The sequence below is a fragment of the Olea europaea genome, chromosome 14, assembly GCF_002742605.1.
Source record: "Olea europaea var. sylvestris chromosome 14, O_europaea_v1, whole genome shotgun sequence".
In the NCBI taxonomy this organism is placed as follows: Eukaryota; Viridiplantae; Streptophyta; class Magnoliopsida; order Lamiales; family Oleaceae; genus Olea; species Olea europaea.
The window spans coordinates 10018528-10090616 of NC_036250.1; the positions used below are offsets into that span (position 1 = coordinate 10018528).

Here is a 72089-nt window from a genome sequence, read left to right on the forward strand (position 1 = left end):
TCAACCATTTTCAATTAAATTCCTTGAATCGTGGAACGTGATAGGACTACACAATAACTGCTTTATTAACTGCACTTTTGGGTAACCATAACATCTTATGTTGGCTAAGATGTTGGGCGACTCGAATGTTTGGACGAGAGCAGGTTCACAGTTCTGGGCGACTGCATGGCAATTCATTCGCTCAAATCTTAGGCGACTTGCAACCTTGGGCGATGGTATTACCGCATTCATTGGCTTCCCTATTTGGGCCTTTATTCAGCATTGCCTGATTGGGTCGTTCTTTTGGGCTATTTGATTTTGGGGATGAACTTTTTGTGTGTCAACAATATCAATATAAACAAAAATCTTACAAAATAAAAAATCTCCAATGATTGAAACGGAATCCCGCTTGAACTTTTAAACCTTTTTTTTTTTTTTTGGATAAGTACTTGAACTTTTAAACCTTAACACTCAAAAATTGGAAATGGTGCTGTGCGACCTTTTTTACGCGTTGTTAGGAAAGGTTTAAGGTCTTGGCTGCTGCAGTCAAGTTAAGAAGTTCCATAGAAGATATTATCTTCTCCAGTCCAGTGGCTGTTACAAGGATGGCGACGTGGTGGGCCGAGGCGTCCCCCTTCCCACCACCGGGAATTTTCGGGAGGTGTGTAATCATTTGCAAGATTCATAAATTATTTGGGTAGCTTTGCAAAGCCAATAATTCTACTTCAACAAAGTTGGAGTACAAAAGTGATTTTACAAAGTGTGTTGGCGAAATTCAAATCACTAATTTCAAATGATTTAAAAATTTATTTTTAAAATGATTGGTATAGATTCATCTTTGCTATCCAATTTTGTCAAACTCCTTTGTCATCGTAGCATAACTCGTGTAACAAAAATTAATTATTAACTTAAACTTCTAATTCAATCAAATGTTTTTTATCCAAATAAAGACTAGACGTATATTATAGAAGTGGAATAAAATGGATAGCTTTCTTTATTTTCCATTTAAAAGAATATTATTTACAATATCACATTGTTTAGCCTAAACTCATCTCTACATCTTATACTATACAGTAACATTACTTACGACATTTTTTTTTAACTATGAAATACATTATTTAGCAACGGGTAAATTGAGAATTTTCTTTACCATGAATACTTTTCTTTTTCTTTTTTATATTAATATTACTCTCATCATCGCTATACGTGATCTATGTGATGATTGAATCATTGTCATTATCCGATAAATAAAAGTACATTCCAACTTAATGGAATAAGGTGACAATAACCTCACTGTCACGTGCCATAGAGACATGACACTCTAGATTAGGATAAGGGGCATGGAGGATGTATAAACAGGTGAAGTAGACAACACTTTTGAACTTGCCGTGAGAAAAAGATATATCATCATGTTCGTTTAATAAGATCCCAAATCCCAAAGTAGACGATTGACTATATACATTTATATTTGATGATTGCTAAATACAGAACCGTAAGAAAGAAGTTGAACAACTAAACAGCACCCTAGCAAACAAGAAAATAATTGCATGGTAACTGTTTGGGAAGGAAAAATTTCTTCCACAAGCAGCAAATAAAAAATTTAAAATGAGCCTTCCCCGAGATAGTCAAGAAAGTTTTGAACATCTCCTGTATGCACAATAAGAATCTGGAAACTGACAGATAGTCGATAGTCCAATAAGAGGATGAGAGTCGAACTCGGAAGGAAAGAATCCGGTGGAAGAGCATTCGTCACCAAGCGGAGTGCATGAAGTGCTCTATCTGGGGAGAATAATGCTATATATCATCAGTAATGATCATCAATAGTCTAAGTGATAGCGGGCCCTTGATTCGTTGTCCAATTGCCAAACTGCCACCTAGACTGATGATGATGATGACTGATGGTAGATGGCATTACTCGTCTGGGGAACATCTAGCCGTATTTTTTTGGGGTCACTTAGTTTTTCCTTTTTTCCTCCTTCGCTCTTTTCATTTTTTGTGCCCATGGAAGGAAAAAGAATTAATCTGCGTAAGAATGAAAGAATCTTTCAGGTCTTATGCATTCCCTGTTGGCTTTTTACTAGAAGAGGACAATGCAACTAGATAATGATAATTAATTTATTTTATTACCTCAAAAGAATTTCTTAAATCCGCTGGCCAAAATTGTAAGGAGAAGCCGAGCCCAAAGATGCTGGCAGTGGTCGCTTCACAAAGGGATGATCCAAGAGCAGAGATGCTGTCGGACGTGCACTTGCATCAACTTGTAGACATTTAAGGATAAAATCACGTGCATCGCTGGAAAGAGAAATGGGAATCGGTGGTAACTCACCCCTTCCTATCCTATATAGCGCCTGCATCTGTTAATCAGGGAGAATGCACTGTCATGCTCCAAAACAACAATGTACAGTTACCTATCTACTTGAGCCCCTATTTGACATCTAATGAATTTTTTGGGGAAAACTCTAGATTAGGATAAGGGGCATGGAAGATGTATAAACAGGAGAAGTAGACAACACTTTTGAACTTGCCGTGAAAAAAAGATATATCATCATGTTCGTTTAATAAGATCCCAAATCCCAAAGTAGACGATTGACTATATACATTTATATTTGATGATTGCTAAATACAGAACCGTAGGAAAGAAGTTGAACAACTAAACAGCACCCTAGCAAACAAGAAAATAATTGCATGGTAACTGTTTGGGAAGGAAAAATTTCTTCCACAAGCAGCAAATAAAAAATTTAAAATGAGCCTTCCCCGAGATAGTCAAGAAAGTTTTGAACATCTCCTGTATGCACAATAAGAATCTGGAAACTGACAGATAGTCGATAGTCCAATAAGAGGATGAGAGTCGAACTCGGAAGGAAAGAATCCGGTGGAAGAGCATTCGTCACCAAGCGGAGTGCATGAAGTGCTCTATCTGGGGAGAATAATGCTATATATCATCAGTAATGATCATCAATAGTCTAAGTGATAGCGGGCCCTTGATTCGTTGTCCAATTGCCAAACTGCCACCTAGACTGATGATGATGATGACTGATGGTAGATGGCATTACTCGTCTGGGGAACATCTAGCCGTATTTTTTTGGGGTCACTTAGTTTTTCCTTTTTTCCTCCTTCGCTCTTTTCATTTTTTGTGCCCATGGAAGGAAAAAGAATTAATCTGCGTAAGAATGAAAGAATCTTTCAGGTCTTATGCATTCCCTGTTGGCTTTTTACTAGAAGAGGACAATGCAACTAGATAATGATAATTAATTTATTTTATTACCTCAAAAGAATTTCTTAAATCCGCTGGCCAAAATTGTAAGGAGAAGCCGAGCCCAAAGATGCTGGCAGTGGTCGCTTCACAAAGGGATGATCCAAGAGCAGAGATGCTGTCGGACGTGCACTTGCATCAACTTGTAGACATTTAAGGATAAAATCACGGGCATCGCTGGAAAGAGAAATGGGAATCGGTGGTAACTCACCCCTTCCTATCCTATATAGCGCCTGCATCTGTTAATCAGGGAGAATGCACTGTCATGCTCCAAAACAACAATGTACAGTTACCTATCTACTTGAGCCCCTATTTGACATCTAATGAATTTTTTGGGGAAAACGAGTTTTGGGGTAGAGATTTTTTGAAGAATGAGTGGTTAAAAGGTAGGAAAAAATTTTGGGTTTACAATTTACTTTGTAAATGTGGCTGAAAATGAATTTGAGGAAGAAAGAGTTTTGATTTAGGGCTTGTTTGAGCCACATTATTTTCAAAAAAATACATTCTTAAACAGTGATTTAACATCATTTCAACCATACATTCTTCAATAAAATAATGTACACACACATCTAAAACTTTTTCTTATTTTTTAACCACATATTTCTCATTGATTTGACATTAATAATGCATTTTTTTCCTAGAATGTGGCTCAAACATGCTTTTAATGTATGTCATACAGGGGCCGAGTAATATCCACCCAACAAAATTAAATATCATCTCTATTTCTGGTTCCCAAAAATTACATTCCCTTGGCTGATAGCATAAGAAAAATCATATTAATGAGGAGATATCTTCATATTTCTGTCATCTCTTTCATTGTTATAATCTATCTTTCAACATGACAGCATATTGATATTTTGACAATGAAATAGCCAACGCAGTACTGGTAAGAATGAACAGACAAAGTTTCTACTTGAGGAAGAGGCAGATATTTCCATTATTTTACCATCATTGTGAGTTATATAAATACAATGTTTAGTATATCTTATATATGATCCGAGTCTTTAAGCGGTCCTAAACTATTCAGAGATTCAAGGATTGTACTTTCAGTTCTAGATTAACCAGAATAATTCTAAATAAAGTTTCGTTTATATATTTCTATTAGGAATTATGGATATGCTAACAAAAAAAGAAAGCGATTGTTTAAGAAAAATCCTAAGAACATGTTTAGGAAGTGTTTATAAACGGTTTAAATTATAAATAGATAATATGAGTGGTGGATAAATAGCTAGTATATGTGGGTCTTTGAAAAGTGCGGATAAAAGTGCCAGTTTATAAAAATGAAACAAATGTAGGCTAAATTTATTATATAATTATCGGCAAGCATTATGACCTGTAGCGATTCAAAAGTTATGATTTTTTCTTTAATATGACAAAGAAGTATCTACAAGCCTCTGGGCTCTAGTTTTAAGGAAATCCAGAACAAAACTGCTTTACTTACAGGTTCCATAATGGAGTATGGAAAACATCGGGTTAGCATCTCCAAGACAGTGCACCCAAGGCTCCATATATCTGCTGCTAGCCCATATCCCAGGCTCTTAACCACCTACAGCAACATAGATTGATAATGAGCAAAACACAACAGGAAATGTTGCAGATAAAATCTCATCTCCCTTTGACCTTGGCACATTAAAAGGAAGAGGGAAATAATTGAATCCAAGAAATCAATTTACAAGTTAGTATCATGAACATATCTGCCTTTGGCACATATGTTACAAGTTAGTATCATGAACATATCAACTAGTCAGGCTACTTAAATGTTAAGAAAAGAGGGTCAAGGTAAACCTCAGGAGCCATCCAGAAAGGAGTCCCCTTGCAAGACTTCACATCATTCAACTTTGTGGCCTGCACAATGAATCAACTAACAAAATTATTTGTCATAACAACAATCGCAGTAAAATATTGCCAAGCAAAGTAAGAGGGCATTTTTATTTTGAAAAGGAGAAAAAAGATGGGATAATTAGAGACTGCAACCTTCGCAAGGCCAAAATCTGCAAGTTTCACCAAGCCATTTGCATCCACCAATATATTTGCACACTTAATATCTCTGAAACAAGAGTGGTAAATAAGTGAGATCTTAGTGTTACAGAATCAGCTGGCATAAATGAAGCACGTCGAAACATTTGCACTTTAATTTTTTTAAAGCATGAATGAGGAAAAGGAGAAAGAGAAGGAATGAGGAAGAGGAGAAAGAGAAGGATAGCTTGAAATTGCATATGTTACTGATAATCAAATGAACTTTCTTTCTTCGTCACCCACTCACCTAACGTCCTTTTTTTGGTTCTCTTGCCTGTTAAGTTTACAGTGCAGCCTAAAATAAAGTATTCCAGAATAGACAGACATTATTAATCAAAAACAGAGTCCTCACCCCAAATTTTAGTTTTCTAATAAAAAAATCTCTGACAAATGCTTTTGTAATATTAGCTTCCAATTTCCTGGAGACGGTTCAATTAACCATAAAATTCTAAGAAGCCTTGCTTGAAAAATATAAAACAAAATGACAACCTGTTTTAAGGAACACTTTCAAGTATATGATACTAGCCAATTTCAATATGAACCGCTTAAATGAAAGGACATAATTTGATCACTTGTCAAGAAAATTTAGAAGTGAAACATTTTAGAAAACCTTGTGGTATAATTTTTTTCACTACTATCAACTAGCAATTTGGAACAACAATCATGCTACATAGACATAATGGCTGACATAATACTTGACATAATGTCATGTGGTTACCTATCACTGGATTGTTTGAAATACAATCAATTTTTTCAACTAATCATATCTTGCCAACATTTATTATGTCAACCATTATGTCACATATTTTCTAGCAAAGTAGCATTATTCTTGGAACAATATAAGCATGTTGGACAAAGCCCCCAGAAAAAGTAAACTTCCATGCTCAGCTAGACATGTTTGAAGCTTTAAAATAAAAAACTTTTTTAGAATTTTTTAACAGAAGAGTGTTCCCTTACTTTTGTAAGAGTAACTTTCTTAAGTTTTATCAAAACATGCTCATAGCTGGTGACTCTTACCAAGGTGAGAGAAAGAATCTACAAATTGGTTGATCCTACTTCAGTTTCTTAATCCAGACAACAGAATGCATACTATAAAAACCGCTACAGATTCGCATGCATAGGATTATTGATCTTATGTAAATTACATTCTCCTACAATATTGCAGAACAAGAAGGAAATAATACAGGTTGATCTCTAGTGAATATGCTTGATGTAAGTAAAAAAAGCGACTGTAAGAAATTTTCAGCCCCCGTTTGAGCCACATTATTATAAAAATAAGAATGAAAACTATAGTCGTTATGGGTCTCACACAAGAGACAAAAAATCAAATATAGTGACTTGATGTGATGGATAACGGTCATATTTTTCATTTTAATGAGAAAATAATGGGGCTCAAACAGGGCCTAAATATCAAAAAATAATGGGATGTTGATGAAGATTTGAAGTGAATACAAGATGTACACAAATGTGTAGTCATCCTCAGCCCCTAAGGAATGGTTAATGAGAAGTGTAACTGCAACTCTGCAAATACTCAAAACTCAATTGAAATATACAACACATGAATGGGTAAAAAAATTATGATTTAATATATAAATATCTTTTAAAACATAACCAATTTTTTTGGAACAAAGCAATAAATCACTAAAACCAGAAGCACAGAGTTGTTTGGTTCAATCACCTGTGGACCACATTTTTGTCATGCAAATACTTCAAGCCATGTAAAATCTGTCTAGTATATGCAGAGACCTGCGAATCTCGGAGGTTATACTTCTGGTAAAGGCTCAGAAGGGATCCTTTAGTAACCAGCTCAAGGAAGATGTAAAGATGTGATTCAACCTGCGAAATAAAAAATATGACTTTCAGCACTTTAATCTTGATGTGAGGAAAAAAATTCAATCAAATTTTGAAACGGTGTATATACTCAAGGAAAATTAAGATGTTATTGAAAGACTGAAGGGGAAAAAAAGAGAGAAAAAGTTAAGCTCGGTAGAAGATTCCATCTCAGTGAGCTTCAATTTTGTCAACATTTTTCAAATAGTGGACAACACAAGAAGTTCTCTATATCTTGTACTTCAATTTCTACCATCTCTGCGAATAAAAATCCAAGCATCTTGCAAAAGGAAAAGGAAAGAATCTTGTAACAGTGATGCCGAAATTGAAGAAACAAATATTAGCTGAAAACAGACGCTAAAAGCAAGAAATGCTCATCCTCCACCCTCCACCTGAAAAATATAATGATTATAATAGAGAACATGTACAGTTAATTTGCAAAAAGGGTATACCTTCTCCGTGCCGTAATACTGGACAATATTCTCATGTTCAAACTGACTTAGAAGAGCAATTTCCTGAATGGGCAAGAAGAAAACATATAGTAAAGAAACGAGTTGGAGGAAAGGTGGAGAGTTTTACAGCAAATAATTATCAGATCCATTGAGAGAATGAATCTAGAAGTAGGTGAGAAGTCAAGTGAACAATTAAACAAAGCACTGGCAGCTAAACCTGTTCAAGTTGGATGATCCTTTGTTTTCCTTCATCCCCTTGGTCAAGCAAAGATACTTCCTTCACAGCAAAAAAGAATCCATCGCTGCAGAAAAAGCAGGTATATATATTAAGAAAAAATTAGTATATTATCGCAAAAAGAATTCATCTGTATTTGTGGTACTCTAAACAAGTGCAAAGTTTTTTAACAGTGTTCTTTCATAACAGAGAGAATTGTGCAACGATATTACAGGATAAATGAACTTTTTTTTCACTCGATTGTTGTTGAAAGGTTCTTTATCTAAATTTTAGTTTTTTTCAAGACCAAGCTTTGGGTCTTTTACCACAAATAAACGGGGAAAAAAATCCATTGTAGACAATTACATTTGAAAGATTTGTTGTCTGAACAAATAATTCTCTAAAAGCAACCATTATCTGGCAGCAGTTGGAATCTATTGAACCACTAGAGTGGCTCTTTATCTGCCTTTATCGGGAAGAAGGGCAATCCATTGCAAGGAAAGGAAATCTTTCAAGCTACAAACTTTTCTTTCTTAATTGATGAAGAATTTAGAATTTTACTGAAAACTAGAACATCAGATTAACAGAATCCATAGTTTCATTATTTGATGAACAATTCTATAGATTTTTTGCTGTCAAAATAAATAAGAAATAGGAGTTCAAAATTTTAGAAATAAAATTCAAAACCCGGTTGTTATAAATACGGGTCCATGCTCAACAATTTCATTGCAACTTAGCACCCAGGAAAAAAGGTGAAAAGAAGTGGCACTTACCCGGTAATTCCTTCATAAACAGACCCAAATGATCCACGACCCAACAGATCCCCTTTCTGCCAGTCCACAATAATGCGGCTAAACTTCTCATTGGGTGAAACATAGGATGCAGGCTCGGTAGTCGTACTCGATGAATCATCATCATTTGAAGTTGTGGTAAATGAACATGACCCAGATATCACACCAATATCCTCTCTCATCATTATCTTTCTCTTCCTCATAAATTTTTCCTCATCGTCATCCCTCATCCCACCAGCTACTTCAGTCTCTTGCTCGTCATCCTCTGAACAAAACCTTCTTTCAAACCTCAAAAAGCTTTTATCACTGTCTGGTGCTAATGATTTCAAAATATCCCAAGTTGAGCACTCATTATCGATCACGGGCAATGATATTGAAGGCGGCGGTGCCAGAACTGGTGGCCGCACACCCTTAATACCATTTCTACATATTTCCCCCAAATTAACACTTGCATTATTGCTGTAAACTAGATTACTTATTCTTGCACTATTCTCTAGCCTCTTTGATAGTTCACATAGACCATCATCATCACCTCTGCTAATAATACTAAGATTACTACCATTACTGCTATTCGAAAATCTTAAATCCTCGAAATCATTACACTCGATTTTGTGATTAATTACCTCAACAACCTTATTACAACTGGGAACTGAAATATCAATTACATTACTAATACTGTCCTCGGTTTTCTTATTCCTTAAATTCAAAGTACCACCACCGCCGGAAATTTCAAGAACACTACCATTACTATCCTCAATTTTCTGACCAATTAGACAAGGAGCATCAGAGGATCTGACCTTCATAGCCTCGTATTCTGCAAGAGGTATCCCAAAATCCTCAATTCCAGAAAATCCCAGCGTTTCACAGATAAATTCGAACTGCCCATCAATCCCTTCGATTCGTAAGCTCGTTTGGCCGCCGTAGAAATCCCGCGACCGCCCTCGTAAAGATTCCTCAGACGAACACGATGCCGATAATTCTGAAGTCCAGGGAGTTGACGGAATGTATTCATAGTCAATGTTTTTCACAGCGTTAAGCCGCTCGAGTCTCGGAATCGGCTTCGCAGCTAAGCGGCTTGGAGTGGAACTTGAGCTAGAACTGGAGCGAGATTTCGAGCGGGTTTTGCGACGCTCAGAACTACGTATGAAGATTTTTGGTATGCGATGCATTGTGATGATTGAGAGTCAAATCCATGAATTGAAACAAGAATTCCAAGCTTATTTTAAGTAAAAAAATATTGTTACATCAGAAAATTCATACCTCTTTTTCCCCAGTTGGAATTCTATTACATGGTTTTGTAGTTCGTTGGATTAAGGTTGAAGGGTTTACGAAATTCGCGCTTCTGTGTGTGTATTATTGGGGAAATTTAGTGAGAGAGAATTGGGGGAAATGAAAAAGTAGTGGTAAAGAAGAGGCGTCTGAGGAGAAAACGCGGTGCCATGTTGGATTGGCGACTAGACTGGATGTCTTATATGGCGACTTTCGTTTTTTCTTTCCTTTTTTTTTTACCCCCTTTTACCTCATATAATAGAATAATGTTATTTACAATTACTCATCATTACAATCGTCCTACGTAGAATATATGTAATGATTAGTGATTTGATATATAAGACTAAAAAATTATCATATTAATACATTAAATCACAATCCACCATGTAGGATGACGAGCGGGACGACCACCGCAATAAACAACTATAAATAACATTACTCTATCTCATAATATCGAAATAATGTCCCAACATAAATAGTATTTGGTATGGTCAAGATGAAGGATTATAACGTGCTCTCTTATTAGTCGTAGCTTTTTAAAAAGTTACACGAGTTGACAAGAACGTTTATTTTGAAAGTTTTGATTTATAAAACGTACCCTAAAAATTATTGAGAATTTACTTCAGATGCATTTTCTGAGATTCTTAAGCTTTGCTACATTCGAGAAAGAAGTGTTCTCTGTTCATTGAGTTAAAATATTCAAATTTTTTTATTATAAACTTGACTCCGTACCCTTTTTACTTCAAACATGAACTCGTTTCTCATAACTCAATAACTACTATCATTATGCCACATATTCAATGCAAGAATATGTTCAAAAATATGTTCAACGTTAAACTAAATATAAAGTGCAATGATCACGATGAATCAAAATCAATTTTGATGGTCATAATGACACTAAATATATAGTATATTGGCCATGGGTAGATTTAACACATTTTTATATGGTTTCGAGCATTTACCGATTTCTAGCATTTATGATGAATCAATGTTTGGTAAATTGTAGTAGCAATTTTCAAGAGGCAAGAGTACCTCTCATGGGAGCTACGTGATGCGACCGTAGAATGAGGGATCACCACCTCATCGGGTGGTCCACCTTCATGAGGTGACCACCTCAAGACTTGGGGTGATATACCACCCCACCAAAGTCTTCAAAAATACTCTTATACAAACAATAAACAAAAGCAAATGTGTAAACCCTCCTAAATGGGCCACGAAGCATTTGGAAAGAATGTTCATTTGAAGTGAAATTTCTTTTCTTTTTGTCCAAACTTGTTTCTAAAAAGATTTGTAAATAATTTCAAGGCAAAAAATTCACAATTTTGGTAGTTCGTGAAATAAATTACACCATCGTACAATGAAACAAAGCAGAAAAATGTTCTTAAAATGAAATATTTTGGGAAAATAAGTTTTTAAATAGTGATTCCTTGGAACATGTGTCATTAAATAATATGAAAAAATTTTAAATTCATGTGAAAAATAATTTATTGTAAGAATGTGTCAATTGTAAATATAATTTTTGAAGATTGATTGACAAACGGCTAACAATGATGTTTACTCTACCATCAATTTTCTGCTGAGCCAATTCTTTTCAAATGTTGACATATAAGTTCATATTTACACTGACTTTACAAAGCCCGGGAGGCGGCAATACCTTCCCACAGATTTATACAATTACAAGCATAGCTTCAATTGCCTTTTCCAGCAAGGAAAATAAAGAAACAAAAATTTCGGTAAAAAGCAACCTAACTAGAGCAAATTGAGATGCATGCAATGGCAATACTTCCCTAACCCACTGTACAGTGTACGTCCTCAGACAACGCATGTACAACATTCCCCGTCAAGACGAGGGAGGCCAGCCATTCTCGAGCACAGTACATGTTAGTGCCAAGAAAGAGAACATTCCACAATGGGAATTTCCCAACATCCAGAAATGCATCTGGGATTTCAAAGAATCGAGCTATCCATTTTGTTCAACTGGTTCCTGCGAACTCAAATCTGGAGTTGTCTCCTTGTCCTTAGGAAGGGACCGAATTGGAACATAAACAAATCCTTTAGGTAGCCGCTGATTCTTCATAGATGCTTGATCTGATGTCATCACCAACTCTTTTGCCAAAGTTTCAGTATGCTGCATTATTTAAAGTACTAGCAATTGACTATGATGCTTAAAAGAAAGAAGAGAAAACTCAAATCACAACCCCCTCACAAACAAACACTTACTTTTCTATATTTTGAACGCTTTTCCGTGTCATCCGAAACATTCCTTGATGCAACAGAAAGTCTCTGCGGAATTTGCTTCCCAGAAAATGAAATCCTCTCAATAGGCTTTGGCGTCGAAAGGTTTTGGGATGTAGAACTGTCATCTGTTTTTCCGTCATTGTCCGTGAACATGGAAAGCTTAACTCGCCTTTTACCTGAAGTAGTGCTATCTACTGTCATGTCATCTGCTATTTGCACTATTTCACTTCCTGGTTTGTAGTCATCGGTGGTATAACCCTTGATTGAGGTTGTAGCAGATTCTGAACTAACATCAGGTTGATAAAAAGGATGACGAGCCAAAGCAGACAGAACAGTGTCTCGACTTGAAGCAAGAATACCATGAGAACAAAGAGCCAATTCACGCTGCAAGCAGAGAACAGAAGAAAATGATCATGTGACAGTGACAGAACCACCAAAAAGGCCAAATTGGCACATCTTATACACAAAAACATAGCAGCACCAGTGATATACTTCTGTTGGAAGGAAAACTAGAAAGACAAGACAAAAGATCAGTATGGGGGAAGACAATCAAGGTGGAGGCTCACTTTCAATTTCTCTCGTTTGACAATTCTTTCACATAGAAGACGCAATCTTTCCAATTCAACCTGCATAAAATAATCCATAGTATAAAGAGAACAAATGCATCAAAATGAAAGAGTTCATTGTAGCCACAAAAAGATAACAAGCGATAGAATAACATAAACCAACATACACAGCTGATTTGTAGTCGTTTTTAAAACAACAGAGCCAGCCAACCAAGAAAATAAAACAAAGAATAAGCAGGTAAAAGATAGGTCTATTTAAATAAGATGAAAGGCCATAGAAACTGCCATCCATAAGAACACAACAAATAACATTGACAACTAAATTATTAACGACAGACACAAGAAAAACCGGCACATTCAATCTCTTCATGGTCTAGAAACTCCAAACAAGAAGAGTAATATCAATACTGTTAATGCGTTCACAAGATTAACAAAAAAAGGGGGAACGTACAGATTTGGATTCCGTCAATAGAGATTAAGAATGCATAAAAGAAAAAAGATACATGCACCTCCCTGAGGGTCAATTGAAGGTAGACAAACGAAGGTTCTGAAAATAACATTGTCCTCCCCTCAGTGTTGAGATGGAATTAAAAAAAAAATTCCAAAACAATTCATAAACCCTCTACCCTTTGCATAAAAAGACCAAAAAATCAAAAAAAAAAAAAAAGAGAGAGAGAAAAAGAACCACCAATCTTTATCTCCAAAGATGAAAAATTCATACTCCCACCAAGCTAACTGCAACTGCTATTGTCATTTTTTTACCTTGTGCAGAATCTTCATAATAAATATTGACATTGTAAAGACATGACCCAATTGCAAAAGGAAACCCTATCTTCTTCCTCTCAATCTCCATAATTTCAATCCATGATCTTCATCATGACGGGTTTGTGCCACCACTGCCATTACATAAACAAGCTTGAAGACCTGAAGCAGCACGGCAATACCTTCCCACAGATTTATACAATTACAAGCATAGCTTCAATTGCCTTTTCCAGCAAGGAAAATAAAGAAACAAAAATTTCGGTAAAAAGCAACCTAACTAGAGCAAATTGAGATACATGCAATGGCAATACTTCCCTAACCCACTGTACAGTGTACGTCCTCAGACAACGCATGTACAACATTCCCCGTCAAGACGAGGGAGGCCAGCCATTCTCGAGCACAGTACATGTTAGTGCCAAGAAAGAGAACATTCCACAATGGGAATTTCCCAACATCCAGAAATGCATCTGGGATTTCAAAGAATCGAGCTATCCATTTTGTTCAACTGGTTCCTGCGAACTCAAATCTGGAGTTGTCTCCTTGTCCTTAGGAAGGGACCGAATTGGAACATAAACAAATCCTTTAGGTAGCCGCTGATTCTTCATAGATGCTTGATCTGATGTCATCACCAACTCTTTTGCCAAAGTTTCAGTATGCTGCATTATTTAAAGTACTAGCAATTGACTATGATGCTTAAAAGAAAGAAGAGAAAACTCAAATCACAACCCCCTCACAAACAAACACTTACTTTTCTATATTTTGAACGCTTTTCCGTGTCATCCGAAACATTCCTTGATGCAACAGAAAGTCTCTGCGGAATTTGCTTCCCAGAAAATGAAATCCTCTCAATAGGCTTTGGCGTCGAAAGGTTTTGGGATGTAGAACTGTCATCTGTTTTTCCGTCATTGTCCGTGAACATGGAAAGCTTAACTCGCCTTTTACCTGAAGTAGTGCTATCTACTGTCATGTCATCTGCTATTTGCACTATTTCACTTCCTGGTTTGTAGTCATCGGTGGTATAACCCTTGATTGAGGTTGTAGCAGATTCTGAACTAACATCAGGTTGATAAAAAGGATGACGAGCCAAAGCAGACAGAACAGTGTCTCGACTTGAAGCAAGAATACCATGAGAACAAAGAGCCAATTCACGCTGCAAGCAGAGAACAGAAGAAAATGATCATGTGACAGTGACAGAACCACCAAAAAGGCCAAATTGGCACATCTTATACACAAAAACATAGCAGCACCAGTGATATACTTCTGTTGGAAGGAAAACTAGAAAGACAAGACAAAAGATCAGTATGGGGGAAGACAATCAAGGTGGAGGCTCACTTTCAATTTCTCTCGTTTGACAATTCTTTCACATAGAAGACGCAATCTTTCCAATTCAACCTGCATAAAATAATCCATAGTATAAAGAGAACAAATGCATCAAAATGAAAGAGTTCATTGTAGCCACAAAAAGATAACAAGCGATAGAATAACATAAACCAACATACACAGCTGATTTGTAGTCGTTTTTAAAACAACAGAGCCAGCCAACCAAGAAAATAAAACAAAGAATAAGCAGGTAAAAGATAGGTCTATTTAAATAAGATGAAAGGCCATAGAAACTGCCATCCATAAGAACACAACAAATAACATTGACAACTAAATTATTAACGACAGACACAAGAAAAACCGGCACATTCAATCTCTTCATGGTCTAGAAACTCCAAACAAGAAGAGTAATATCAATACTGTTAATGCGTTCACAAGATTAACAAAAAAAGGGGGAACGTACAGATTTGGATTCCGTCAATAGAGATTAAGAATGCATAAAAGAAAAAAGATACATGCACCTCCCTGAGGGTCAATTGAAGGTAGACAAACGAAGGTTCTGAAAATAACATTGTCCTCCCCTCAGTGTTGAGATGGAATTAAAAAAAAAATTCCAAAACAATTCATAAACCCTCTACCCTTTGCATAAAAAGACCAAAAAATCAAAAAAAAAAAAAAAGAGAGAGAGAAAAAGAACCACCAATCTTTATCTCCAAAGATGAAAAATTCATACTCCCACCAAGCTAACTGCAACTGCTATTGTCATTTTTTTACCTTGTGCAGAATCTTCATAATAAATATTGACATTGTAAAGACATGACCCAACTGCAAAAGGAAACCCTATCTTCTTCCTCTCAATCTCTATAATTTCAATCCATGATCTTCATCATGACGGGTTTGTGCCACCACTGCCATTACATAAACAAGCTTGAAGACCTGAAGCAGCACCAAAATTGTTGAAAAAACCTATTCGAAGTAACCATTCATTTGTTTCCCCATCTCAGATCTGAGAGCTAACCACTTCCATTCCACCTCCCACCTCAGTCATTGAACTCCCCTCACCATAGCAATCCTCACTGCAGCATTAACCCATTCTGTTTATAATTCATCATCTTGGATCATTATTGCAGCTTAGTCCTTCAACGACAAGCTTGAAGACCTAATGCAGCAATAAAATTGTCGCAAAAACTATTCAAAGCGACCTTTCATTTGTTTCCTTATCTCAGATCTAGGATCTAGACACTTCCATTTCACCTCACCTCAGTCATCGAACTTCCCTCGTGATAGCATCCCCTGCACCTTTAATACATACTGCAGACCAGCACCTATAAATAACACCGCTATTATATAACACCAAAACAACCAATTAACTTTGATCGTTTGCCGCTCGGTCCATCACTAACCACTGCCGATCAAATTTCCAAGACTGACCCCATGATGAAGATACTAACATGGATATTCTTAAAGGACTTGCCATACATCAAACATTTATTTCTAGGCACAAGTATAGAATTATATTTTGATTGGTTTTAATTTATTTGATTGTGTTTAGATTTATTTATTTTTCATAACTATCAGGTTAAAATTAGGAAATAAGCCATTATTATTGGTCTGGTAATTTTCCATTTTTATTATGGAATTCAGAATAAATAGGAGTAGGATTTTCTAATTATGCAGACTACTGATTATTGAAAAGTTGAACAATATTGAATTCTTCCGACAATCTCTCTGTACTCTCACTATCCCATTCTGCATCAACACCGTTCATTAACTCCAAAACAAGCCAGCATCAAAAGTAAGACTTGTAGTTTCAAGAGAGATCAAGAAAACACAGCAGAAATCATTCTTCAAAAATAATAACATCCAAGCCTTTACATTTATAGTGTTCAATTCATAGTTGTGACACTCAACTGCACAATGACTCTATTAGGTCACCGGCTTAATCAATGGGTCAATGCTGAGTTCGGTAAGGCATTATTTTCTTTATTTATTGAGGGTAAATTAGAAGTTTTAACTTGCTCGTCGTTCATGAGAAAGGTACTATATTTATTATTTTATTCTGTATGTCATGTTTCTTCCCTCTAGCATGAAGTCATAATTTATACACTTACTGACATTATGAACATATATTATATTGCTATTATAAGATGTTCAAATAGAAGGTGAAGAAAATATTTGTTTAATTTTAATTCGAAATGATATTGTGCATCGTCCTTTTCATGATTTCCTATTCTCAAATTGCTTAAAAGTTACGAAGCTCATATTTTATCTTAGTTTACTTTTCTATTTAGAATTTTCGCTTGTTATGTTCTTTTCAGCTACAATCCGTTTCTCTACATATTAGAAAATCATACGGTAGTTATTTATTAATTTAAAATAATTGAAATATTTCGTTTATGTATGGAACGATAAATCATATGGTAGTTATTTATTAATTAAAAACTAGAGAAATTTTTATAATAACCAGCAATAGTCATTCGAAATTATGAAAGAACCAGTCAGTGGTTTACACAGTAATCAGCTAGGTCAAACTATTTTTGGACAGTTCTATTGTTCATGGGTCCAAGAGAGTAAATAGGATCGGGAATAGGTAGGAGTGTTCTTGGTCCGTTCGATTGTGAACAGGTCCAGAAGCGTAATAGGACCATGCCAAGTTCGGTTAACTGCTTTCCAGCAAGACCGGCCGTTTATTATAACTATGGCTGCACTTTATTGCTTTGTCATAAAATCCAGTCAACATATCTGGAGATAGACTTGGCAAGTTTATACAGACGCATTTTTGGGAAGATAAATAATTAAGACAAGCAAAATATAAACCAATATGCAGTACCAGTGAGTATACACAACTTGCACCAAAATGCTTTGTTACAGATTATAATATGTACGTAGTTACGATCACATACCCTGATTTGTTTAAGACCCTTAAATTCTTCAACTCCATACCTCTGAATGTCAGCCTGCATGAGTATATCAAGTAAAAACAATCAATGTTAGATTAATAAAGAAACAATCAGAACAAATAACTAAGGCAAAGAAGAAATAATATCAACCTTCGATCTCTGTTCCATGCTATGTTTTTCACAATAAGCCTTGTGCTGCAACTTGCCTCCATCAGTCCTCACATTCATGTAGAAACCAGCACTTCTAGCACAAGTAGGATGGAATGTGCTCTGACAGTGACCGTAACTACACTGAACATTTACAATAATAAATAAAGTTTAGAGAGAGAGAGGCTGAACAAAAAATTAGAAAGGCAAACCACAACTCTTAAAAATCTTCACCTTAAGGCAGACACCATGTTTCCGAAGGCACACAATGCACCGTTCACTCCCCTTGCACACTGTCTCCTGGTATATAACAGAACAAATGACAGTAATAAATATCAGATAAACAGTATAGGATCACAAGTACAAAAGTGTTTCAAATTATAGATTCACTCACCATTCCCTCGATAGGATTTACTTGACCCCTTCTAAATGTTGAATCTAACACCCACTATCATGAGAAAAGTAAAACAAACACTTGATGAAAATGAAAAGAGGATGACATTGCGAGATGGTGGTGAATGAGTAGCAAAAGATGAAAGAGGATTATTTACTTCAGCACAGAACGCGTGAATCCATTGACCATCAACTGACTTTCTAAAAGCACCTGCAGTCCCACCACATAAACCACATTCGGCAACAAAGTAAGGCTTCTCCCAGGAATTAGCACTTGCAGGTCCAGAGCTTCGAGAAGAAAACAAGTTCTCACATAATTCACAATGCCATGGCCCCGTTGAGCTTTTGATGCTACAATAACAATCTAAGTGAACTGCAACCTGTCAGACAAAAAAAAAAGAATTATGCATGATAAATAAGAAATAAGAACAAGTATCAATATTGTAAGTATGATGTGTTAAGAGTAAACCTTGCATTTCGAACAGACTAGAATAGGATTGAGAAATGTCTCAGACCGACTGCAGATGTCACACGTCCGAGGATGTTCTCTGGAAAAGTCTGGAGCTGACTGAAAAATATCAGAGTTCGTATCTGATGATGGCCTTGCAACAGCGGATCTTGAAAAAATCTCTTTCACTCGAGGATTCAGCTGAGAGTATAACGTGGACCTTCCATAAGATGCACTCATCTTCAGAAGATCCTGCCAAAAAATTTGTACAAATAAATTAATGAAAAAATAGAAATAAACATTTATATCATGCTTCACTGAAGCACAGGCAGAAATAATACCTGCTGCTGTGCAGGTTCTTCTAGGGCATCTTTTCTAATAGATGATAACCTAGAGGAAGCTGCAGCTGCAGCTGTTGCAGCAGCCAATACAGCCTGAGCTTCCTTATGCCGTCTTTCTTTTCTTCCCAGTTTTTTTGCTTCCCTAAGCTCATAGTGATACTGACTAGCGCACACATCATCCCATTTTCGTTTTCCTGCTGCATCAATCTCCTGTGGAAGACTCCTAACAACCTTACGTATCAAATCATCTGCTCAGAAAGTAGCAACGCACAAAAAGTGATACGATAAGAAACAACAAGCTACGACACTTATCCAACAAAAAATGCACAATATGCAAATCTGCAATCTAAAACGGAGCAGCACCCAAATTAATAGATACATGTTAAAACAGGACAAAGTACTGACCACTAAAGTGTTTCCTGGCAACAGCATTGCAAAGAAGTCCGTGCTGATGATAGATAAGTTCTCCTTCCACTTCATCTTCTGGAGACAGTTTTAGGAGACCCACATTTCTCGCCTTGACCAACTGATCAAGATTTACTCCATCGCACTTGATAGGCTGATCGCCACAAGTTGAATGTAGATTGTGATTATTACAACAAAGGCCTGAACTAGATGATGCTTCTAACTGTGGAACTTCTCTTTCTCCTAACCCTGCCAAATTAAGTAAGTAACCACCCAACACCAACAAAGATATACCAAATGAGCAACAGATGGGATCTTACAATCAGACTCATTAAGTGCAGCTTGGGATAGCAACCCCTTTTTTATTTGCATCAATTTGCCGTATATAAATGGGTGTATGTAAGAATTGGACATAGCTTCCCAATTTCTACAAGACGAGAACTGAAATTGTCAGTTTTTTCTCACTAAATCACCAATATTGTTAGCTTACAGGAAAAAAAAGGAAAGGAAAAGGCTATTGGCGACCACAGAGAATGCAAAATCCTCTTCTAGATCAATACTTCAATACAACAACTAACAATCACGTTGTAAAACTTACATCGGCAAGATTGAACGATTATTCTCCGTATCAGAACTTGCAAGAGTATTCTGCTCAGTTGCTGAGGGCCCCCCAACATGACAATCATGTAGCTTACAGGAAAAAAAAGGAAAGGAAAAGGCTATTGGCGACCACAGAGAATGCAAAATCCTCTTCTAGATCAATACTTCAATACAACAACTAACAATCACGTTGTAAAACTTACATCAGCAAGATTGAACGATTATTCTCCGTATCAGAACTTGCAAGAGTATTCTGCTCAGTTGCTGAGGGCCCCCCAACATGACAATCATCAGTAAGAATTTGGGTCAAAGCTTTTGACGGCTCATCTGTGCATGTGGAAAATGAAAGTATGAAAAGCCATAAAAAAATTAAATGAAACGTGGAAGCAAACCTCCTGCCTAAACCGAACTCCATGATGTGATATACTACCAAACAAAAATAGCAAATATTGGGATATTCCCTCTGAACAATCAAATTTTCCATGCTTCACCTTTTTATGCATCCCAAAAAAATTTCTACACTTCAAAAGGCCATTCTACTTTTCAATCTTATTCTCCATTACACCAACCCAAAATATTGGGACTCGAAATAAAAGTACTTACTTTATCATACATTTGAAAATTCAGAATAGAGAAAAATAGTAAAATACAACTCATATGCCAATGTCCTAACACTGTTCACAATAACCTGGTTTTGTAAATGAAACACGTCATACGTTTAATTAAATCTTATGTAATTTTTCCCAAAAAAAATAAAATAAAATAAAATAATCAACAATTCAAGAAGAAAGTACAGCCTTTTAATTGAAATTTCAATGAGTTATATTTCATTATGCTAGTTTTGCAGATAATAGGGTCCTTGCATTTCATTAAATTTATGTAATTTTTCCATAAAAATTTCAACAATTCAAGAAGAAAGTAGGCCTTTTCATTGAAATTTCATCAAGTTCTGTTGCACTTGGATAGTTTTGCAGACAAAGGATTCCTGGCAAGGAAATGCATCAATGTTTCATTGCTGTCTTCATATCAATACTTTACATTATTATTTTTCATTCCTTTTGGGGTCATTCCACTTATTACAGAGACATAATAAAGCAAAGAACACTTCAAATAGGTAAAAGCTTAAAATTAAATGCGTAAAATGGATATCCATAAAACCAGAGAACAACATTACAGGGTGACCAGACCAACCACCTTCAATTTTAAGAGAACCATTTGCTGGATTGTCTTGGTCCTGCACTGGAATAACTGTGATCTGCATAACATGTAGAATACAACACTGGACAACTTAGAAGCAATTGAAATGACAAGCATGGGTTTGGTATAAGAATGACAATTGACAATGATTTTTTACATTCTTTAACTAAAACCACAAATAGTTACCATTCATTTTTGAACTTTTGGAGTCAACAAGATTATTTTACACGGAATTTCCAACAACCTATTTGTATTTCAATTAAAAAAAATACAGTTCTACTGTTCTGGCTGAACTTCAATATCACAAAAAGGACTAATGCCATGAGAAAATAAAAAAATAAGTGGCTTGAAGTAGCAAAAAGTCCAGTGGAGCACAAAATCAAACCATCCAATTTACTTTAAAATTAAAGTTATAATGTTTAGTAATATTAAGATATCAATAGATAAGAGAGGAGCAGATTATTGTTAAAAATAGCCATTTGCAGGTTAACCATTTCTACCATTATCCGAAAATAGGAAAGCCTTTGAAAGACTACCATAAGCAAATCCATGGTCGTTAGACTTACACAATGGCTAAACCTGAACAATGCTAACTTCGATTTATCTAAAAGCTCCATCACAAAAACAAACATAAAATCCAGTAAGACAAATACCTTCTTGGTTCCATCAAGAACAGACTCCAGGCCTGGACCAATAGAGTCTTCCCCATCAAGAAGGCCATTTTCCACACCAGCCATTATTATTCCATCGTCGTTAATCTTTTCCTTAGAAAAGCTTAGCTTCTCATCATTCACAATCCGAAAATTGCTTTTGGTTCGTCTTCGAGGTGGAACGGATTTAACAGGGACTTTCAGAGTTCTCTGAAAGCTGCTAATATAGGCATGATTTCTCATCCATTTTATTACTTTACAGTGCAACTCAGGAACAATGTGATTATCCTGAACAAAGGAAAAGGCAGTTGGAATGCAGCAACTCCAAACACAAATCATATTTTTCTTTTCAAGTTTCTAAGATTAAAAAAAAAATGATCAAGCCAGCATCAATCAACATGGATAGGGTATTCACCCAAAAAAAAAAAAATTGATGAAAATGCACATTACAATGAATATTTTGCTCAATAAATCAGGCGATACACCAATCTCTGAAGCCACGTTTCTTACATCAACTTTGCCCAGATCGGTTAACTGCATGAAAAACAAGTAGATAAAATCACTAAAACAAAAAAAAACAAAAACAAAAAATGTCCAGCTTTCAGTGCTTATATACTCACAATTTCAGAATACCTTCTTCAATATCCTGATAAAATTCAGAGAATCACTAGCATTGACATCTTCATTTTCGATCCTAGCCAATGGATCATTATCTATAGGGTGTTGTGCATCCCCACTTTCTGGCTGAGATTTGGCATTTGACCTATTATCTAACAATTCTTCGTGCAGTATATTACCATCCAGCTTGCCGAGATCCGCATCAGATGTTCTAACGTGAACGGCCAATTTAGCACTATTACTTTGGCTAATTTTTAACTTGTGAGGCTCATTTGCTATCGATGCCATCTGTTGATGCATATTGACGTTGCAGACAGAATCAACTGCCAACGAAACATCTCCAGTCTGTTGAGCTCCACTGTCATTCTGAACATCTGAATGCTTCGAGCAAAATGCACGCAATTCAACCTAAAAGATATAGGCAGTGAAGAAAATATTATCAAAGGACGATAGTAAACATTGAATAGAATTTCTGACAACATGAAGCAGGTAAGGAAAAAGAGGTTTAGCAACAAAAGAAAGCATTTTAAAATTAACAATATAACATCAACAAAATTATAATAATCATAGTTCCTCTGAAGATAACGGTATCAATAGCTATTGTCCGTTTATGACTACTACAATAACCATAAAAATTAGCACACCTCATCAAATCCAAGTTTACCCCATATCTCCATTCTGTGTCTTGCCTCCCTTGCACATATAGGATGGAAAGAAGTTCTACAAGCTCCTAGGAAACGCCAAATAAAATCGTAATCAGCAACAAGTAAAAATTCGCTAACAACAAATGAAACATATATCTTCCACTACGGCAGACTAAACTCAGGTTATTTACAAACTTTTGATCCCCTAGAAAAGAAGGGGTGAATAAATGATACCAGCATTGCAATTTAAAATTATAAAGTTGTTCCACATAAGATGATGTCAAACAACCACTGATGCCCAGACAGAAATAAATTCCGCATACTAGCTGATCTCTGGCAAAGACACAGCAACACCAATGAATAACCCACAGCAAAGAGAGAGGAAAATAATAAAACAAGATACAATATAAATTGAAAGAAGTCCCCATTTGTTGGGGTCTATCGATAAAAAATTTTCATTCTTTGAAGTTTAATTCAACTCTCTGGATATCACACGAGAAAGAAATTGGCAAAATCTACATTCCTAAAAGCACCATTGATTCCTTAAACTTCACCAAGTATTTGGATGGTTGCTCAAGTAAAACCATAAAGTTTTGAGTCAAATCTCTCAAGACACTTTTTTCTTTTTTTTTTCAATGACAATATAAGTATTCTGATAAACTACAACAAGTAGACTCATTATTTTGATAATATAGTGCTTTACAATCGCTTCAAGATCATAAAATAGCTTGCAACAAACAAGAATGAAGGAGCTTAATTTAATCCAAGAAACAGAATCCATTTCCATGGTCAGAAAACAGATATTCCTTTAATTTCAGGAGAGAACAGAATGCATTCCATCCAGCTTAACTTAAATTTTGCATTTGGTGTAAAAATGGAATACTAACTGCAATTAAAATATAACCCATTCATTCTCTAGCTTCTCAACTTCCATCGAATTGATAAGTCGACTCACCTTTGTTCATACAAATGGCTGTGCCCCTAATATATATTTTATCCTATAGACTATAATCATAGTAATATTAACAAAGACCATTCAGAATCCTCATTAGATATCATCAAACCTTCCACTTGGGAACTCCAATTTAACAGAACCTTTACCAATCTGTATATTGCCAACTGCAATTTGAATTCCTAAATTAATTTGTATCCAAAATCCAAAAAGCAAACAAAAAGAAGAAACCATTTTGGAGAATGAAGCAAACAGAAAAATATATTCTCCTATTGAGCAATTATAAAATTCAGTCACCATAGAACCATTTCACGCAAATTTAGATGGATAAAGGAAAAAATAATCTGCAATTCTGCAACATTAAAATACAATCATCATATAACTGTTACGACAAAATTTAACCTAACTACGACAAAAATCAAAGCAAGCCATGAGTTAAAAGGAATAACCTATTAGCTATAATTGAGTACAAATTCTAATTGATTAGTTATGCATGACTTTCTAACAAAATGGCTGTAGAGGAAAAACCTGCATAATTTGGAAAGTCCTGAATAATGTAATCTTCGAAATACCGGCATACAAAAAAATAACATAACCTCGATAACAAGAAACAAAACTTACACGTTCTTTTAAAGAATGAGATTGTGAAAATCTCCCGATAACACAACCATACAAAAATTGATCCTTCCGATAAAAATATACAGGGAGGTTTATTGAAGAATTTAAAATTTTTCAAAAAGTAAGGATCTTCCTCATTGATATGTATCTCGTATTTGATCCTAATTTTGCTGGTTACAAGAGGTGCATAATAGTACCACCAAAAGTCCAAGAATATGGCGTAGTTCGTTATTTGAAGTTGCCCCAGGAATGTCATCACTGCATAGTCAACTAATTCCACTGCGTGGAAAGGGCATACTGACTAGTATGGTAAACAATCCATTTAAATTTAATAAACAATTCCATAAGTTATTCGCACTCTTACTTTCAGAAAGCATAGTGAATATTCTTTTGAAACCCACATTTATCTGTCAATCTTAAAATGAAATTGGACAGAAAGGAGTCCGGGGTGCATATAGATTGAGGACGGACTGAACTTTAGGAAAATGAGAAAAAGCCAAACCAAAGTGGTAGAGCCTTAGGCATCTAAAACCTAACATCAGAAGCATTTCTTAATATACAGAAAGTCAAGTATTAAACATTAAACAATATAAGTCAGCAGAAATTGCAGGTAAAATCAGTCGCCAACTGTTACAGGTGGTTAAAAAGGCATGAATTTTCATTAATTTGCACTTAAACTCATTTTTAAGTCAATGTTGCATAATTTATTTTAGGAAATTGAAAGGAAAAGATTTGGATGGCAGAAGATATAGTGAAAATTTGACAGAATAAACAGATTTTTTTATCAACTTGTATCTTCTTATGATGTCCACCTTTACAGAATGGTTTTACAAATAGTAAGCCAGATCTCTCAAAAATATCAAATTCATGAACTGTGAAAAACACAGGATCAAGAGGTCAACATAGCACCTAGGCAGTACATTTCAAATTATATCAAATAATAATAAATTCCAATTAAAACAACATTCTTCTGTCCTGCCATCCAGCAAAGAAATGTAGTGTGTTGTAACATAATGAAAGCAGCAAGACATACCATTACTGCACCGAACACAGGCACCACACTTAACCTTGCACAAATAACAAATTAACTTCCTTCGAGTGTCCTTCAATTCATCAAGATTCAATATTGGCTCCATTGTCCTAGTGTTCTCCAAATAAAACTCAGGCATCCACTGGCAACAAAACAAGTGAGCAAACTGAAACTCGGACCCCCCGCTCTCACTAGTGAAGCCTCGTTTTTGCACAGGCTTCAAAGCACCACCTTGCTTTGAACAAAGCAAACACGGCCTCTCACTACTGACCCCCACCTCATTCTTCCACTTACACCATGCACACAACCAAGAACTATCAACATCTTCCTGAACACCATAACACCTCTGATGGACCACCATGGCACAAGAACTACACTTAATCAAGCAATTCAACTGGTTGCCTGTGTCGCCAAAACTACAATAATGACATAATGAATCAGACCCTTCAACCGGATGAGCCACAAGAAGCTTCTCCAACCCTGCATCTCTGCCTAAAAGCTTCCGTTTCTTAGAGGGCCGCTCCGAAGCCAAATAAATCTTACTAGTAGATCCTAAAAGCCATTCTATTCCACTAAAAGATGAAAAATCCTTTTCACTATTGTCTCCTTTTTCTTCTTTACTAGTGGACTCAGTATTTTCTCCACCAACACTATTGACATCCACAATATTTGGATCATTCTCCGCTTTCACTATTCCTTCAACCTCATCCTTTCCATCATGATCCATTTCATATCCATTTGCTGAACTAGAACTATTATTTTGACAAGCACTTGCAAGCATACCGTTGTAAATTTCATATCGAGTGCGCACACTGTCATTACTATACAAAGAAGGAACAAAGAAGAACTTCTCGTCGCCAGAAAACCTGACATTTGAAACCTCGTGGAGCCTCTCGACGTCCTCCACATTCAGTTCACGAAAATACTCCTCGGTCTCAATCCAAAAGTTAACTCCACGCGGCCTCCCCGAGAAGGACGACTTCTTTTCCGAACCCAATTGAGACTTCTTTTGCCTTTTCCGGCTATCCCAGTGTCTGTTTAAGAAATGAGACACCCCACTGGGAAGAGTATTAGCACCCGAGATAGAAGCTAAAGGAGCCTGATAGACCTCAGAATCAAAGGGAGAGCGGAAAGAGAGAGCTTTAAGAGCTTGAGTGTAGAAATCTGATTCAATTATGGGGGACGGGTGTAGTTTCCTAATTTTCTTGGGACTCGAGGGCTTTTCGGTAAATTTTGGTACCAAATTAGGGCAATTTTTACTATCTTGTTTTTTCGATTCGGTGGTGGCTTGGGCACCCCTACCACCAGCCATGGTTTTCCTTCGCCTCTGACATCTGCCGCCACCGTCAGTCATCGCCTCCAAAACCAACTTCCATCACCACCAACCCCGCAGCATTCCATTTTCTACAAACCCTAACCTAATCCTATGAAAGCAAATCAAAATTAAACCAACAGATTCAATTCCTCCTCTCCAGAAACCAAAATATTCATCAAGAAACGATAGAAATGCACAAAGATTATACAAATTCCTGTTTGTCTGTGTTCTGGTACAGGGGCGGCTAGGGTTAGGGTTTTTTTCTGTTTGGGGGTAAAATTGTGAGTTTTTAAAATTTTGAGGGCCAGATTTTGTTTCGGATCCGTTTTTGGATTTCGGCTATCTAGAGAGAGAAAGAGAGTCGCGTTTTTTTGAGGCAGACAAGGGCGGCTCGTTTAGAGAGAGAGAGAGACGTGATACACTTGGACTCATCCTCGAATAAAAGAACGCGACTTTTTGGACAAGGCCCCCAAAAAGTTGTGTCACGCTCAGAGTGAGCGATTGTAATCACGTTTTATGTATTCGTGACGTGGAATGATGTGATTGGTTCCGTGACACTACGTGATATATCATTGCGTAGAAGTTGTTGATTCGGTTTTTAAGTAAAATTTATGTATGGGTTGTCTAACTTTGTAAAATTAGGTACTTTTGTCCCAACTCAAGTTTATTGCGTTTTGTATTTCCAAATGCTTATTTTTAGTTCATTTTTGTACTCCATTAAACAAATGGAAACATTAATTCCGTAGTCAAAACACGATTATAAGGTGTTACTTATTTGCCAGTTGTCGCCTTCAAGTGAAGACGATGAATTAGGCAATTGAATATGATGCATATGTCACATTTTAGTAAGTAACGTTAACAAGTTTCAAATAAACCGTGCAAGATTTGAAATGTGGAATCATTGATTGTTTTTGTTCTACTACGTGAAGTGTTACTATGTTAGAGTAAACAAGTTGTTGCTTTTGCTTTTCAAAGGAAACTTGCTTGCAGATTTTTCGAGTTGTTGATTGTGCTTTTAAAGGGAAAATTGCATGCAAATTTTCAAACTTTGCAATTCAAGTACTTTTGTTGTGATTCTAATTTTATTTTTATTTTTTTTACGAACAATGAACTTTTTATTCAATCCATTTGAGTTCTTAATGAGCAAAATTCATTAATATGCACTCAAAACATGACGTGCAATGAACGTGGTTTATAGTTATGATAGTATTTATGATAATCCGTGTATTGTAACAAGCTACTTTGATGGCAATATTGATGGAGAACGAAAGTTTGAGCTCATATATTATATTTTTAAAAGAGAAGAATGGGAACTTAAGTGTCGTGTTTCCAAAGTTTGAGGACTCGGTATGAAACGTCCCGGCTAGTTATCTTCTATCCATGTTTCTGTTACATATTTGAAATGACATTCTTGTGTAAGTCCTTTCCTATAATGTACTTTGTACCCTTTAAATTCTAGATTTCCCAAACATTGCCAAGGGGTTCTGTAACTGAACCACCAGTTTTTGCTTTAAAATTTAGGTAGGCAATAATGGAGCTTTTGAGCTTCAACCAATTGAATTCAACATGGATGAAATCTTGTACGAGTTGGATTATTATACGACTAGATGTGTCAAATTAGTGTCTATTTATGATTTAAAACAATAAAATGCACGTGGAAAGAAAATGTTGAAAAATAAATATTTAACACGAAAAAAATCTCATTATCATAATGTTTTGAATATTGTTTCATACATTCTTTTTATATTTATTTCCGACTGACAAACAAATATTGGAGCGAAGTCCCATTGTATTCTGGTATCAAGGATATCAAGTCTTTGATACCAAATTTATCCGAACTCAAATTTTAACCATTTACATGTCAAATATTTAATTTTCAAAGATCTCGTTAAACAAGGGCTATTTTTATTTGAAATAATAACTAGACACTCATTTGACACATCAAAACATATATTAATCCAACTTGCAAATGATCTCATTTCTTTCATAAAATGAATGGTTGAAGCTCTAAACCTCCATTATTGTCCAACTAATTTTAAGACAAAACGGTGTGAGTACATAGTAAAATTATAATTAATGGACTTCGTAACATTGGACTAAAGATCCATTTATGAAAACCATCATTTGGAACTATTCAAAAGAGACAAAATATCCCACTCCATTGTCATACTTATCTACTCATTTGATCATGGAAGGTGATTGGAAAGATGAATAACCTAGTGATGGAGCAACATGGGTTCATATGGGGTTCACTGACACCGTAGAAAATTTGAATTTTTATTTTTTTAATTTTATTTTCAATTTTTTTTCAAATTTTGAATTTTTATTACTTCTTTGTGCGCAACTTTTTCCTTAAAGACCCGATTTGAAATCAACCGTTGATTTCTCATTCCTCTCAAATATTAAGGATTGGTCAATTTCATCAGAATTTAATCTCCATCCACTAATTAACTTGTCGATACTGACGGCGATCATAAATATTTTGCCACCAGAACACCTCTATTCTCATCTCTAAAGTCTCGACCACTATTAGCGTTACATCGTTTCCAAAAAAAATTACAACTTACCTTTTGACTCAACATTGAAAAATGTCTTGTTACACCATTGACCCCCAATCTCATAAGGTTTGAACAAATATTTTACTTGCACTCTTAAAAGCTCTCCCTCCATCTTTTCTCTCTCCTTGGTTGCAGGTATATTTAGCCTTACTTTCAAGATAAGAGAGATTTGTTCTCTCTTTTGAGTCTAGAATTGAGTGATATATATATTTGGCAATTTGAGTATGGTTCATCGATAGATATTCTTTTTCGTATAGTATCCTTATCATGAGATTGGATTATTAAGAGTGAGATAATGGAACCTTGTCTCTAATTTGTTGCATTCCTGAACTAGTAACCATTTGATCTCAGAAATTATTGCAGTAAAATGCATGCGTCCTAGTGGAGCTCAAATGAGAATGTAGGTCGATTTTTTCAAACCCAGCAAAAACAAATTGGCATTGTTATCTTAGTCCATTCCTTTTGATTTTGTGCTTGAGGTGTTCGCAAGGCCTTGTTTGGTGTCGAGGTCGAGGAGAGTTTTACGCACAATTCATATACCGCTTCCAAACGCTGCAATGCATTCACGCATGTTTGCTTTTAAGTTAAAAAATCTTAGCAAAAGTTGTTGATCTCTCTATGATAATGCTCGTCTAGTTATAGATTAAGCATTGAAAAATTTTATTAATTTTTTTCTTGTTAGTCATATTTAACACCATTCCTCAATACAACGTACCATAAAATTGATAGATTTTATAGGTTCGTGTAAAATTTGCAAATCCATACCATACAAGGTATGTCTTCGTTAGTAATCTACTTAAAGCACTAATCAACCATTTCAATTTTATTAGATGTCCCAAAAGGAAATATTAAAGTTAATTATCAACAGTTAATTTGTCAATTTATAGACTTTAATATGTTCGACATAAAATATGACAATCAAAAGTATAGCATATAATTAGTTTACTTTGATTGAGTAAATTGAAGAATACAGATACAAGCATTATTTAAGTGCAATTGATCATAAGCAAGTCAAAATACGAAAAAATTGAAATGAACAGTGTCCATGCTTAGGAGTCCCTGATAATTAAATAAATCAAGATTTTACCATGACTGCTATTTTTGAGAGACACGAAAGCGAAAGCCTATGGGGTCGCTTCTGTAACTGGATAACCAGAACTAGGTTTCTTTAGCAAGAATCCTAGGTGAAAACAAGAGAATTTATATAAAGGAGTAGTTAGAGTTATACTAACTAAATAAAATCGAAATAAAAAGAAATAAAAATGAGTAGACTCAAAATAGGATTCCAGTCAAGTCAGTTGCTGAATCTTGAAATGAGATATGCCCCGTAATAAACCATTATTTGATTTCTTAACTTACATCGACGGGAAGTTTTGGCACCTCGATGCCAGCTCTTCGCCACTAGGGCTGTAGTATGTTCCAAGGGTTGGGCTATTCACCCATTAAAGAGGTACGTGAGTTGGGTTCAGAACGTCGTGTAACTGCTCAAGATATCATCTTACCACATTATGTAGAAATCGTTGATAATACACAACATATAGCTAGCTTGACAGAACTAATTGATTTGTGGGAAAAACTAAATTCTTTCTTTTCGGCAACCCCTAGTCAAGCCCCCTTCTTTCTTTCACAATGATAATTGGGAAAGGGGATACCGACGTCAAGTGGTTGATATTATCCCTTCAGGACCAGAACTTGTTTCAGAGGGTGAATTCATCCAATTTAATGAACCATTAACAAGAAACAAATCTATTCAATGAGGGGAAAAAAGGAGAGAGAGGGATTTGCACCCTCGATAGTTCTTTGTTCAAAACTCTTAAAGGAGATCTTCTATAATTTCACACGTGAGGGGTGATTTCTTGGTTTCGTCCAGTCATTAATAACCAATTGTTATGTATGGATGATGAGATTCCATTAATACAGAGTCAATTCCAGTAGACTACTTCTTAAATAATGAGGTCTTCTCTATACACCGGAGCCTTTACTTCATTTTTGGGTTCGAATCTAAGAGAAATTCTAGATAATGTTTGTTATCCTGAAATTTTTTTGTCTTTTCGATTCACTCGTGGGATCCGGGCGGTTCGGGGGGACCACCACGACGTTCGTAGAACTATTTACTCGATCGCAGACATTTCTGGAACACCTCTTCAAATTTATTTTTTTACTTAACTTGAGAGAAGAAGAAAAAGCCTTCCTTTTTTCATTGTTAAATTGAAATTTTTTGAGTTAAAAAAAAAGAAGATTTCAATGAAATTTCTTTTGTCTTTTCCCCCTTTGTGAGGAGGCATCCCTTTTGAAGTTACGAGGCTATTTTGCCAAGTTCCTTAGAGAGAGTTGTCTTGCACCCTTTGGTATTCTCTACGTATCCACCTGTACTAGAGAATAGCCAAAAATAGTTTTCATTGAATAAATAATAGATCCAGACCGACACCGTGGTTCATAGCCACGTGCTCTAATCCTCTGAACTACAGTCTTAAGAACGCTGATTTTAAGAATGAGTGATTGCCCTTCTCCGACCCTTACTGCACAAGGAGATTTTACTCATTGGTGTCAATTAGGCGGTCTGTGGACTTTTGTTGCTCTCCACTGAAAGTTAAGCAGTGAGGATTATAAAGATTCCAGATCCTTGTTTGCCAATTACTCATTGTCTAACCAAATCAAATTCTCTCTCGATACATACCTCAAAAAATTCGATTCGTGCAGATTTTTCCCCCAGCTAAGGAAGAAAAAGTATTTTGTTTTGGTTCGACTTGTCGTCACATATGAAATAACGGACGGTATAAATTTGGCAACACTTTTTCCTCCGAAAGAGCTAGAATTCTAACCTTGTGTCAGGACCTACGGGCCAAGGGACAATCTTAGGTAGACAGTTTCTATGGGGCGTAGGCCTCCCAACCATCGGTAAACAAAAGCCTACATAGCGGTTCCAATGCTACGCCTTGAAACACTCGGCTACCTCTCCTGCATATTATTGGATTTGAACCAATGACTCCCGCCGTATGAAAGCAATACTCTAACTGGAGGCCTTTTTCGCCTTCCACCTAAACTGCGCAAGAAAGGCCCAAATCCAATCCCGGGTCACAATTTGTATCGATTAAACAAATTGTTGAAATTTTCAAAGTGATACACTCTCGCAGGGCCGTAAATTATGAGATTTTACTATCTTTTTTTCCCTTCTAGAAAAAGTATTAATCGTAGAGAAAATGGAATTTTCCACAATAAATGCAAACCTCTCTGATATGCAAAAACAAAAACAAAAACAAAAAAAGAGGGAAAAATATTAAATAAAAACGAAGTAGAAGAACCCTGATTTCAAATGAACAAATTCAAACTTGAAAGGGATCTTTCTGATTCTTGAATAACGAGGGGGCAAAGGGATTGATCGAGAAAGATCTCTAGTTCAGGAGGTCAATCAAAAAAAGAAATGTTAATTAATCAAAGGTCCAACTGATCACCACACCTGTATTGTAAATATGCAGTTATGAATAATCCAGCCAAAGTGATAGGAATTAGACCTAACACGATTCCAAATAGAAAAACTTCAATCATTTCAATTTTTTGCGAGACAACCCGAGGCAGAGGGAAAAATACGATTTACTCTATTACTTAGTCTAGATTTTATGGAAGTTTTAACAGTTTAGATGCACATATTCCTCCGAGGGGACGATTGGGACGAGGGCATAAGGGTCTTTATGACACAATCAATAATTCACTTCATTTTCAATTAGGACTTGCTCTAGCTTCTTTTTTGGCTTTTCTTGAATGAATTTCATAATCTAATGGTCCGTTTTCTTGATCTTCTCCTGCTTCTTGTTCCAACTCGCTGGTTATGAAACAATTTTTTCTTCTTTATATTACTATATCTCTATACTCAATAATTTTATATGAGAAAGTACTGAACTCAATCACTTGCTCTCGATATACTTTAACCTTGTTCCTACATGACCTGATCAATTTGATCAGGCACTCGCCATCTATTTTCATTGTTCAAATCTTTGACAACACGAAAAACTAACGAAGTCGCCTATGCGACCAACGCACGCTTCAAAGAAAGCAAAGAGGGATGCTCGCTAGTAGCTCAAGGGGATTGAAGACCAAGGCACGGAAAGCAGACTAAGACTACACAAGTAATCATGATAGATTAATATATAGTATTTGATAAGATTGATTAATATTTTGAATGCATTTATTGTACTTAAAAATTACTTTTTGAAACGTATAAGTAAATATCAAATAAGAGAAGGAAAAAAGAAAAATAAAGGTAGTGTGTTTTTTTTTATTTTTATAATGTAAATTTAAAGAAAATTATATGGATATTGTGTTTGCCCTAATTCTTCATGTCTTAGGGTTTCTTGTATCTCCATATAGAGTTATGACACTTTGACAGAAAGTGGTTGATAGATGAAGTAACATAATATTAGTTGGCAAGATGTAATTTGATGAAAAAGTTGACTGTATTTAAAATAATCCAATAATGAAGTGTCACATGGCATTATGTACACAAACCATCCCTTATGCATCCACGTATTCCTCGACGACCACTCGGCACATAGGCTTAACCCATTTTTCTCTCTTTTATTCATTTTATAATCTTCAACTCTTATCAATCCAAGGTAATTCTTCCAAACCCTGATTATTTTTTAAATTATTCTGTTGATATGATTTTTTTTTGTTTCTATAACGTGTTTTGGGAGTTGGAATTTGATAGGTTTTGTGGGGTGTGAATATATATAATGAATTTTATGTTTGACTGCATGGGTTGAGTCTTAAAATTGAGATCGGTGGTTTAGATTAGAAACTTGAGTATGGGGATTGGATGATTTTGTTGTGTGAATTTGGGATTTGTTTGGTATCCTTGAGAAGTAATTATTTATGATGAATTTATTTATGTTTGACTATGTGATTGAGTCTTGAATTTGAGATTGATCCGGATTTATGTTGAGTTGGATAATTGTGATTAGAAATTTGAGTCGGTGATTGGATCTGGGGGGTTTGAAATAATTTGGTTTAGACCTCGTCTGAAAATGAGTCGTTAATATTTGCATATTAAGCCCTTGTATGATCTCCATTATTTCTAAAATATATTTTTCTCTTTTATTTTCAATTACTATTTTTTAATAAAATAATATTACACGTGAATTCAAAATTTTTCCTTATTTCTAATCATACATTCTCTATAAATCTACTATTCCAAAGTGTATTTTTAAGCAATAAATAGGGCTCAAGTTAGCTCTAAATATTGTTATAATTGTTCAACTTCATCAATGTTTAATTTCAAGTCCTCTTTGAAATAAATATTAGAAAACTAAATTATTAAACTGAGAATATCATTTTTTTTAAGTTAGTGATTTTAGCCATTGTATTTTTAATATCTTGAAGACCAATATAACAAATACTTGGTGGTCAAAATTTCAAAGTTAGAAATACTTTATGTGATTGTTTCCTATTTTTATTAAAGTGGAAATTATATCACGCCCTACTTTTAAAGATCGGTATTCTAAAATTAGGCTGAATGTTTAATTATTCAAAAATCAAATGTCTTTTATTTATATATTAATTATTCAAGTAATAATTAATAACTGTATCCCGTGATTTAAGTGTTTCAAAAAGGAAAACTATTCCATTTCCACATATTTCAAAAACCTTCACCCACGTTCATTCATTTTTCATCAAATCAATATATCGCGACCTTTCAAACCTCATCTTCATTCACCGCTGATACTTCTTCGATGTACTCACGTCAGACATCGATTCTCATTGTCTTCCCAATAAATAAACATCAATCAATTTCTAGTCCTTTATATGAAAGCGGTATACAATAAACTCAAAGAGTAATGACTTGATCAATGGGTGAAAGTGAAGGAAGAAGGTGGAACAGTGAGGTCTCAAATAGAAGATGTAAAAGAAAAGTAGATGAAATGCATAAAGATTATCCTTCTAAAAGACACAATTCCGCACAGTCGATCACAACTCGAATCACGAAGAAAGTAAGTTTTATTTCGTTCAATTTTTTCTTTATTTCTAACATATTTCTAAATCTTGAAATTGATGGGTAACAAATATGGATGATGTATTTTTCATTTGTGACATACTTTGCCTTCAATTTTAGATTATGTAATTTAAATTGGAATGTCAAATTGTTGAACCGGATTTTGTTGTTGTTGTTGTATAATTTTGTAATTTTGATTTATGAACTATAGAAATAGATTCGTGACATATTTGTTGTTGTTTGTGACCTAGCCATCCACCTGTGACCAATGATTATGTTATTTGTGACCAATATGCAGGCATAGAGATTCATTATACCAGAGGATAGTTGGTTTCCTGGTAAAATTACAATTACCTCCACGAAAGATGTGCTGAAAAAATTCAAAATGAATCTAAAAAAACCCAAAGGCTTAAACTACAGAATACATGTGATTGCCCATTTTTCTGGAATGTGATGAAATTGATGTACAATCCGAGTTAATACATCATTTCTTGTTGAGGTAGGTTCAATAACCTAATGAAAATGAAATGTGGTTTAATATAGCTAGGAGATTTGTAAGATTATCACTATCCAAGTTTTGCTTAGTGACATGGCTCAGATATTTTGACAATGCCAATACAAATAGGCTGGGGAAGACTCCGTCGTGTTTGAAAAATAGATATTTGAGTATGTTAAAGGCTGTGATATATGAAGTGCGATGGAAGCATTTCTTGCTTCAAATGACTTTTTAGATAGGAATGTTTCTATGCTGAGTGCATTGTATTTCATTACTTCGTATTTATATTTGAGAGATTACGAGAAAGTTGTCGAATACTTCTTGTTCGTACTAGTTGAAGACTTAAATGCGATGGATTTGTTACCATGGGCTAAGTCACTTTTTGATATGCTAATTAGTTCATTGAGGATGAGTTGAGTAAGAGAACATCCCCTTATAGATTAATAGGTCTTCTGATAGCATTTCCAAGTACGGATTTATTAGACGATTCCTAGTCTCGATAGATATGCAGCTAGGAGGAATTCAAGAGTGTACCTCCGAATAAGAAATTGGACAGCTTAGAATCACTATTACAATACAAAAATTGCATGTCATATGTACATAGCCATAAGCCATAGATCATACTGAATCTGTAATATATTATTTTCATGAAGTCACAGACCATACTAAATAGGTCACATATTATTTTCATTAAGTCAAAGATGATTCATTACATTTACAGGTTATAGACACATTTATGACATGCTACATATCGTCATCTCACATCATATACGAATGCAACTATTGTTTTCAATGTATACTCAATTAGTGTTATAGCTGAACATTCAAGTTGATGATTCGTACATTATTGTATTACTGACATTATATTTTTTATTTATTTGGAATGAAAGATCAAAATATATGACTTGGACCCGTCGGACATTGAGATGACAATGCCGTATATGATTGAAGTGCGATATATCAAACCTATCTAACCTAAAATTTCAAGTGAAGAGAAGAGATATGGGGATAGTATGGACAAATCAGTTTATCGTACTGGGACAAGTAGGAAGCCATTTTTCTCGAGTGTCAAACCATTTACTCCTATACTTATGATAACTGACAGTAGATTTGGGCACTCTAATATGCAAGTTGATGATGATGATTTTTTTGACCCCCACCTAGATTGCAGGAAAGCCAACGCAACTAATTCGCTTACACCTCATTCAGTTGGGCCTCTGTCGAAGGATGTAAGTTGTTAGATTAATAATAGTATTGTATTTAACACATTATCACATTCTACTTGTTGTAATACAATACTTCATATTTTGACATTAGCTTGTAGGTCTGTGTGTGTGCACACGTCACGAGTTTATTCTTTAGGTCGGAAGTCCATTTAAAGTTATCAAATATTATTGATATATGGATTCAATTTAATTTTGGATATAATTAATAGGTTAAATGTCAATATGCTCAAGTTACAATTACTAGATCACACATCATATGGTATTTCAATATGGTCACATGTCACTGAATTATTGTTATTTTCACAATCATCTTGGAACTGATTATAGGTAGTTATATAGTACATGTGGTTAAGGAATTGAGAAAACAGTTTAACGAACAAATATCTGAACTCCAATCTAAGAATCAATTGCTGAATGGACAGCTCGATGAGATGAAGTCACAGATGAAAGACTGATTGATGACATTACAAGTACACACATTCTATTGAGCACTTCATGGGTTGAAGTAAATCTTGTGTTTATGCCAATTATACCTACTAATAAAGTACATTGGATACTTGCAGTGCTCGATATAAAGAGCATATGTTACTTGTATTCAATTCAGCCAGGAAGACATACAATGATGTCAAGGTCCGTCTTGAAATCGAACCGTTTTCCTTCCCTCATGAAACGTATTGGAATTTGGAAAAAGATTTAGACGCTCATGTTGATGACTATATGGAATTGAAGATGATGCTTTATTTCTCCCTTCCGCAACAAAAAAATGGGTAAGTTTGTGACCACCACTTTACAGTTAAACATACTATTATATGTTGGCAATCATACCTAATAGACTAATGTTTATTTTTTAGATATGACTGTGGCATATATATGATTAAATATGTTGAGTACATGTTACATAACAATATAAGATTCACGTCGATGAAATTTAATGCGAGTAGAGCACGGCTGGAGATAGCATCCGTATCATTTTAACATTGATAATAGCACAATTTGTCTTGCTTTCATCCATTTATACTTGTATTTGCATGATTTATTAACGCCTAAATGCACTAAGTATCCTTATATTTTGATTTATGTTGCAAATGGATTAATAAGGTGGAATTTAGAAGAAAAGAGCGAAAAAAGACTAAAGTGAAAGAAGGTAAAAGTCCAGGGACCAAGTTTCAAATAATCTAAAGATTAGACGAGCGATGGAATGATGATTCGAGAAAGCTAGGGGTCCACTGGATGCAATTAGAAGTCAAAAGAAGTTAAATATGACTATAATATTTTGACAAATCAAATTTCGATCGCATAAGGATTTTTTAAATTTTCAGCTGGAGATTGAGATCCACTTTTGACCTAGTGAACGTTCAAATTTGGAAAGAGTTATTTAAGAAAAATTATAGCTCTTTGTGTTAGCTTTATAACGCACCTTGAATTTTCTTAATCAGATATTGGAAGAGAAAGTTATAGCCAAAATACTGAAATTAGTCTCATAAAATAATTTTTAGCTAAATCTTCTAGTTTCCTTATTCCGTTCAACCTCATTTTCTCCATCGACAATGACCAAATCACCACTTCACAGTCGAGGCTAGATGTTCCCACCATTCATGATGGGGTAGGTTGAATGACGTATTATAAGTAAAACTACTTTCTTGTAAGTGAAAATATCATGATTATTTACTGTATTCCCCAGAATAGGTTGTCCCTTCCGTGATACATCAAGATTTGACGTCAGCGAATAAATTGCTGGATCATTCTACAATGCCCATTACTTTGTGGCCTTTAGTGCTTGTTTCATTATTTGGTACGCAATATTAGATAAGACTGGACAATATTAAAAACTAAGATTTTAATTTCTTTTTCTTCCTTGATTGTCAAATACCATCTTATTCCTAACTACGATACAAACATGTTTTTTTGACTAACATAGCAAGTTGTGATAACTGGAAAAACATATTGCAGTCATTAGTTGGCATGAAGAATAGGTGTTTCTGTTGGAATTTTGCAAATGAAATTGGTTTTTTCAATTCTTAATTATTTAAGTGGAAGTTGTTATTTGGTGAATGAAAAATTAAGCCAAATTTAAGTTACTTAAATACGTAAATTATTGAAAAATTACATAGAATAAGGTGGAATATTCTAAAAATTATTTGACTGAAAATGTGTGTCTTTTCTTATGAAAGATTGTGACTTTTAGCATTATCATTTTTCAAGAGATGTGTTTCTTCAAATATAGAGACTAATTCCAATAGTTGTATTTCTTCCATAGATTGTATCTTTTGAAACAAACCTTTTCAACATTTATATATAAACCCCATGTGTTTATTCATTCATTCACTTCATAACTGTATGCATTATCATATTAATGCATATTCACTTCGTAATTGCATTATCATATTAATGTATATTCACTTCAAAGTTATGCATTTATTTAGGGTCAAGTTGCATGAAGATGGTTCAAAACATAAATAGATTCACTGGTCTACATAATTTGGAGTGCTCCTATTGTGAGACGTAGTCGTTATACTTGGGAGATGAATGCCGAAAAATCGTTAGCATTCATGCGGGGCATTATCATTTTAAGGAGAAAGTTGAAGTCTTGCCTTGACCAAATTCATATTCATGCATTTCTCTTTTCTGCGTTATGAATTCAATTTTGGTAAGTCAAGATTCTGTCCGATTTTGTGTACATAAAAGTTATGTTATTTGAATATAATTGATGCACATTTATTTTTTCCAACAGTTTCTTCTATAACTCGAGCATATTCTTTTTTCTTTTTCTTGGTGATTTAGGTTTGCTTTTGTTCCCAATGTTGATTATTCTTCATGCTTCCTGTGTAACTAGGTTGCTGAAGGAAGAGGCTCCTGACTATGGGTACATAGATCCTGTGTATATACCTACAAACAAGTTCACAACAAAGAATGATATCTACAGCTTCAGTATATTGATAAAGAAAGTTTTTTTCCGAAATCAAAAGAGCGATTAGGTTCAAAAAATAAAAGATTTCTAACCATCTTGTTATCCTATAACATAGTAGTGTTATCCTTTTTGAACTCATCAGGGGATTTACCCAAACTCTATGAAATTTAATGGAATATTATCTCATTTTCTCTGTCCTGCAGCCACGGGTTTTATTATTCTGATATCTTCATTTTCCAATTGAACTTTTCAAGGCAACTTTGAGTCCAGATGTTGTGGAAGAAATACTTGACGCAAGGCTTGTTGGTACATGCAACTCGAAAGAAGTGAGGACCTTTAGCTCGAATTGCTCACCAGTGCTTGCACAAAACGCCCTTCAGTAGGAGTAGTTTCGCAGGCTATTTTAAAGATAAAAAAAGGCGCCTCATAAAAGAAAGTAATAAAGTCTTCTGTCGAAGATTTATCGGGAGCCATGAGCTAGATAGAATTTCAAGAATGGCCAGAATCGACGAAGGGCTAAACGTATGATCTCTCATGCTACTGGGGAGATGCTTAAGAATTCTAATGCAAATTTGATACTTAGAAATACATGAGCTATTGATTTGCTGTCATAAAATGTGAGTTTTCCATATTTAAAGATTTAATGCAAGCCAGTGGTAGGACCCTTAACTTTAAGGTATTTTGTATCCTTCATTTTCTTTTCGAGTTGAGAACCAAATATGTATAATGGTTCCACTTGAAAATTGTCTGTCCAATAGTAGTGTTAGTAGATGTAATACCATAAGTTCCTTCTTCTTTTTAAATCTGAAAAAGATATAAATCCAAAGGATGGTTAATGTTTTAAGATTGAAGTGATTTTTCTTTTCTTTTCTTTTTCTGAGAAAAATGAAATATTCTCATAACGCGACGGACGCCAGATCAGGCTTTTTATGCGCTAAACCATGAGCAGCCCAAGTCAACGAACATGATTGATATCTTTGCTAATGGAATCATGCCTATTCGTACGATTGATTCCAATTACCATAAATGCACTTTTTCTTGAAGCTCCATTGTTATAACTTGTATCCAAGGTGCACATCCCAATAAAATTCATGACATTTTATGCTTAAAATGCAAAATTAAACTAAAAGAGATAAAATTTACAATATATAATGTAATTACAGAATTACGAACTCACTGAATTGCTTCACCTAATTCATTACATTCTTATCTTAACCTCCTACTTTCTATTCACGCCCAGAAACAAAATGAACTTTCAAAATTTGAATCTTTTAACGGTTTTAGTGAAGCTTTAACATATAAATGCACATTTAAAACACTAAATCTGTAAAACTTACTTCAAATTTAGAGCTTTATTACTCAAAAAAAATAGACCTTCTTCTTGGTGTTGCAATCCTTGGAAACGATTTGCAGCTCTTGTTGACGTCTATGCTGAGCTATGAGCTGATTGTTCGATTCCAATAAAGCCCACAATTTGTAAAATCTAGATCAAACATAGGCTTTGTTTGCTTACCGTTCTACCACATTATTTTTTCTACAATACTTATTTTCAACCGCACATTATTCATTAAAATAATATTACATATAAATAAAAAACTTTTTTTTAACCGCACATTTCAACATCAATTACTATTCCTTAATACATTATTCACAAATAATGGGCACAAACACCCCCATAGAATCATCTATTCAACTAATTAAGAATTTACAAAATAAGACAAACAAAGAAAGTTAAAATTCATGAACTATACATGTTGGTGAAGATAGAAACATATAGAGAAAATTGGAATGCAAACACTCTTCCATAGCTTGTGCTCTTCATGATTTCCCTGCCTTTTCCTTCAATGTGTATTGTACAGTGGAAAAAAAGAGAGAAACGGGAAATGGGGCAATGATGGAGCTGGGATATGTATTTTTTTCCACCCTTTTTGGGTGGGAGTCAAAAAGGAAGATGACTTGGTTTTGGGAATCGTCAAAGGATTATATTCGCATGTTTAGCAAATTTAGGTACATGTCATAATATTCTTGGCCACTACTTTGACGTCCACACTTCGTAGCCTCTCTTTAATGGCCATCATTGTTGAAAAACGATGTTTTGAATATTATTATTTTCAAAATGTTTGATTGAAAAATGGGGGAAAAAAAATAAATTTACGTTCAGAATATTCCCCGATTTGATAGCCATTGTTTGAGAAAAACAAAGTTCTTAATAGGGGTATGCTATTAAAGTTTTTTTAGGTGATAAAGTGATAAACTATAAATAAAAAGGTAAAATTAAATGACTCATTTATTTTCACTTATCATTTAATGTCATATAGATTGGAGTTATAAATCTAGTGGGGATAAATAGCACTACTCTTTGAATAGTGAATATCTGGAAAATGTGTAATTAAAAAATATGAAAAAGTTTAAAATTTACGTACAGAATATCACGTGAATGTATGATTGAAAATGGGTATATAAAATAAAGAATTTTGAAATAATGATTATCAAACAGAGACTTAAATAAATTAAAAAAAAAAATTTCGTGATTTTTTTTTCTTTTAATCTAGAAGCAAATTGAGTGCAGGAGGCAAATTTGTTGAAGTTTTTATCGAGAACAATTGTAAAATTTAATAAAACAATTAATTACAAAATGAATACAATATGTCATTATTTGAATATCATCAGTAATAGATGATGCACGCAATCAACAACCATTTATGATGAATATCGTCGATGATGTTTCAATTGTTGGCAGAATTTGTAGATATTATGGATGAAATTTGGATGAAATTTTATTTTTCATATATTCTTAATTGTTTATAAGTTTATCGACAGTAAAATTCAAATATATCTCTCATTCGATTATAATGACATAAATTATATCCTCGATGGAATTTTTCATTCGTTATGTTATATTTCAATTACTTCATTAAAGGCAAAAGATTTGTCAGTTTAATAATTATTTACGCTATTTATAACTTTAATAATTGAAAAGGCATTGAAATCTTTACTAGCTAGTTAATTACAGCAGTTTTTTTTAACTTAAATTTAATTATTTTACCTAATTATGTAAATTTTATCAGTAAATTAAATTAATTTTTTTTTTTGTTTACCTATACATTTTTCAGTTAGTACTATTGATTATTTTTATCACTTTATATAGTAATGGAAGATATAAATTAAACTTTTTAAAATAAATTTTAATAATTACTGGAAAGAAAATTGATTAAGTTTGTAAAATGAAAATTTATAAAGATGGGGGCTTTTTCAAATATGGTTATATATTATGTTAAATGATATTAAATAATCTTAAATGAGCTCAACAAGCCAAATATTATTAATTTTAAATATTTCAAACATATTTGTTTCCCTAACATTTACTTTTTTTATTACTTGTTTTTATTCTTATTTTCGGCTAATAGATTGTAAAATAGTCATTAAAAACATTTTGAGAAAACCTAAAACTTGTACAAATTTCAATCAATTAAGTTATACAAAATATCAAATCAAATAGATAAATTTGACCTCTTAATATTCAAAATATGAAAATGACACTCAATAGGTGGCAACAAATTTAAATAGACAAGAAACGTATAATTGGACCAAATAATAAAATAAATCAAATTTTAATTTCTTTCTTCGTCAAATATTATGCTATTACACCAGCAATCACGATATATTAATATATATTGTTTGATAAGATTGATTAATATTATGAATGCATTTATTGTCCTTAAAATTACTCTTCAAAAAGGATTACATTTTTTGAAAATAAATAAATAAATAAATATATCTATATATATGTAAAAGAAGATATTAAATGAGAGAGAAGAAAAAAAGAAAAGAAAGGCGGTGTGTTTGTTTATTTATTATTTTTTAATTTTATTGCGATTTTAAAAGAAATTACGTGGATATCGTGTTTACCCTAATTCTTCACGCCTTAGGGTTTCCTGTATCTCTATATATACTCAAACCGCCCCCTTGCGCATTCACGTATTCTTCGACGACAGCTCGGCGCATAGCCTTAACTTTCTTCTCTCTCTTTTATTCCTTATATTTTATAATCTTCAACTCTTATCAATCTGAGGTAATTCTTCCAAGTCCTGGTTATTATTTTTTTATTATTCTGTTGATATGATTTTTTGGTTTTGTTACGTGATTTGAGGTTTGGAATTTGATGGGTTTTGTGGGATGTGAATATGTATGATTAACTTCATGTTTGACTGCGTGGATTGAGTCTTAAAATTGAGATCGATGGTTTAGATTAGAAATTTGAGTATGGGGATTGGATGATTTTGTTGTGTGAATTTGGGATTTGATTGGTAACCTTGAGAAGAAATTATTTATGATGAATTTGTTTATATTTGACTACGTGATTGAGTCTTGAAAATTAGATTGAATCCTGATTTATGTTACTGTGGGATGATAGTGATTAGAAACTTGAGTTGGTGATTGGATCTAGGGGGTTTGAATTAATTTGGTTTGGAGCTCGTTTGAAATGAGTCATTAGTATTTACATATTAAATATTGAGATGATGGTTCAACTTCATAAATGTTTAATTTCTGATCCTCCTTGAAATTAATATTAAGAAACTAAATTATTAAACTTAGAAAATCAGATTTTCGTTTTTTTCTTTTTTTGCAGTTAGTGATTTAGCCATTCTAATTTTAATATCTGGAAGACGTGTATAAAGAATACTTGGAAGGTTCTCCTGTAACTATTTCTTTCTAGGATGTTCAAGAATTTGAAGATGGAAATACTATATGCGATTTTAATTTTGTAGGTGGTGAAAAATTTGCTGCTGATGGTTTGATTTTGGGGATGCTTATTTTTACTGTGTACATTTATAGGATGGTCAAGAATTTGAAGATGGAAATACTTTATGCGATATTTATTTTGTAGGTGGTGAAAAATTTACTGCTGATGGTTTAATTTTGGGGATGCTTATTTTTAATGTGTAGATTTATATATGAGGCCACTCTATGTCTGTCTCTGTGATGGTCCATCGTCTTAGCATGTTAAGGTCAAAGTGCAATTGAAGCTCCATGATAAACAACTATGATATTTGATTGATGTCATGGTGAGTTGGTAACCACATGATTTTGCTTCAAAATTTTGTTTTGAGACTTGCATAACTTGAAATATGAGGCTGTGTGACAAATTCTTAATGAATCTAATATTGAATTGCCTGCTTGTCTGGCCTCTTTTGATGAGACGATATAAGTTGTTTTGATTATTTTTTGTGAACAAGTATTTTTGTGAAAAAGAAAAGATATGAACATGATTCTGATTTTGTGTGCTTGGGGAGTTTTTGGCAGTTTTTTTAATTGTCAAAATGACATGTATAATTGGTTCTAATTTATACTGAGATGAAAAACTGTGGACTTATTTTCTTGTAATGATAAAAACCATTGACGAGTTGCTTACATGTCCGTGATACATGGTAAGTCTCATGTTTATATTCTATTTATTCTTCCACTTTTTTCTAATAACTCAAATGTATGATTGCAGGTATTTGGCTGCTAAAGTTGCGGCATTTGCAGCAATCAAAGTGGAGTGCATTAAGTTCGAAGATTCTTTTATGTCTGAACAGGCCTCTCAGTTTTTATTGGTAATTGGGTTGCTTGGAGAGTACTGTCCTCCATCAAAATATAAGTATAGTCATCCTGCTCACAGACTTGGCTGCATGCATCTTGAGCTCCAAGGATACAACATACACTTTCAGGGTTGCCAATTTATGCGTCCTTTTTCTTCTGGTAGTAACATTCATCATACTGAAGAAATCCTTGTTGAAGAAGACGAGCTGCTTCCATTTTGATAAATTTGATATAGATCAGTTCCCTTTTTAAGGACAAAATGGCTTTGCAAAATATTGGTGCTGGAAACAAGGATGATGCCTTTTACAGGTATAAGATGCCTAAAATGATAACAAAAATCGAAGGTCGTGGAAATGGCATCAAGACCAACTTGGTCAACATGGTTGACATTGCAAAGGCCCTGGGAAGGCCTGCTTCTTACACAACAAAGTATTTTGGCAACGAGCTCGGAGCTCAATCCAAGTTTGATGAGAAAACTGGAACTTCCCATGTGAATGGAGCCCATGACACTTCAAAACTTGCTGCACTTCTTGAGAACTTCATCAAGAAGTATGTCCAGTGTTATGGCTGTGGGAATCCTGAAACTGAAATCATCATCTCAAAATCACAGATGATCAATCTAAAATGTGCTGCCTGTGGTTTCATTTCAGAGGTTGACATGAGGGACAAGCTCACGACATTCATTCTTAAGAACCCTCCCGAGGCAAAGAAAGGATCGAAGGACAAAAAGGCGATGAGGAGGGCTGAGAAAGAGCGGCTGAAGGAAGGAGAAGCTGTTGATGAGGAGCAGAAGAAACTTAAGAAAGATGCTACGAAGAAGAAAGGCGTTTCTGGAGGTGCAAAGGATTCCACCAAAGCATCTAGCAAGAAGAAAGCCAATAATTCTGATGAGCAGCATTCTCCGACTGGTAGCCAGGCGGATGAGAATGAAGGGGGAGCTGCTGAGGACTCTGATGATGATGTCCAGTGGCAGACTGACACATCTGCTGAGGCAGCTCGACAAAGTATCCTAGAGCAGCTGAATTCTGTCACAGCTAGCATGGTCATGATCTCAACCAATGAAGACAAGCCAAAATCAGGTAAGAACTCCCCAGCACGCGAAGAAAAACCCAAGGCCAATGGGAACACTGTTAAATCTAGTAATGGTCATGCTGAACTTGTCGAGGAAATCAAGGAATTTCTGGATAAAGGTTCATCTGCATCCAAGCTTAAGGTGTTCTTGGGTTCTCTCTCTGGTACTGATCAAGAGGTTGTTGATGCCTTATTTGAAGCCTTGTTTAATGGGGTGGGAAAAGGATTCTCTAAAGAGGTTGTTAAGAAAAAGAAGTACCTTGCAGCTGCAGCTCAGGAAGAGGGCTCACAGCTGATTCTACTTCAGGCTATCGAGTCTTTCTGTGGAAAAGCAAGCCCTGAGGCAGTGAAGGAGGTGGGGCTGGTTCTGAAAGAGTTGTACGATAATGATATGTTGGAAGAAGAGTTTATTGACAAGTGGTATCAGAAGGGTTCAACTGGGAACAATAAGGCCTCCCCTATCTGGAAGAATGTCAAGCCATTCGTGGAGTGGCTGCAGAGTGCTGAGTCTGAAACCGAAGATGAGTGAGCCAATCCACACGGATGATTGCAAGGATTCTTTGTTTCTTTCACTACTCTAAGAACTATTTTAAGCTTGGTTTGTGGTCAATAATGCTACTTTTCGATTAGGTCCAGGTTTTGAGTCATTTCTACTGGCAGTATTCCAGACGCGTGTGTGTGTTTTCAGACTTTCTTGATGTTTAGTCTTGAATAAGTAGGGAAGAAATATCCGGTGGGATTTGCTGCCTGCTGTTTTTTCCTCGGGTGTCTTTGTTGGTCTGTTATCATTGTCTTTATGGATTTCTATATGACATGTTGGGCTTGTTTTGATTAGTTGTTCTTATTACTTTTCCATCCTTTTATGGACATGTTCGGTATATCAGTAATCCATTCGTAGAAATATTTATGGTTTGTTTGAGCCCATTTTCGGAGGAATAGATTTTGTAACGGTAACTTTTTGGAGAACGTGCAGCTAAAAGTAAGTAGAAGTATTGAATTTATGTGTGAAATTATTTTATTGGGAGAGTGTGAAATGCGTTCTTAAAAAAATGAGTTTTTAAAAAGCATAGACTAAGTTATTGTACTTTTGGAANTTATTTTATTGGGAGAGTGTGAAATGCGTTCTTAAAAAAATGAGTTTTTAAAAAGCATAGACTAAGTTATTGTACTTTTGGAATGGCGTGTTCAAATCTCATCTGGATTGCTAGTTGTAGTTATTAGAACCTTCATTTGTCAAAAAAAGGTTGAACACCAACTTTGAGGACCATCAATGTGCCGCCCCACGTCCATTTGTTTAGTAGACAATAGAGTCTTGTTGAGTAATTGAGACTTGACAGTATAAACTAATGAAGAAGAATATATTTATTCTCCGGTATCTTGTGCCAAAGCTGCCGCTTAAAACACAATAGTAATAGGTTTCAAGAATAAAGGCGCTACCTCTACCTGGGAGGGAGGGATTTCTTGAAGGTAAAATATAAAAAGATAATTTTAAGTGTACATAATTTAGTTTACAAAATAGTTTACCTACTCTCACAAGCACGTGGATCCCGCGTCAATAAAATAATCCCAACATGTGGTCCCCACACTCCTATTGTGAGTGTATGTAAAACATTAGATAAAAAAATTAGATAAATCTAATGTGATCCAAAATAAAAATCCTGGTTTGTTTCGGGACGAGGCTTGAGAAATAGATTTCAAGAGACTTACAATGGCATACAATGCAAAACAGTAATCTCTTGAGAAACTTTTGTTTTTTTTTTTTAAATTCAAGAATTATTTCAGGGATTTGTTGATGAATTTAATTAATCACGATGACAAATACAAGTGAGCATGGGTGTAGAGAAATGGTGCATTTTTGTCTTCGACGGGCAAATTGTATGTTTTTTATGATGCGGAGCATGTGCCTATCATGCAGGGGATTCTCAAAGGTTGCAAATGGTACTTGGGTTGGATTCTCGAGTAAGATCTTGAGTGATAAAGGGTTTGATTACGCATCTCATACTAGTCTACTACTGTGACAAGTCCTTTGAGGGCTTTGCCATAGAGGAAGACATAAAGGAATCATGAAAAATGTCAGATTTATAGAGACAGGGAAAGATAGTGAAAAATGATATTTCAACTTAGTTATTATTTCTTATTACGGGGGAGACTAGAACGGAAGAAAAATATGACTATTCACTCGATATTTAATTAACATTTCATGCGAGTACATGTTATATGTTTATCATGTCCAAAGAATTAGATATGAGAGCTGAAGTGCCTACGCAGGTAACCCGTTGTTACAATAAAAATGCGTCTTGTTTACATCCATTGCAGAAGTGAAATCACGAAATAGATTTCCATGCATTTGAAGAGTAGACTGAAATTGACTTCTACAATTGGTATAATGAAAATACGAAATGATATAATCTACTCCACATGCTATATAAGCCAATAAAAGCAACACAACACTTGTTCTTGTTCTCGATCAAAGATACAATGATCAGCCAAAATACGACAAAAAATCCTTGAAAATAAAGCGGTTCCAAGACCAAACATTCCCCTTTCCGATTAGACTTTCTAATAAGACATAGGACCAAATGTAAGAACTCAGAATACCCTTACATTCTCTGTTAGTACAAAATCCTTGACTGAAACAAAACTTGGTACATAAAGCATTGTCTGAATGGTATAATTAGGACCAGCTTCAACTTTTTGAAGAGTTTTACTCTGATTCCTGTAGAAAAATAAGCAGTGGTCCTCCAATGTGAGCAATATATCACCATTTTCAAAAAATTTTAAAGCATAAACCATTTCGTAAGCTGGCCCTGCAAAATCTGGCACTTTGCTGATGATAAATTCTCTGATCCATGATTTCTTCACTCCATATTCCTTCATAACCCACAAGACAATTTCAGAATCTGAAGTATTGTCACATAGGCATAGACAACCTGCGACAACTCCGAGGCTATGAAGACTTCTTTTATGTCGTTCACCAGGAAAAGGAGGGGGGAATGGGTGAAATGACTCTTTTTGGACATCAAAACAAGAAATCAGCTCAGAGCCCTCTAAATCTTGTATCACCCAATGAAGATTTCCATTGAAAAATGGACCAACAGAACGACAACTATACCCGAATGGAACGTCCCTAATGTCTCTCCATGAGTTTGTACCAAGGGTGTGAACATGGCACTCAGACCTTGAAATACTTAACCATGCACCTGTTGTTGGATCATTGGCTCCCTCGTGGAAAATTCTTACAACCTTGTATTTTCCACTTATCGTGCTCAATCCAAACCCGTATGTGACTTGACTGGGATTTTCAAAGGCTCTGTCGAGAAATGGAAGGTTAACATACTCCCGTGTAATGGGATTGCATATGTATAGAGCATCGTATTCATGACCAAAATTGCGTAAACAAACCAAGCCATTGATGGAACCTACACAACCCGTTGCACCATGGCTGATGCAAAGTGATACTGACACCTCAAATTTGAACACTGGATCAGAATGAATACCATGATGGTCAAATTCGAATAGCCTGCAGACTTCGCCGCCTCCTGGCTTATGTTGGAAGACACCGAGGACAGGATTTGATTTGAAAAGATGCAACTTAGCAAACTCAGGAGTTGAGATTAGGCTGAGCCATTTCTTGCAAACAAGCTTGCAGTTTATGACAGTTATGGCTGGAAGACTTGAGAGGATTTCGACAATAATATGTGAAGGTAGATTCATCAAGAATCCCTCATCGCTCATTTTAGCAGTTTCTTTATTGGCCCTCTAATGGTAATGCCAAATTGCCTACTAGGACTATATATAGATGCCGTATCATTCTTCGTCTTTTGGTGAAGTATTATTCTTGGCTAGGTCAAAGATGGAAAACTGAGACTTTTCTCTACTCTATTTACTTTCTTGGACTTAAAGAAACAGACATAATAATATTCAAACTTGGCTGCATGAATTGATTACTCCCTTAATAAATAATAGGATAATAGTCTTACAGGAATTTAATTTCTAAAATTTGAGTCTTGAATTTTGCAAAATAAATTTACTTTCATTTTAATGACGGTGAACTGTAAAAGGCTCACAACTCGACCATGTGGCAAAGCATTGTCATTGGATTATAGTGAAGATCATGGCGCTTGAGCTCCAGCTTGTCTTCATAATTGATGTATCCCACAGGCTTTTTCAGTGTTCTATTTGTATTATTTTAGTTGAAAAATCAGAACTGTGGATCCTGTATTTCTGGAACTGTTGACACACTAAAAGTGCAGTCCAAATCAAATAGCTCAAAGAGTGAAATCCAATTGGGGAGTACAGGATAAAGGTCCAAACAGAATTATTGATAAATGCAGTGGAAGCCCACGAACACAGTGACATCATTGCCCAATCTTGTAAGACGCCCATAATCTAAGCGAATGGAGTGCCTTACGGTCGCCCAGAGCGATGACCCCGTTCTCACCCAAGCTTTCGAATCGCCCAAGATCTTAGCAAACATAAAATATTATGATTGTCCAGAATAGCAGTTATTAAAGCAGTTATTGAGTAATCTTATCACATTCCACGATCTAAAGAACCCAGTTGAAGGCGGTTGAACGACAAAGAGTAATGACAGCAGTTAGAGACGGCAATTCCACGAAAAATTAGCCACCATAAAAAAAAATGGATAGTTATAAAACAATCAAGCAGTTTCCAAGCGGTTTGTCACGAGGAAGTCATCAAGGGAATATAAAAAGGAAGAGAAGACATAAAATAAAGGACCTCAAATCAAACACTCTCAAACAGAGAATATGTAATTTTAATTTCTTAGCTTAAATTTAAATACTTCTTTTAATACTCGTGTATTTGCGTTCCTTGGAGGCATTCTGTTTATTTCTAATTGTAAATCATCGCCAATAAAACACCCCTTTTTGGGACTTTGTCTCAAGAGATCTGTTCCTTACACAATCGTCTGACCCCTTTTTTAATTATTAGCGACTACTCGCGCGAAACAATTTGGCACGCTCAGTGGGACCTTGGTGTTGAGTATACAAAAAGTGAAACAATATGTCTCACAAATCTGATAAGGAAGCAGCAAGTCAGGGAGGAGTTAGTCTGTGATCGAGCGATATGAGGAGCAACAAAACTCTCCACGAACAGAGGGACAGAGTTAGAACAGTCACAGTTGTTACAAACCAATGACAAAATTGAGTCCTCGAACCATGCGTGCATTGCTTGGAGAACTCACACAGGATGTCGTTGAACAGGTAAATCTACGAAATGTTCATAATATGGAAAGATTTACCCAGAATGGGAATGCACATTATGACAACATGGCCAAACAACTTAATATATTAAATGAAATAATGAATAAGTTAGTAGGCCAAATTTGTCAGCCAGTTGTGCCTATTGCAAGTCACTTTCAAGCTAGGACAATTGTAGGACATAATTCCTCAGCCCTAAGTCCAAATCAAGGGATAGAACCACCTTTTGGTCCGTCTACTTCAAACCAGGAGGATGGTGTAATGCCAAATCGGAATAGTGGTAATGGTATATCTAACTTGGGGGGTAACCTAAATGTAAGAGACAATGTCCTAAATAATGGACAGAACACCCTACGTGTTAATGATGGAATAAATATTCAGGTTAATGGTAACAATGGTCCAAATCATGGCAACTTTGTTGCCAACCAAGGACCAAACATCAGGCATCAGGCAAATCAACCGATCAACCAACCTGTAGGAATTCCATATGACCCCAACGTCATGTTGAGAAATCCAATTATGGAAATAGTACAGGATCAAATGGCTTTTGGGGTACGTTCTGTCATTAGGCCGACTTACATAAAGCCATATCCTGATTGGGTAAACCAAGCATATCCATGGCCTAGAGGGTATAAAGTGCCAGAATTCTCATTATTTACCAGTTTAGGAGAGATGTCTACTTTAGAACACATAGGGCGATTCACACTACAAAGTGATGAAGTAACCGACTACCATAAAATGAGGTTGTTCCCTAGTTCATTAACAGGAGTAGCTTTCTCCTGATTTATCAATTTGCCAGCGAACTCTGTTCAAACATGGCAATAATTGAAGCAATTGTTCCATGCTCAGTTTTATAAGACTGAGTCTGAAGTTACTTTGGTTGATTTGGCGAATCTATGTCAAATGTCAAAAGAATGGGTAGAAGGTTTCCTTCAAAGGTTCAAGATAGCAAGAAGCAAATGTTTTGTACCTTTACCCGAAAAGGAGTTTGTCAAAATCGCTCAAAGTTGTTTAAGCTTTGATTTGAAAAAGAAATTTCAAGATAGGGAATTTCCCGATCTTTTCCAATTGAGCGCAAACGTGATTAGGTATGAACGATTAATAAGAGAAGAAGAGCAAATAAAAAATTCTAGTAAGGGAACTTATTATAGAGACCCAAATTTTGATGTTCATACCATTAATGACGAGTATTATGATCAAACCGAAATGTTTTTGGCTGAATTAATCAAAGGAGACGCGTATACTTGTCATATAATGGCTAAGCCTAGATCGTCGGGCAAGGATGAGCCTATAAAAAATGAAAACAAAAAGGCTAGAACGTTCTCGTTCGATGTAACCAAAGCAGACCTTATATTTGATAAACTATATAAGGATAAACAGATAAAGTTGAGCGATAAACATAAGTGCCAAGCCCTAAACAAATCAAGGGTAAAAAATATTGTAAGTGGCATAATGTATGGTCATATTTGACTAAAAACTGTTTGGTTTTTCACCATGTGTTCCATAACGCTATTGAATCAGGACGAATTACATTTGAGGATAAGAAGAAGATGACAGTGGCTGAAAACCCTTTTCCACAGCCACTTGGGGTGAACATGATGACGACTGGTTTCAAAAACAAGTTGCCAAAATTCAAGTTGGTTATAGACGACGGAGAGGAGGACCCTGGGCCACATCCCAGTGTCTTTGAACGTATCAAAGGAAAAGAGCCTAAAAAGAATGAAGATGTCCTGTGTGCAAGATGTAAAAGAGAAGTAATTGCAAATACAGAGAAACCAGGGATATGGCAGCACCACCATCGCCCTAATTTTTTCCCAAACGCTCTGCCTGTTAGAGGGCGAGGTACATTATTCTATAGGGGACCGCCTTTTGAGAGGCAGTTCGGGTCAATAAATATTGGGAGAACATTCAGGCAGCAATCTCGCCAACTAAATGTATGGCATTCGTTCCAGTATAATGCAGGAAGGGTGATACCTTTCAACGAGATGACTAGAACCCAACAAAGGCGTTTTCAACGGAATTATGGACGAATGATAAGGCAACAACAGGGAGTGTCACGTCCTAAGGGGCCTAAACTACTCGAGGTAGCCAATCAAAATGTTCTCGAAGACAGTGAAGAGACTGGTACAGGTGAGTCGATGGAAGAATTGTTAGAGAGTTCTTCTGGGAGATTGAAGTTTGAGCGAGACAGAAGGAATGAAGAAGATCCAGATCAACCCCTTACTATTGAGTTCTGTACGTTACCTCCTGTCATGGCTAATAACTATTTACTAGCCAATGAGTTCAAGAACAAAGAAAAAGAAGAAGAAGAAATGGAGGATAACGAAGAAGAAGCATGTGTGCTGGAATGTGAAAAAGGTCAGACTTCTAGAGGGGCCTACAATGATGAAGAGGATGATGGTATGACGGACATCGAAGAGGAAATTAATATGGAAGCAGAAAGAAGAAAGAGGGGAGTATCGCGTAATACCCTGTTGAAGCAACTACATAGAGAAGGTGTTCGTGAAGTGGATTTGCTGGGAGAACCATCTGGACGTTCTTTCGATTATTATGTGTTGTATGGGACACCCAAGAGAAAAAGGAGAGTACCTCGCTCTGAAAAGTTGGGTCACCTCCAAGAATATTGCCTCCTCCCACAGGTTGGGTAACCAAAGAAGAAGCATTAGAAAACAATAAAAAGGAAATTCAGGAAGCGAAAGCTCAGTGCGACATACTGCACGTTGACTTATCACAAATGGATAATTCAATGGAGAACAAGCAGGAAGTGGAAATAGATGCTGTCGAAAAGGTTATTTTTAAGAGACCAGCCATGAAGTTAACTAAACACTTGAAGCCATTGTACGTTAAGGCTTTAGTTAACGGTATACCTGTGCCGAAAGTACTTATCGATAATGGAGCAGCTATAAACACCATTCTATCTAGGATGATGAAGAAATTTGCAAAGACAGAAAGCAATATGATTCCAACAGAAGTTATCCTTACAAGTTTCAATGGAGGAACAACTTCAGCTAAAGGGGTTATGCCATTGGACATAACTGTGGGGACAACTACTAGGATCACAGTCTTCTTCGTAATAGATGGTCCTACTAGTTACAATGTGTTATTAGGAAGGGATTGGATACACGGAAGTCCCTGCATACCCTCATCACTCCATCAATGCTTGGTTTTCTGGAATGACAAGGGTGAAGCAGAAGTGGTGCAGGCAGATCATAGACCTTTTGTCGCAGAAACAAACTCAATGGAAAGGTTCATGTATGAAGGAAATTATGGATCTGTCAGAGTAGTCCAAGATGGAGAAGAAACTCAAATTGTCGCACAGAGTGGAGCTGTTTTCAGTAGATGCACTCACTGAAATGTTCAGTCAAATGAGGCCAAACATAGTGGCCCTAGAAGACCCAGTAATTGGTAAAAAGTAATCAAGGAGTTTTAAATGAATTGTAAGCAACAAAGGCAAATGGACGATGTTCAAGCCTTCAAAGCCAAATTAATGGCTTTCAATGAAGAATGTAAAGACAAGACGAAAGAAGAAGCAGCCTTGAAAGTATTGGGAGACAAATTGACAGTGTTTGAGTTGGAACAAAGTATTGGCCGAGAAGTCAATAAAGTGGATTGTTTAGAAGAAGAAGTGCTTATAAGGGAATTGGACGATGAAGTAATGAGGATTACCTAGCCTGGATACGCTCAAGTACAAGACCCTCTGATTAAAGTGAATATTGACAATGAAGGAGAAGATCGCCCAATATTCGTTAGCCAGATGCTCGATCAAGATGATAGTGATAAATTAATCGCTTTACTAAAGGAATATAAGGATTGTTTTGCTTGAAAATATGAACATATGCCTGATTTAGATAGAGATTTGGTGTAACATAGATTGTGAACCAAGCCAAATTTTAAACCTCATAAGCAACCTTCTAGGCGCTTTGCTCCTAATGTACTTCCTGAGATTAAAAAAGAAATAGAGCAATTATTAAAAGCAAGCTTTATTAGAATAATCAGATATGTCAAGTGATTGTCCAATATCGTGCCAGTACTAAAAAAGAATGGTAAATTAAAGGTGTGTATAGACTTTAGGAACCTAAACATAGCAACACCCAAAGATGAATATTCAATACCTACGGTAGTTTCTTTAGTAGATTCGACTGCTGGACACGTAATGTATTCCTTCATGGATGAATATTCAGGATGCAATCAAATTTATATAGCTGAGGAAGATATACACAAAACTGCTTTTAGATGCCCTGGATCTCTAAGATGTTTTGAATGGGTAGTTATGCCTTTCGGCCTGAAAAATGTAGGAGCGACTTATCAAAGGGCAATGAACCCGATTTTTCATGATATGATAGGCAAGTTTGTTGAGGTGTATATAGATGATATAGTGGTCAAATCCATTAAAGAAGAGGACCATTTTGAATAATTGAGATGTTCATTTGAGTGAATGAAGCAATAGAAGCTAAAGTTGAATTCCTTGAAATGTGCATTTGGTGTTAATGCAGGTAACTTTCTTCGTTTTTTAGTACACAAAAGGGGGATTGAACTTGATAAAAATAAAGTGAAGGCCATTTTAGAGGCCAAACCACCTAACAATAAAAAAGAATTGCAAAGGTTTCTAGGCCAAGTAAACTTTCTAAGACGCTTTATTTCTAACTGTGCAGGGCGAACTAAAACGTTTCCTTCGCTTTTAAAGCTGAAAAATCAGGACAAATTCGTCTAAAAAGAAGAGCATCAAAAGGCTTTTAAAAGCCTAAAGACATATTTATCAAGTCCACCAATGTTGATATCACCAATCCAAGGACGACCAATAAAAGTGTATGTATCGGCTAAACAAGAATCAATAGCTGGAATGGTCGCGCAAGAAGACCAATTTGGTGAAGAAAGGGCAATTCGCTACTTGAGTAAACGGTTAACAAAATGTGAATGTAATTACTCTGTCATTGAAAAGTTATGTCTTGTATTGTATTTCACATGTACGAAATTAAGGGCTTATTTACGGCCCATAACCGTTTATTTGATTTTTAGAGTAAATTTGGCTAAATATATGTTCTCTTGCCCTATTTTACACCAAAGGGTAGGTCTTTGGACTTTAGCGTTATCAAGATTCGAAATACAATGCATATCCCAAAAGGCAATAAAAAATTAGGCTTTGGGTAACTTTCTGGCCGATCATCCATGCCTTGACATGCCTGAAGAAATTGAATTAGAAATCGATTCATTCGAATTAAAACCTTAGGTTTTACGTTTCGATGGGTCAAAAACCTCTAAAGGTGCAGGAGTAGGAGTAGCATTGATAAATCCTTTAGGGATTTGTTACAAGTTCGCATTCATTTTGGATAGGATGTGCACCAACAATCAAGCCGAATACAAAGCCTTAATCGTGAGCTTAGAATTAATAATAGATATGGAGATAAAGAATGTGATTGTTAGAGGCGATTCTCAATTGGTAATTCACCAATTGATCGGTGATTTTAAGTGCCAAAGTGATTCCATTATAAGTCAATATGAAATCGCTCAAGAATTGTTGGAAGAATTCGACCAAGTTGAGCTTCAATGTGTTAATAGGATATATAATGACATAGCAAATGAGTTGGCCTAGATGGCCTCAGGGTATTCAAAGGCTTTAAATTGGAAATTTACTTGTGAATATGGAGTAATATTGCCCGTAGTCCAAAGAAGGGCGAGAAGGATTGAAATTCATTGTATACAAGATGAAGATGCAATGGACTGGAGGGCAGAGATTAAAAGATTCCTTAAAGTACCTAATGAAAGAGGTAGTAGAAAAATGAAGTTGCATTTACTAAACTATATATTAATAGATGAAGAGTTGTTAAAGAAACGCTCTGATGGTATATTACTAAAATGTGTAAGTTTGCAAGAAGCCAGAACAATCATGGTTGAAGTGCATGAAGGGATATGTGGTGCTCATCAAGTTGGCCAAAAGATGAGATGGTTAATTATTAGGAATAGATATTTTTAGCCTAAGATGGGAGAATCATGTGTTCAATATGCGAAGAGTTGTCTAGCGTGCCAAAAGCATGGTCCAATACAAAGGGCGCCAACAAGAGAGATGACACCCATTATCAAACCTTGACCGTTCAAGGGTTGGGCGATAGACCTAATAGGGAAGATTTATCTCCCATCGTCCAAGCAATATACATTTGTTATAGTTGCAACTGATTTTTTTACTAAGTGGGTAGAAGCGATACCTTTAAAGGAGATCACCCAAAAGAGTGTCATAGAATTTATCCGTGATCATATTATTTATAGATTTGGGGTTCCACAAACTTTGATGGTAGATCACGAAACTTCTTTGAATGGAGAACAAGTGAAGAAATTCTTGAGCGAGTTTGGAGTTAAGTTAGCGAACTCCACACTATATTACGCTCAATCCAACAGACAGGCAGAATCTTCTAATAAGATTCTAAAAAATATCATAAGGAGAATGATAGATGAAAATGCCAGAAATTGGCACGAATGTCTAAACAATGCTTTATGGGCTTATAGGACGTCGCCTCGGTCAAGTACCAAAGTTACTTCTTTCCAACTTACTTATGGACAGGAGGACATTTTGCCTATGGAAATCAATGTGCAATCAATCAGAGTGTGTTTGCAACATAAGTTAAGTGATGGTGAGTATACCGAATCACTAGTTCAAAACTTATTAGAGTTGGATGATTTAAAGTTGGACGTCCTAGATAGATTGCAAGTTGAAAAACAAAGGATGGTTAAGTTTTACAATAAAAAGTTATAGCCAAGTCATTTAGCCTGGGCGAATTGGTTTGGAAAATAATACTCCCTTTGGATAGCAAAGATCCAAAGTATGGCAAGTGGTTACTCAATTAGGAAGGGCCATATAAAGTAAATAGCGTGTTGCCTAATGGAGCCTATCATTTAGAAGATTTAGATGGCACCAAGCACATGAGATTCATTAATGGCAAATATTTAAAAAAGTATGCTCCTTCCTTATGGGAAAGTGAACAAATAAAAGCGTAATCAATATAATTGCATTGAACGATCATAGATAAATAAGGCAAGAACGAAATACGTTCAAATAAATTCCTTTGTTTTCAAATATTCATTACAAATTATGAGATACAAAATACCAAATGCTCTATGAGCTACAATTGAGAGCAAACTAATTTCTCGGTCAATCGCCAAGTGAGAGGGTGAACCGGCCTTGGTCGCCGTCTTGATCGCACTGCTGTAAGGGCAGGCAGAGAGGCCAAGAAGCACTCTCAACAAGCAAAAAGGAAGAAAAGCACCCTCAAATCGCCTGCCTAATCGCATTACTGCAATAACGGGCAAGGAGACTGAGAAGCACTCTCAGCAAACAAAGTGGCTTGAAAGGCATCCTAAAAAATCGCCTTCCATCATTAAACTCCTTATAAAGAACATGAAGACGATGGGAAGACCTTTGCTGGCCAAAGAATATTTCCTATATCTCCCATACCAAAGGTGACATTAAAACAGATAGCAAAATGGACGGATCAAATGATTCATTTCTATGGAAGACGAAAATTTTGGATCAATTATTAAGATGCCAAATGATGTCAGCAAATTAGTTTTTGAAGAAAAGAATGGAAGTAAAAATGATAAGTGAGAAATACACGCGCATTTATGGAGGCGTGAAGGTGGAAAGACAGAATATGAACGGCCACATTCGTGCCTAATAACTGAAATCAAATGGCCCAAAGTCTTAAAAAAAGAGACGGGAATACCAAGAAAGAATGTACATGAATTTTAGCATAAAGTAATTAAATGCTTGGGGGGTTGACAATTAAGGACAACGTCAATTAATATGCAAGTAGACAAAATAGTCGTTCATTAATGACGATAGCCGCTGTTATATTCAAAATTAGCAATGGCAATTAGTGCGAAATTCCAAAAGGAAAGTTAAGGCATAGGATGTCTTAATTACAATTCACCCCAGGTTGGACGTATTCTTTCCCTAAGTCTTCCCCAATCTTCGCTCTGTTGAGAAGAAGCGACATTTAATTCGATTACAAAATCGTTATCAACCTCCAGCTTTTTATACTGCTCAACCAAAGACTTGGTTGGTTCAATTCTTTGGGAAGCATTACGCTTTTTAGCAGTCATTCTCACCCTACAGTCATTCATCTTTGCTTGAAACTTCTTTATCTCTACAGCCAAGCTTACCATCAAAGAGTCTTCGATCATAATGTCGGAAAGGATTTCTTCCAATTCATCCTCGGCTTTGTTAATCTCTAGAAGCAGAGACTCTCTTTCAGATGCATCACGAAGATATTGAGTACTCCTGGCCTTCAATTCGACATTCTTAGCTAGCAAGGAGAGGATGTCAGAGTGGACAACCTTCAATGTCGCTTTAAAGTCAGCAGAAACATTGAGCGACAGAAGTGCAAGTGCTTGCGCCAATTTCGCACTTAATAGCTCAAACTTTTCCTTATATTTTAGTAGCACTAGCCTGGCCGATATCCATATCCATAAAAGACACATACTCAAGTATCGACTGCTTGAGAGACTTCATATTTTCCTCCAAAAAAGCAGAAGATGAAACAGAAGGATGACTGGTTGAAGTAGGGCGAGACGTTTTGACTTGTCCCCAGGAAGTGAACAAGTCCTGGATGGAACGCACAATGTCATCAGCACCCTGCAAAGAAAAATGCCAATGTTGAGGGCTTTCACTACAATAAACGAAGTGAAAATGAAAGTGAGGCAAAATGTTACCTCATCAGCAATCTTGGGAAGTTCAGGCATATCACCAGTTGGCTCCACCACCTATGGGGACTTCCCCTTATCTGGGCAAGAAGACTCTACTACAATGGGCAGGCCCATGGGAGCCTCTGCATAATTCAAGAAGCAGCGAATCAGAAACCAGTAGCATAAGCAAAGGTAAAACATCAAAATATGTATTACCTTTTGGTTCGACATTTGGGGGGTCGGCGCCCTGGGAAGAAGGTGGCCCTTTTACTGGTTGTGACGAAGATTCCAGGACTAAGGGTTTCTCTTTAAGCATAGTCCCTTCATCAGCTGATTTGGACGAAGCAGCTTTAGTAGAAGGTGGTGAAGCAGGAGTTGCCAAAACCAAAGCCTTCGAAGGAGAGGCTGAACTTTTTTGAGAAATTTAGGTAAACCATTAGTACATAGAAAAGTATGTTTGTGAATAAACAAATCCAATTACCTTTCTCCTAAGGATGAGAGGAGCGTTATTATCATCTTGCAAAATGGAAGATGCCGAAACTGGCCGTTTGCGGCTTAAGGAACCTTTAGCTACAGTAGCCTTGGCAGGTGGAGAAGCAGATGGACGGATAGGACGTTTAGCGTGAGCAGGGGAGGGAGGATTCCTAATGGACACAGGGGTGACCAAAATAGGAGAAGTAGAGGAAGTGTCTGGCTGATCCAGTAAATGGAATCCACGATTAGCATCAGTTGACGAGCAAAAAATTGGGGAGCATATATTTCAACCCCAACCTTGGCATTGGTTCCAGTTAAAATATCGTGGAACAATTCGCTCCCAATCAAAAACTGAACCCAAACAAGCAAAGAGGCGCTCGCACTGTCCAGGGTGGATGGAGATTGCACATAATCTGGAGTCAGCTGAGCAGGAAAAGAAAAGAAGGAAGGAATCGAATTTAAGGTATAAAAGAGTGAAAAAATATCCTTACTGGACATATTTACAAGTTTCAGTGGGTCAATAGCTAGCCCATAGCAGCTAGCAGAATGAAGGTAAATGGATGGAGCACCAAGTGGTGGAAAGTATGCTCTCAATCACAGTTGAGTGAACCAAAGGGGGCCACTGCCAGTGGGAGATGCACCATTCTTCAGTTGAGATCAAAGGGAAGCCATGCCTCTATAAAGGGCAGCTAAAAAGAAGGAACATAAGTTCAAGGCCTACCACGCGCCAATTCATGCGCTATGGGTAAGTAGCTCATAGAAGATTTCATACTTGGCACGCAGAGAATATATTTACAGAGCCAAATTTGAAGAAAGGCCACACACTCAGTGTGGGAAGGTTCAGACCTTGAATGATTATAAAAGTCTTGCATGCTTGAATAGGACTCAGTAAGTTTCTTGTCCAATCTCGGGCCAACACTGGAAATCAAGATACCAGGAAAGACGGTATCGCCTAAAGGCGGAAGATTTACTAGGGCTCCAACGTCCCTTAAAGTAATGGACATGGGACCAAGAGGGAAAACAAAGGTATTACATTCAGAAGACCAAAAACTTAAAGCCATTGGAAAAAGCACTGGGTCGAAAATTGGGGGTTGAAGAGCGATTTCTAATAAGTCCGAAATCCTAGCACGATTAAAAATCGCCTTGGTAGGGCCATGATTTACAAGACGTGCATGCCATCTATGAAAAATAACATCAGCTTTGTTTTCGAGAATCGGCCTCAATGGCAGAGAGTTCAGGAACGGAGGGTCTTGAGTGCAAGGGAACAGCTGGCCTACTGCTACTTGTTCAACGGCTTCGGCATTATTGAATGATGGACCCAGATAGAATTCATTGGGGTCAGCATTGGCTGGTGCAAGGAAGTTTGGATTTACATACGGCCTAGTAAGGATTTTCTGGAAATCTTCAAAACTAAAAGAATCATCAGATTGAGTTTGTGAAGTCGCCATTGGGTACAAAGTACAGTTTTGTTAAGATTTGCCTGAGAAACATAGTAGAGAAACAAAAAGATGAACAGTAAAATAGTGAGGAGGAAGCGCGAAATATAGAGACGAGATTTAGTGGTGCGATGAAATGGCATGTCTTTTGGGTTTATAAGGGTTTGTAATGTTGCACCTTTTCAAGCTATAGAAGGAAATAATAATTGAAATTCTTGGGAATTTCAAATATTGCTGGAAAATATAAAGTGAATATGGCAAAGATTAATAATTGGTATTAATTCTACCATATTGGGGGGTAATTGTTGACACACTAAATGTGCAGCCCAAATCAAATAGCCCAAAGAGTGAAACCTAATTGGGGAGTTCAGGATAAAGGTCCAAATAGGATTATTGATAAATGCAGTAGAAGCCCATGAACACAGTGATATCATCGCCCAAGCTTGCAAGACGCTCAGAATCTAAGCGAATGAAGTGCCTTACGGTCGCCCAGAGCGATGACCCCGTTCTCGTCCAAACCTTCGAATCGCCCAGGATCGTAGCAAACATAAAATATTATGGTTGTCCAGAATAGCAATTATTAAAGCAGTTATTGAGTAATCTTATCACATTCCACGATCCAAGGAGCCCATTTGAAGGCAGTTGAACGACAAAGAGTAATGGCAGCAGTTAGAGACGGCAGTTCCACGACAAGTTAGCCATCATAAAGAAAATGGGTGGTTATAAAACAATCAAACAGTTTCCAAGCGATTTGTCACGGGGAAGTCATCAAGGGAATATAAAAAGGAAGAGAAGACATAGAATAAAGGACCCCGAATCAAACACTCTCAAACAGAGAATATGTAATTTTAATTTCTTAGCTTAAATTTAAATACTTCTTTTAATACTCGTGTGCTTGCGCCCCTTGGAGGCATTCTGTTCATTTCCAATTGTAAATCATCGCCAATAAAACACCCCTTTTTGGGACTTTGTCTCAAGAGGTCTGTTCCTTACACAATCGGCTGACCCCTTTTTTAATTGTTAGCGACTACTCGCTCGAAACAGAACCATTGGAGCTCCTCACAGTATGTTGTTTGCACCAGATCCCAGCTGAGTTGATACTATTGGTCATTCTAGGTTACAGCTAGCTGTGTCCAAACATGTCAAACCATGAGAACATCGAACAAGTTCAACTCAATATGGAAGAAAAGATAGATAAAATCTTGATTTTTGTCTCGTATTTGAGTACTCTATTTTAGTAAAACATCATGGAATATTATATATTAAGCCCATGTTCAATAATTATTAAAGTGAGTTTTTTCAGGAAAAATGAGTTTTGGAATAGTGATTTTTTTGGACAATATGTGGTTTAAAATTAGGATTTTTTTTGGGTTTATGCGTAGTGTATTTTATTATTTTTAAAATGTGTGATTGAAAATAAGTTTGAAAAAAAATAAATTTGTTTTAATGGTTGTAAAACAGAGGCAGAGAAATAACAGAAAAAACATATAGAAAATTATGTCACTAAAGGGAAGAACATTTTAGCAAACTAGGCCTGCGTATTACACATTATCTTTTAAAACAGTTCGCTCCCTCACCATAAGGAAACTTAGCGCTCAAGGAAATGACATGTTAATCGGGTGTAAATGACTTGTAGTATTGAATTATTTAATCTCTGGCCATTGGCAGAGGAAATTGAGTCTCTCTACTCAATATATTCTTAGCAGCTAAGCTATGTTTTGAACAAATTTGGATGAATCCAGTGTATTAAAAAATAACCAAACTTTATTAAGAGATTTAGTATCCCCCTAAATAATTACAGGATTTAAACGAGATCTAAAATGTTTTCAGTACTGCATCTTTTTGTGTTAAAACAATTTTGACCCTCTACAATGCTTCAATTTCCAAAAGAAGTCTACCCATCTTTGCAAGTAAATTGGGACTTGTTTTAAAATTACAAGCTGCATTTTATATTGCAGACTATGAACAATGTCAATATATTACTTGACAGATTTCAAGTTTGTAACATGTAAAGATTCAGTCCCGCACCAGCACCATGCCAACAGCATCTGTTGCTGTTAACCAAACGACATGTAGAGACTTGCAATAGAAAAACCTTTTATATAAAGTTACAGTTAACTACAAAAGGAAAGAATAAAGGAAATAACTAGAAAACTTTTGGAAAATAAAGCACAAAAGTATTTCCATAATGTTAAAAATTAGCAGCTTAAGTTGACATTGAAAATCTAGAGTGTATTTTGATGACAACGATCTCAGATTCTTACTCAACGTAGAATCTTTGAGTGAAAGAAAGTTTGAGATATAAAGCATTGGCCACTCAAAATAGACGACAGAGATATAAAGCTCACAGTTTTCGGAGTTTTGCTTTGAATATTGTAAGAAACTAGTCTCACCCCTTTAAAAACAATATATCACCATCTTTATTAAAAGTTAAAGCATAAACTCTATCATATGAAGGCCATGTAAAATCTAGAAGTTTACTGCTGGCAAATTCTTTGATCCATGATTTCTTAACTCCATATTCCTTCACTGTAACGTAAGCATAGAAAACCTCCCAAAACTCCGAGGTTGTGAAGAGTTGTTTTATCTCTTCTGAAAAACTAGTTTGCACACTTATTTAGGTTACAAACATGACTTAATTACGAGCAAAATGATTGAATTGTGATTTAATCTCGTTACATTTATGAATTGTAGGGAACACCAATGAACATGGTGAAATTCAGGAGAAAAGACGCGAAAAATGACTAAAATGACGTAAAGTGAAAGTTCAGGGACCAAGGTACAATTATCCAAAAGTTGACCCGATGAACAAATCAAGAAATTGATTAAACCAAATGCCAATTGATGATATCTTGGGATGATGGAATGGAAAGAATGAAGAAAAGACGTCAAGAAGTGAAAGATTCAAGTAGAAGGACCAAAATTGACTTTTTCCATAGTTGGTAGTACTGTACGACCGCATAGTGCTACCCCTTTATGTGGTCGCATAGAGGCAGACCGAGAATCAATTCTCAGAAATTTTTTACTCTATGCGATCGTATAGAAATGCTCTATGCGGTCGCACAAAGCATTTTGAGGCCGAATCTGCAGTTTCCTTATTTCGTCGAAACTCTTTTGGAAACAAGATTTTTAGGGTCCTATATAAACAAAAACTCGACCAGAACGAAGGGGACGCCGTTTTTACAAGAAAAAGTGAGATTTTGAAGGAGAAAACGAAGAGAGAACAAGAGGAAAATATCGCGCCAATTGAAGATTTGATTGAAACTCGATTCGGGTGATGACGTTTCTTCAACTAATTTTGTATTTTTTTCTTTTTAGCATGTTAGGCTCCAATTTTTCATTGCTAGGAGATCGATGAACCTTGCAATACTACTTTTGATTTTTGATTGGAGATTTGACATATTTAAGCACATGTTCCGGAATTGAATGATTTATACGTTTTTATTTTCATATTGTTATTGTGCACGTAATTATATGATTTTGGTGGCCTATTTTATGCATTTGAAAGAAGAAAAATAGGTTCAAAGAATAAATCATCTACAATCACATAATAATTGGCCAAATAATTATGGAAACATTCAACTCATATAAATCAAGCATTTGTCCAATCGAAATTAATATTGAATTTATGAAATAACGAGAAGTTAAATCATCAAAAGGTTCATCAAATTCCTAATGAATAAAAGCCCTAGCCTATAATCATCATTGCAAAAATCAAGAAATTGAAAAACGAAATTAAAAGATAATAAGAATACACCCGTATAGAAGTTCTTCAATCCGTGTGTATAATCTTCAATCCCTTCTCGAGCTCGTGTGAAATTGAATCCAAAATCAAGTTTCTTGCCTCCAATTTTGGTCTCTCTTTTCTCCCTGGTCGTTCTTACCCTTCATATCATGATCTTAGGTCTTTATATCGCGTCCAAATTAAGTAGAAAAGGAGTTTCAACCAAAACGAAAAACCGCGCCCGGGAGTTCCAAAATCCTTCTATGCGACCGCATAGAAGGAATCTATGCGGTCGCATAGATCAATATTTTTGGGCTCATTGAGTCCCTGGAACCCTCTATGCGACCGCATAGAAGGTTACACTATGCGGTCGCATAGATGTAACATCTATGTGGTTTGTTCAATTTGGTCCCCGAACTTCTTTGTTGCTTCTCTTGACTTCTTTCTTCGATTTCTTCATCTTTTCAACAAATTTTATCTTCCAATTGATGATTGATACCATCAATTCTTATGCCCCTCATTCGGCATATCTTTTGAGTATTTGCGCTTTGGTCCTCCAACTTTCAATTGTCTTCATTTCAGTCCCTATTCAATATTTTCTTCTTCCAGTTGTTTTGCTTTGTCATTGAGCTTATACTTGGCATGTCTTCCCTCTCTTTTTGCATTTAGCTCAACTTTTTAATATTTGCACCTTTGGTCCTCGAACTATCAAATTGTTGTGTTTTGGTCCTTCTTCGGCTCTTTTCTCCTGAATTTCACAATTTCCATTGAATTACCTACAATACATAAATTTAACTGGATCAAGTCACAATTCCACCATTTTATCCATGTTTAAGTCATGTTTATGATCCAAATAAGTGTGTAAAAACACACTTATCATCAATCTCCACGAGAACAATTGACGGAGCATGGGAACTGTTTGAGAGAATGGCTACAACTTCAGCCATGTGGTCTACAGATCGAGTGGTTCAGAAGAGAACGCCGGGGGTTTATGAAGTAGATACTTACTCAACATTATCCGCGAAGATAGACTCTTTGTTCCATAAGGTTGAGAGCATTTCACAGACCGCCAATGCAAAACAAGTCAAGAAGCCGAGCTGTGAAGAATGTGGAGTAGACCACAATACTGTCAACTGTCCAATTCTCACACAGGGGATCGAACATGCAGATTTTGTGCAATGGGGTCAACACCAACAGAACAATCCACATTCGGAAACCTTCAATCAGGGCTGGAGAAAACACCCAAACTTCTCATAGAGTAATCAGAATCAAAACAGACCATAATGTCAATTTCAGCAGCAGGATAAAAAGCCACCATTGGAAGAGATGTTTGAGAAGTTTATGGCAACGACTAATCAGTACATGGAGGCTAACAACCAGTTTATACGAAAGACAGACGCGACTTTCCAAGATCAAAGTGCTGCAATAAAAAATTTGGAGATGCAAATGGGAAAGATAAAAATATCCATGACAGGAAGAGCACCAGGAAACCTGCCCAACAACACTGAAATCAATACTAAGGAGCACACAAAGGTGATAACAACTAGAAGTGGAGTACAACTACCGGAGATACATGTAAAAAGACCGGTAGCTAGCAAGTTCAGCATCTACTTTAGATGACGAGATTGTGGAATAGACTGAACAAACAACAGATGATGTTGCCAAGAAGAGTCCCAATACATCACGGGTTACAACTACCAATTCTATCAATCCTTATGAGCCACCTATTCCATTCCCGCAAAGGTTGAAAAAGCACAAATTGGATCAGCAATATAGTAAATTTCTTGAAATGAAAAAGCACAAATTGGATCAGCAATATAGTAAATTTCTTGAAATCTTCAAGAAACTACACATCAACATCCCATTTTTTGAGGCACTTGTTTAGATGTCGAGTTATGCAAAGTTCCTAAAGGATGTCCTCTCTAACAAGCAAAAGATAGAAGAAAATGAAACAGTAATGCTGACTGAAGGATGCAGTGTCAGAATCCAGAAAAAGCTGCCTCCAAAACTAAAGGATCCAAAGAGTTTTACTATACGTTACACTATTGGAAATTGTCATTTTGATAAAGTTTTGTGTGATTTAGGTGCAAGTATTAATTTGATGCCTCTCTCTATTTTCAGGAAACTCGACTTGGGAGAAGCTAAAGCCACAACAGTCACCCTACAGTTAGCAGATCGATCCCTTACACATCCAAGAGAGATCATTGAAGACGTGTTGGTAAAAGTAGAAAAGTTTATATTTCCAGCCGATTTCCTCATCTTAGACATGGAGGAAGATAAGGACGTTTCACTCATATTGGGGCGACCCTTCTTAGCTACTGGAAGAGCTATTATCGATGTTCAAAAAAGGCAGCTTATATTGAGGCTTAGCGAAGAACAGATCTCTTTCAATGTGTTCAAGGGAATGAAATTTCCCACTGAGTCAGACAGCTGTTTCCAGATCGAGGTAATTGACAGAATAATTCAAGATACATTTCGGCTACATCATCCTTCCGATACATACGAGGCATGCATTGCACATTCTCAATCCACTCACACTGATTCAAGTGAGAATGAAACATGTGCACGATTTTTGGAAACTAATCCACCATACATGCGCAAGCGTCACTTTGAAGAACTGGGAACTATGATTACAAAGTCAGTACCATCTATTCATCAACCTCCCAAGTTGGAACTCAAACAATTGCCACACCTTCGATATGCTTGCTTGGGGGAGTCTTCTACACTCCCGGTTATTATTTCAAATACTGTCAGTGAAGCGGAGGAAGAGAGACTACTACGGGTGCTGAGGGAGAATAAAACAGCCATTAGATGGTCAATTGCAGATATCAAGGAGATCAGCGTGTCGCTATGCATGCACACACGAAGGAAGTGGTTCTGGTTGAGGTATTGAAGTTGCTCGATGCAAGTATCATCTACCCAATATCAGATAGTGCATGGATTAGTGCAGTGCAGGTTGTTCCAAAGAAGGGAGGTATCACAGTGGTGCAAAACAAGAAAAATGAGTTGATTCCTACAAGAACAGTGACTGGATGGAGAGTTTGCATCAATTTTCGCAAACTAAACGTTGCTACTCGAAAGGATCATTTTTCACTACCGTTCATTGATCAGATGTTGGAGAGACTAGCAGGGCACTCACATTACTATTTTCTGGATGGGTACTTCGGGTATAATCAGATTTCAATAGACCTGACGGTTAGGAGAAGACAACTTTCACATGCCCCTACGGTACCTTTGCATACCGTAGGATGCCCTTTAGTTTGTGCAACACCCCCGCCACCTTTCAGCGCTGCATGATGGCTATCTTTTCTGATATGATTGAGAAATTCATCGAGGTATTCATGGATAACTTCTTAGTGTTTGGGTCTTCGTTTGATGAGTGTTTGGAGCATCTGAGTCTTATGTTACAGCAGTGTACAGAGACCAACTTGGTATTGAATTGAGAAAAATATCACTTTATGGTACATGAGGGCATCGTGTTAGGAAACAGAATATCAGCAAAGGATATTGAGGTGGACAGAGCAAAGATTTAGGTGATCGAGAAATTGCTGCCACCAACGTCCGTGAAAGGTATTCATAGCTTCCTTGGGTATGTCGGGTTCTACAGAAAGTTCATAAAGGATTTCTTAAAAATTACTAAACCACTATGCTATTTGTTGATGAAGGAATCAACATTTGAGTTTATAGATGAGTGTTTGATAGCTTTTAATACCTTGAAAGAGAAGTTGATTTCAGCACCCGTGATCATCACACCGGATTAGAACCTGCCATTTGAATTAATTTGTGATATCAGTGATTTTGCTGTTGAGACCGTATGGGACAACCAAGAAACAAGATATTTCACGTAATCTACTATGCAAATAAGACTTTGAACGACGCTCAATTAAACTATGCCACTACAGAGAAAGAGCTCCTTGCCATAGTCTACGCCTTTGACAAATTTCGATCATATATTATGGGGTCAAAGGTCATCGTTTACACATATCATGCAGCCATCAAGTACTTAAATGGAAAAAAGATGTCAAGCCACGTCTCATTCGTTGGATACTGCTGCTTCAAGAGTTTGATCTGGAAATCGGGGATAAGAAGGGCAGCGAAAATGTTGTAGCAAATCACTTGTCTTGACTCAAGACCACAGAGCATATGAGACCGTGGAAATCAATGAAGTCTTCCCGATGAACATATTTTCGGTGTGGGGCAGGCACCCTCATATACTGACATAGTTAACTACTTAGCCAGGTCTATTATTCCGCCAGATTACTCAAGTCACCAGAAGAAGAAATTTTTCGCTCAGTTCAAGTATTATTTTTGGGAGGATCCCATTCATGGGGCCATTTTCCCCATCATTCTCTAATCAGTACATATTAGTGGCTACGTATCGAAGTGGGTAGAAGCCGTTGCATTGCCTACCAACGATGGGAAGGTGGTGATTGATTTTCTAAAGAAAAATATTTTCACCCGCTTTGGCACACCGAGAGCTATAATCAGTGACGGGGACAAACATTTTTGCAATCGCCAATTTCAACAGTTGTTGACTAAATATGGCGTTAAGCATCGTGTAGCCACTGCATATCATCCTCAAACCAGCGGACATGTTGAAGTGTCCACTAGACAATTAAAGCGAATACTTAAAGTCACAGTAAGCTCTTTATGAAAAGATTGGTCTAAGATGCTGGACAACGCCTTGTGGGCCTATAGGACTGCATTCAAGACTCCCATAGGGATGTCACCATATTGACTCGTTTTCGAGAAGGCATGCCACTTACCTCTTGAGATAGAACACCATGCTTATTGGGCAATGAAGAAATTGAATTTGGAATTGAAGGCAGCGGGTGAAAAACGTTTATTACAACTTAATGAGCTGGATGAGCTGAGAATGGAGGCCCACGAAAATTCAAGACTCTACAAAGAATGCACCAAGAAGTGGCATGATATGCATATTCAAAGTCGTGAATTTAAGGTGGGGGCAAAAAGTGCTACTCTACAACTCTAGGCTTAAACTGTTTCCAAAAAAGCTGTGATCGAGATGATCTGGTCTCTATACTATTACACAGGTATTTCCACATGGGGTAGTTGAGATCACTCATGACACTAAGGGGACATTCAAGGTCAATTGACAGCGTTTGAAGCACCATTTGAGCGGCGATTTCTCAAAGGAAAAGTCTACCGTTCATCTTAGACCACCAGAATGACATAATACGGTATAGTCGAGCTATCGACTATAACCTAGCGCTAGGTGGGAGGCAACCCACTGTATTCTTCGATTTATTTTACTTTTCACATTATTTTAGGAGTTGTTTAATTTTCACATTTTCATTTTTTTAGGTCATCGATCTTTCACCTATACTAGTCTAAGCATTACACATGTAAGATGGCATGAGTCAATTTGATTGAAGTTTTTTTGGGGAATTGAGTGTGAAGTCACACATTTCGATGCACAAAGTCGTTTTTCATAAAAAATTTTGGAATGCGTTTCAAGTTTATTCCATAAATTGGTCTCGATGCTAAGTCTTTCGGCAAGCACATATCCCATTGAATTGGAAGTTTCTAAATTTTTCGGGAATGATACCAGTCGAGTCAAATTTTTAATTGAAAACCAACTTCGGGGGAAAATTTTAATTAAGCTGTGTTTTGGGAGGGGGGTTCAAATTGTAATTTTGATATTGAAGTTTTATTTCCATATTAAAAAAAAATTGTCTATGCGGTCGCATAGACATCAACCGAATAGAAAAGTTGGGGCATCTCTCACAATATGCGACCGCATAGTTTCCCACTTGCGGCCGC

The 72089-nt window shown here is 35.9% G+C and overlaps 5 protein-coding genes and 1 long non-coding RNA gene across 11 annotated transcripts; 1 reads left to right on the plus strand and 5 right to left on the minus strand.

Moving 5' to 3' along the window:
• Positions 1-1420: 1420 nt before the first annotated feature.
• On the minus strand, positions 1421-2434 carry LOC111409101. Its single transcript, XR_002705423.1, has 2 exons — positions 2107-2434; positions 1421-2001 (listed from the first exon to the last, which is right to left on the minus strand). It is a non-coding gene; the product is annotated as an uncharacterized LOC111409101 (long non-coding RNA).
• Positions 2435-2506: 72 nt separating this feature from the next.
• Positions 2507-10003, minus strand: LOC111409102 (mitogen-activated protein kinase kinase kinase 1-like). 2 transcript variants are annotated; one of them, XM_023039027.1, is made up of 10 exons: positions 8518-10003; positions 7748-7832; positions 7531-7593; positions 7332-7358; positions 6927-7084; positions 5207-5279; positions 5018-5077; positions 4674-4778; positions 3245-3471; positions 2507-3139 (listed from the first exon to the last, which is right to left on the minus strand). In XM_023039027.1, exons 1-9 carry the CDS (start codon positions 9702-9704, stop codon positions 3259-3261), a joined length of 1971 nt encoding a protein of 656 aa, XP_022894795.1. In that variant the 5' UTR covers positions 9705-10003; the 3' UTR covers positions 2507-3139; positions 3245-3258. The 2 variants fall into 2 exon arrangements, with proteins under 2 accessions (XP_022894795.1, XP_022894796.1); XM_023039028.1 differs by lacking the exon at positions 7332-7358 and having other exon boundaries at positions 8518-10002.
• Positions 10004-11338: 1335 nt separating this feature from the next.
• LOC111409104 lies at positions 11339-17564 on the minus strand. Its single transcript, XM_023039034.1, has 4 exons — positions 15627-17564; positions 12609-13532; positions 12025-12426; positions 11339-11932 (listed from the first exon to the last, which is right to left on the minus strand). Exons 2-4 carry the CDS (start codon positions 12684-12686, stop codon positions 11765-11767), a joined length of 648 nt encoding a protein of 215 aa, XP_022894802.1. The 5' UTR covers positions 12687-13532; positions 15627-17564; the 3' UTR covers positions 11339-11764.
• LOC111409103 lies at positions 11339-27328 on the minus strand. Of its 4 annotated transcripts, XM_023039030.1 has the most exons (21): positions 25637-27326; positions 23034-23119; positions 22405-22797; positions 22222-22305; positions 21775-22059; positions 21119-21179; positions 20216-20251; positions 19923-20010; positions 19645-19751; positions 19325-19573; positions 18920-19167; positions 18600-18830; positions 18289-18510; positions 18132-18185; positions 17972-18037; positions 17741-17881; positions 17594-17647; positions 14703-14762; positions 14119-14520; positions 13553-14026; positions 11339-11458 (listed from the first exon to the last, which is right to left on the minus strand). In XM_023039030.1, exons 1-20 carry the CDS (start codon positions 26985-26987, stop codon positions 13859-13861), a joined length of 4386 nt encoding a protein of 1461 aa, XP_022894798.1. In that variant the 5' UTR covers positions 26988-27326; the 3' UTR covers positions 11339-11458; positions 13553-13858. The 4 variants fall into 4 exon arrangements, with proteins under 4 accessions (XP_022894798.1, XP_022894800.1, XP_022894799.1 ...); XM_023039032.1 differs by lacking the exon at positions 19923-20010 and having other exon boundaries at positions 13553-14043; positions 20128-20251; positions 25637-27328; XM_023039031.1 differs by lacking the exon at positions 19923-20010 and having other exon boundaries at positions 17594-17635; positions 20128-20251; positions 25637-27327.
• A 16718-nt stretch (positions 27329-44046) lies between these two features.
• LOC111409105 (probable eukaryotic translation initiation factor 5-1) lies at positions 44047-47610 on the plus strand. Of its 2 annotated transcripts, none has more exons than XM_023039035.1 (2): positions 44047-44194; positions 45620-47610. In XM_023039035.1, exon 2 carries the CDS (start codon positions 45965-45967, stop codon positions 47303-47305), a length of 1341 nt encoding a protein of 446 aa, XP_022894803.1. In that variant the 5' UTR covers positions 44047-44194; positions 45620-45964; the 3' UTR covers positions 47306-47610. The 2 variants fall into 2 exon arrangements, with proteins under 2 accessions (XP_022894803.1, XP_022894804.1); XM_023039036.1 differs by lacking the exon at positions 44047-44194 and adding an exon at positions 44776-45188.
• Positions 47611-49136: 1526 nt separating this feature from the next.
• LOC111409106 (F-box protein At3g07870-like) lies at positions 49137-50555 on the minus strand. The gene has a single exon (XM_023039037.1). It carries the CDS (start codon positions 50509-50511, stop codon positions 49366-49368), a length of 1146 nt encoding a protein of 381 aa, XP_022894805.1. The 5' UTR covers positions 50512-50555; the 3' UTR covers positions 49137-49365.
• Positions 50556-72089: the final 21534 nt, after the last annotated feature.

Coding starts and splice junctions, on each gene's coding strand:
- LOC111409104 (XM_023039034.1), bottom strand. CDS start 12,686: ATGGATTATTTTATGCAGGTTGAATTGGAAAGATTGCGTCTTCTATGT. Junction 12,427..12,608: donor TCAAACGAGAGAAATTGAAA/GTGAGCCTCCAC, acceptor CTCTGCTTGCAG/CGTGAATTGGCTCTTTGTTC. Junction 11,933..12,024: donor AGCGTTCAAAATATAGAAAA/GTAAGTGTTTGT, acceptor TAAATAATGCAG/CATACTGAAACTTTGGCAAA.
- LOC111409105 (XM_023039035.1), top strand. CDS start 45,965: ATGGCTTTGCAAAATATTGGTGCTGGAAACAAGGATGATGCCTTTTAC.
- LOC111409103 (XM_023039030.1), bottom strand. CDS start 26,987: ATGACTGACGGTGGCGGCAGATGTCAGAGGCGAAGGAAAACCATGGCT. Junction 18,831..18,919: donor AAGAACCTGCACAGCAGCAG/GTATTATTTCTG, acceptor ATTTTTTGGCAG/GATCTTCTGAAGATGAGTGC. Junction 17,882..17,971: donor AACATGGTGTCTGCCTTAAG/GTGAAGATTTTT, acceptor GTAAATGTTCAG/TGTAGTTACGGTCACTGTCA.
- LOC111409102 (XM_023039027.1), bottom strand. CDS start 9,704: ATGCATCGCATACCAAAAATCTTCATACGTAGTTCTGAGCGTCGCAAA. Junction 7,833..8,517: donor GTTTATGAAGGAATTACCGG/GTAAGTGCCACT, acceptor CTTTTTCTGCAG/CGATGGATTCTTTTTTGCTG. Junction 7,359..7,530: donor AGTATTACGGCACGGAGAAG/GTATACCCTTTT, acceptor TCCTTTTGCAAG/ATGCTTGGATTTTTATTCGC.
- LOC111409106 (XM_023039037.1), bottom strand. CDS start 50,511: ATGAGCGATGAGGGATTCTTGATGAATCTACCTTCACATATTATTGTC.